The sequence below is a fragment of the Camellia sinensis genome, unplaced genomic scaffold, assembly GCF_055761805.1.
Source record: "Camellia sinensis isolate YWXY unplaced genomic scaffold, ASM5576180v1 Unanchor1, whole genome shotgun sequence".
Taxonomy (NCBI): Eukaryota; Viridiplantae; Streptophyta; class Magnoliopsida; order Ericales; family Theaceae; genus Camellia; species Camellia sinensis.
Window position 1 is genome coordinate 14,094,206 of NW_028128987.1, and position 72,089 is coordinate 14,166,294.

At 34.4% G+C, this 72,089-nt stretch overlaps 3 protein-coding genes across 3 annotated transcripts; 1 reads left to right on the forward strand and 2 right to left on the reverse strand.

Moving 5' to 3' along the window:
* The first annotated feature begins 2,891 nt into the window (after positions 1–2,891).
* Positions 2,892–16,277, forward strand: LOC114280574 (J domain-containing protein spf31). Its single transcript, XM_028222959.2, has 9 exons — positions 2,892–3,100; positions 8,130–8,220; positions 8,323–8,383; positions 10,184–10,261; positions 10,728–10,801; positions 12,272–12,385; positions 12,470–12,577; positions 15,786–15,824; positions 15,967–16,277. The coding sequence occupies exons 1-9, from the start codon at positions 3,009–3,011 to the stop codon at positions 16,051–16,053; spliced, it is 744 nt and encodes a 247-aa protein (XP_028078760.1). The 5' UTR covers positions 2,892–3,008; the 3' UTR covers positions 16,054–16,277.
* A 720-nt stretch (positions 16,278–16,997) lies between these two features.
* Positions 16,998–38,999, reverse strand: LOC114280573 (serine/threonine-protein phosphatase BSL3). The gene is made up of 21 exons (XM_028222958.2): positions 38,160–38,999; positions 37,334–37,394; positions 37,151–37,229; positions 36,970–37,049; positions 36,743–36,837; positions 36,553–36,652; positions 33,228–33,297; positions 31,997–32,098; positions 31,801–31,882; positions 29,538–29,717; positions 23,406–23,679; positions 23,055–23,292; positions 22,766–22,936; positions 22,230–22,468; positions 19,884–19,968; positions 19,692–19,790; positions 19,409–19,608; positions 19,210–19,285; positions 18,281–18,416; positions 18,058–18,197; positions 16,998–17,736 (listed from the first exon to the last, which is right to left on the reverse strand). Exons 1-21 carry the CDS (start codon positions 38,563–38,565, stop codon positions 17,650–17,652), a joined length of 3,000 nt encoding a protein of 999 aa, XP_028078759.1. The 5' UTR covers positions 38,566–38,999; the 3' UTR covers positions 16,998–17,649.
* A 10,328-nt stretch (positions 39,000–49,327) lies between these two features.
* LOC145814097 (uncharacterized) lies at positions 49,328–51,452 on the reverse strand. The gene is made up of 2 exons (XM_082910622.1): positions 51,227–51,452; positions 49,328–49,746 (listed from the first exon to the last, which is right to left on the reverse strand). Exons 1-2 carry the CDS (start codon positions 51,450–51,452, stop codon positions 49,328–49,330), a joined length of 645 nt encoding a protein of 214 aa, XP_082766748.1.
* Positions 51,453–72,089: the final 20,637 nt, after the last annotated feature.

The window sequence follows — 72,089 nt, forward strand, 5'->3', positions numbered from 1 at the left end:
CTCGAGCGCAGCTTCCTTCGCTCGAGCGATCTGCAAAGATATGAAACTTCTGGGAGCTAGCATTTCACATTCAAGCGGACTTCTGGTCACTCGAGCGGAAGTGCACGCACTCAGAGTGGTCGCTCGAGCGTGAACTCCTACGCTCGAGGGTAGGTGCAAATTCTAGAATTTCCAGATTTGATCACCAAACTCAAAACTCGAATTCAACTCTTCAAAACACATCTCTTGGGCCCCAAAACTTGAGATAACATAGTAAACTTGTAAAGTATGAAGAATTAAGGATCATTTTATAAAATCATGGCCCAAGAGTTTGCCAAAAGCTCACAATTCATCTTGAAATTTAAGAAACAAAGCATACATGTAAAATCTTACAAACTCTTTTCTCCAAAGCTTATGAAATTAACAAAATTGAGCTCATAAGCTCCATTCATGTAAGAAATTCCTTCTCAAAACATGAGTTCAAGTGATTAACATGGTAATTCTAACATGCATGTACCAAATAACTTACCATAATAACTTAGATGCTCAAAATCAAACTTAACATGTCAAAACTCCATATATTCATGCATGCATGTGGATTTCCCTTCCAAATTCTCTTTCAAGACTTCAAAAACATGGGATTGACTTACAAAACTTGATGAAATATGCATGCATGTACATTTCAACCTCCAAATTCAACACAATTGATGAAACTCATAGCTAACTTGGTAATTTAACACCTACATGAGCATGTATGTATGAATTGTAACCCAATTCTTTATCCTAAGCTCAAAGTACACATTTAAGCACATAATCTTCATGTTAATAACTTAGATTCATAAATTAGGGGTTGAATTCATACATATAGTCTTGAATTAACTAGATTCTTGCACAATATTGATGAACTCAAGCAAAGTCTTCAACTCTACCTTGGATTTCTTCTTCTCTCTCTCTAGAATTGCACTCTCTCTCTCTCTCTCTAAAATAAATTCTCAGATTTTGGCACTAAGAGGTAAAAGAATTGAGCTCAAAAATGACCTTAAGGCTCATATATATAGTTAGGATGCTAATAATACAACAATTAGAACATAAGGCTTGCCAAACGCAACTTAATGAATCAGACTGAATCAATTTTTAATAAAAATTGCCATAGTGTTCTAAAAAATTCCAAATAACACATTCATATAACCAATTCCGATTTCAGATGCCGATAAGGCTTTCAATTTTCATATTAAAGCAGATTTCACAACAGATGTTAGTACGAGTGACAGATAGAAAACCAAATAACATATGAAATACAAGATAAACACATAATTTATTTTATCCACTTAATTAACATCCTTAATTACGAGTTAGCAACTAATCGCGGATCGGGGTTGTTACAGATACCCTACTTTTATACTTAACAGTGCCTTTGTTCTGTAGAAGTATCACTTCGTAAGACTCCATCTCTTAGGATAACATCTATCTTGGACTCCTCTAATCCAAATTAGAGCAAACTCTCTTACGAGTCTCATCTATATCTAAATAGAGGGTCTTAAACCATCTAGAACTCTTGTCCTTTATCCGAATATCTCAGATTCTGATATGATCACATCATATCTCAGTAGGGGTGTAAAAATAGCCTGCGGCCTGAAGCCCCCTACAGTCCAAGGTGGGCTTGACCCGGTTAAGCCTAGGCCCGACCCAGTCCGGGACCCTAGACTTGGGCCTGAGCCGTCATTTTTTAAGCTCGGCCCAACCCATGAGCCAAGCCTATGTCTCGACACATCAGCCCGCTCAAGGCCCACTCAAAACCTAGCTCGCCTGTCATTTTTGGTGGAAAAGAATAAATTTTTGGTAGAATTTTTTTTTGTGTTCAGGCAAGCTAGCCCAACCCGAGGCCCGGCTCGCCTAAGGCTCGAATATATCCCCTAGGCCTGGCCTTAAATTTCTAGCTCGTCGGATAGCCTGGACCAGCCTGAATTTTGGCGAGAGCCTGCGTAGCCCGACATGGGCTGGCTCGAGCCTAGGCTCGGATGCACCAAGCCGGGCCATATTTACACCCCTATATATCGACAACTTGGTTCATTCATATGGCATCTTAGCTAACAACCTCAGCCACATGGACAACTCTAGAAACATATCCTTACACTAATGACCATATTTTATCAAATAATAAAATTTCTAAAGTTTAAATAGAGAAAATGTTAAATAAAATAGAGAAAGAAATATCGTTGAAGAAAGGGTATATTACACTTTGTCCACTTTATCACTTTGGTCCTTAAAGTTTATTTTTTCTCATTTTGACCTTTCATGTTTCAGTTTTTTTTTCAGCTTAAAAGCTAACTTTTGTTAAAAATTAGACAAAAAATGATACATTAATAATCACGTGATATAAAAATATTTTATTATATATAATTCACATCTCTGACACAAACTCAAACTTAAATATAATATATTTTTTATATTATGTGACAATTATCGTGGTATTTTTTGTTTAATTTTGATTAGAAGTTGGTTTTAGGAGTAATCTAAAAAAAACTTAAAACATGAAAGGTGAAAATGAAAAAAAAAAACAAACAAACAATCAAACAAACTCTAAGGGACAAAGTGACAAAATATAATTTACTCAGGAAGAAACTAGTTAATTTTCTAAAATGGAAAATTCCACTTTTCAACTAAAATTTTAGTGAAAATAGAATTATTTTTTATTTTTTTATAAATAAAAGTTAAAAATATTTAAAACCCATAAAAAAACACCCATAATTATATTTAAAATGATATATAATATCATATGTATTAACTTGCAACCCAACTCCCTAACCATATTATTGTGGGTGGGCTAAAATGAATAAAATTTGAGCCTTTAATCCGACCCGACCCATTAAGCCCGTTTGTTGGATCCTGTAACCGAGCTGCATATATATTATAATCAGAGAGTACCGGAAGACGATGAGATATACATATAGATACAGACGGACCGCCATAACTGAGCTTCGATTGAATCCGTGGTAGAGAGAGAGAGAGAGAGAGAACAGAGGTAGACGATGGGTGAGAGTGCGACAATCGACGACGATTTGCTTCTCAAGAACTTCTTCGCCGAGGTCAGCGAAGTTGAGCGCGAGAACGAAGTCCACAGGTCTCTCTTCTCTTCTATCTCTCTCTAAAATTCCCTTTCTTTTTCGCCCAATTACTATATTTTTCTGTTTTCTGCCCATTTTTTATGCTGTTGATTTTGAACGATTAGGGTTTCTTCATATTTTTCTCGTTCGTGAATTGTTTCTTTCTTTAATTCACTACATATAGGAATAGGTGGGGTAAAGATTGATGTTGTATAGCTGAACAATGGTCAAGAATGGAGTATGTTGTTGATTTTTTTTTTTTCTTCAAGGAGGTGGTGGTGGAACTAATTTATTTATGCTGATCAATAGTGTATTATTAATGAACTGGATGAATTTAAGGAGTTGTTATTTATTTAGGGTGATTTGGATTAGGGAACTAGTATGAGAGTTACAATGATAGTATTGTAAGTGTATAGGTGTATTCAAATTATATGTAGATTTGTGAGATTTGATCCTAAGAATATCATTGGGGCATCAAATCTGTTCAAAGTCGGTCAAATTCGTTTTATCTCTAGCTGTATCGTTAGTTTTTATCTTCTTTTTTTTGGGTGCATTGGAAGGGGGAGGGGAAGCGAGACCTATGACCTCCTAGTAAGATACACGGGTACTGATTACTATGCTTATCCCAATGGTTTGTATCATTGGATGTTAAACCAGTGACAAATTACATGTCTTAACATTGAGTACTTAATGCCTTGAATTAGCAAGGATGATGAGATTGTGGATGGATTGCATGTTTGATAATGAAATTAATACTTTCAAGCTTAACGCATTTGGTGTGCATTTAACATGTAGCCACATACCACTTTAAATTTGAAAATTGATCGAAAATGGGTTTTAATTATAAGTCACGAAGTCAAAGAGTCTAGACTTATCGATGAATATTGATTACGTTGAAGTGGAAAATAGTTTTCATTTTCACTTTAAACAGCATATATATCTTAAAATTTTCAAATATAAATTTCAGTATTTAAATAATTCAGCTTCAGAATCCAGTACAAAAAAAAATAAAATTCAGCATCATCAAATAGCCTTTTGCCTTGACCCGTGCATGGGTAATAAAGATGACACTATGTTAAGAGATAGAAAGAACGATGAGTGAACAAATAGTGGTTGTTGTTTGAATCGAACATTATTTATGTGATATGGTATAAATGACCCAATATCTCTAGATTATTGGTTAGCATAGAAAGAATGATGAGTGAAAAAATGATGGTTGTTGTTTGAATCGAACATTATTTAGTGCAAGCTGGTTTAAATGAACCAATTTCCCTAGGTTATTGATTAATAGCTTGGATGGATTGTCTTATGTCACAATGGTTACCACCAAAGAAAAAAGTCTAGCATGGAGGAATGTATGGCTGTGGAATTGTTGAAAGCATGACTTTCTACATATCAAAACATGCACGATGGAGAAAGGAAAGGAAGAAAAAAGCACAAACCAACAAATGATATTAACTATGTCCGTGTCAACTTAGCAAGTGTTTGCCCAAGTGCTTGGGGTTGACTACATGAATCCATTTCCTCCAGTTGTTTTGATTCAAAATCATATCCTCTATTATAAAGTCCTTTATTGTCACCTTGTCACATGTCTTTCTTGGCATTCCTCTATTTCTTTTGCAGATTGGTGACCATTGTTTCAATGGTAAAACTTTGGCCTAATAACCTTAAGGTTATGGGTTCAAGTCATAGGGCAATCACTTTGTGTACTATGCCAAAAGTTAGGTGTGTATCCAATCTTTCCCCTCCCAAACACATTAATGTGTACTAATTGGGCGTTATTTTTTTTCCCTCTATTTCTTTTGCCACCCTCGTCATGGATCAAATCACTCCTCACATGCGCATTAACTAGTCTATGACTCACTTGTCCATGCCATCTCAAATTGGTTTTCCTCTTTTCTCTTCCATTGATTCCATTTCTAACTTTCTCATAATGGATTCATTTCTTATTTTATCTTTTCTTTTGGCATCACCTATCCATCTCAACATTCTCATTTTAGTCCTCATTTTTCTAAACATGATTTTTTGAACCACCCAACATTACCATACCTCAAAGCAAGATCGTAGTCCTACAAAATATTCCTTCAACTTAATAGGAGTCCTACAATCACACAATACTCCTGATACACTTGTCCACTGCATCAATCCCGTTCTAATTATATATAGGCTGCATTCTATTTAGTCTCTCCTTATCTATGGGTAATTGATCGAAGATATCGAAAATGGTCTTGCCATTAAATTCTACTCTACTTGTGTCTATATTTCTAGTTTTGCTAAGGTTAAGTACTATTTATTTTGTTGTAGCTCTACTAAACCTAAAGCATTTAAATTCTAAAATATCTCTTTTCAATTTAAACTTGTTTGGGGTGTCCTAAATAAGTGCATTTTTTGTCTTTTTGAACTAAAAAGTTGAGAAAAAAAAATGGATGTTTGGATTTAACTTTTTGTCTTTTTACGAAAAAATGTGTAATAAAAAATTGTATAAATAAAGTGTATAGTGGAAGAAATATGAGTGGTTGTACGGCTGGCCTGCTGCCCCAGCATGTCTTGCCCAGAAAATAATTGCCTCCTTCGAGGCAAAGTGTTTGGACAGTGATGGTCGGTCCGTGGGGGCACCATGGGTCCCATTTTAATAATCTGAACCGTTCAATATGTACAACTTGTCGAGTATTATATGCCTGTAAAAAATCACGTTAATTGAATATCGATAGCTATATGATCGAATTAGTTTTTTTCAACAGTTAATTATCACACCATTCGTTTTGTTTTATACAAAACTGATTTGATCATATAGTTAACAATATCCGATCAACATGATTTTTTACAGGCATATATTACTCGACGAGTTGTACATATTGAACGGTTCGGATTATCAAAACGGAACTCTTAGTAGGCCCCCAAGGGTCCAACATTAGTATCAAACTTTGTACCTTTACCTATGTAATTTTTTTTTTTGGCCCAAAAAGTGTATAATGGCCTTCCTGCTTCACAAGCTATGAAGCACGGACACCTCTCCGAGGGCTCCGTACCAGTGTCAGACACGTGTCGGACACGGACACGCGTCGGACACGCAGTGGACACGTGTCCGACACGCATGGGAGAGTGTCCCATTTTTTTTTTTATTTTTTTACATCTGGACACGTTTTGGACACGTTATAGACACGTTTGGGACACGCGCGGGGCAATTTCACAGTTTAATAAAAAATTTTGGGGTCAATCTGAAAATAAACAAAAGCAGATCAAATTTGCCCTAATCTGTTTAGCCCTAATCTCTTCGAATTGACTATGGAATACAAGGTAAACAGCTGAGAAAGAGAGAAAGAAAGAAGACCTGACTTCGTCGTACGTCGTCTCTCGTCGATCGTTGCTCCACGTCGGTCGTCGCTCCACGTTGGTCGTCTGTCGTCTCTCGTCTGTCGTCGGCCGTCTGTCGTCAGTCGGCGATCTTCGATCTTCAGTCGATTTGCAGGTACGACTCTTCGATCTTCTTCGATCGCACCCTCTCTCTTCGATAGCCCTCTCTCTCTCTGTCTCATATCTCTCTTCGATAGCTCTCTCTCCCTCTCTGTCTCTGAATTTCTTTTATTTCATTTTTTTTCCTTTTCCTTTTATTTCTTTCTTTCTTTTATTTCATTTTTTTTTCCTTTTCCTTTTATTTTGATTTTGATTCTGATTTTTATTTTTTTTTTCTTTTATTTTTTTTCTTTTATTAATTTAATTTTTTCTTTTCTTTTTCTTTAATTCTGATTTTGTTTTATTTTATTTTTTTTTCTTTTATTTTTTTTATATTCTGATTTTATTTTTTCTTTTCTATTATTTGAGGATATAATTTTAATAATGTATGTTTATTAATTTTATTATAGGGACCAATTATTAATTCTGAAACAATGGCTACGGGTGGTAGTTCTAATGATATACCTGATGATGAATAAAATGATTTTTTTTAATAATTTTATGGCATATAATAAATAAAATTAATTATATATATTGAACGTGTCCCCGGCGTGTCGTGTCCCCTATTTTTTGAAAATTTGCGTTTTTGCGTGTCCGTGTCGTGTCCGTGTCGTGTCGCGTGTCCGTGTCCGTGCTTCTTAGTTCACAAGTATGGCTGACAGTATCCATCAAACTTTTGTATTATAAAAATATATAAAATATTTTTTTAATTTTTTTTATTTGCGAATAGTAATGACTTTTTTACTTTTTGTATAACTTTTTGGCGTTTTGGATTATTTTGGACTTGCCAAACCAGCCCTTAGTGTTTACTTTTTCTCTTGTTTCATCTACTAAAATTATATTGTCTGCAAACTACACACACTAGTGGATATCCCCTTGAATGTTTCTAGTAAATTCATCGATAACTAATGCAAAAAGATAAGAACTTAGTAAATGATCCTTGTAAAAACCAAGGATAGCAGTGCCTGTGTTCCTTTATTGAAAAGGATAGTTTGAACTGTTTTAATCCAATTCTACTTGTTAATCACCAAGCTTTGGTTTGTTGAAGTCTTTATCTGTGTACACCTATACTTGGAATGGTGGTTTAGGGTTTCCAACGCCAATTACAAAACTGAGATAAAGGTGAGGGGAGAATCTTCAAGATTCTGTTGAGCTTTCTTAGTATGAACCATTTCTCTACGTAAGTATACCCCACCCGAGACAATTTGTGTTTGGGAACACCCACCCATACAAGGTTGCAATATTTTTATTTTCACAAAGATTGATTGCTTGAAAGGTATAGTTGAATTGGGGAAGGGAATCTAGACTATGATTTTTGGAAAAGGTACAGTGGCTTCAATAATATAATGTTTCAATATGATAATCTCATATCTCACTAACTTTGTTTGCTTGAGAAGTATAATTGGTTTGAGGAAGGAAGTCTAGACTATGATTTTTGGAAAACGTACACTGGTGTCACTAATATAATGTTCAATTTTTCAAAAAGACTTGACTTTTCTTCTAAACTATATCGAAATATGTTTGTTTTTTGTGTTCTTTCTTTGCTAGTTTATCTTGCCACAATTGATCAAGAAAAACTTTACAATTATGTAGGATCCTCTCATGCTTCAAGTTAAATGCATTCGAGTTTCTTAACCTACCATTTGATTCATCTCTGGAGGATGTGAAAAAACAATATCGTAAGGTAAAGCTTTCCTTGTTGAAGTGGATTTAAGTTTTTTGATAATTTGATGTCTTATTAGTTAGTGCTTCATTGACATGTTTCATATTACTTGTACATTTCTAGTTATCTTTGCTGGTTCATCCTGACAAATGCAAGCATCCACAAGCTAAGGAGGCATTTGCTGGTAAGTATATCTATGCTACATGTCTTGTTGTGTGAGAGGGAAAATTGAAATGTCATTCAAAGCCATTGGGCTGATGTTATGTCAAAAACATCTCTACACATAATGAGATTTAAATGTTAGCTTAACGGTCATGTTCGATAATTATAGTTATCTAGTAAGTCTGTCCAAATAACGAAGTTACAGTTTATATATATTTTTAAATTTTTTGTTCTTGTTTTAAGTTTTTTAATTTAATAGACACATCACATCTTGAAATTCCAAGCTCAGAAAGTTGGACGGCATTGTTTCTCATTGCTTTAATCTAACCCCTTTGTTAACCTTACTATTGGCGGTGTTTGGGAACAAATTTTTTAGGTTTTTTTTTTTTTAATTTTTTTTCACTAAAAGACAAATTGGTTACAAAACAAAAAAAAAAAAATCCAAACAAAATATCACATCAAACCTCATAATCATTTCACTTTTTCTCTCACAAACATCACATCCAACCACAAAAAAACCCAACTATCTTTCCAAACACAAAAAAATATTTCTCCAATAATATCCTAGAACTAAAAAAACCTACAAAAAAACCCACTTCCCAAACACTCACACTATATATCATGTTTACCTGAACAATTAAATTTAGTGGTTTTGGAGAAATTTCTTTTATGTAGCCAAACTGGACCCATATGACCTATCATGACTACATCTACACGTAGTGTACATATTTCTACCTTGGTGGTTAGGGGAGCAGGCCCTTGCACTTTGTCTCTTGATTCATCATTTATGTTTCAATTTGTGAGGAGCCTCATTAGTCTAAGCACTCAAAGAAGGAGCTTTACAAGAAGCCTTGCCCCAACAAAGTGCACATGTTGTTGGTTAATAAAAACATGAGTTTTGATAGGCTGGACGACTGGGACTATAAGTAGTACAAAGCCTTTAAATGAAAAACGGAAGGATTTTTTAGCAAATTTTCACTTACAAGGAATCCCTAGTACCAAAGATTTTAAAGGCGAATGAGTAATTCGAGGCGTTTTACCCCTCATGAGGCGAGACATAAGCCTTAAGGCGTCAAGGCATAAATATTTCAAATTTTACATTTTAATATCAAGTGAATAAATTAAATATTTTAAAATAGTGAAAATAAATAAATAAATACAAAGGTGTAAATACTTTTCTCCTTAAGGCATTAAACATTTCACTGCAAAAATTGAACTTTGCCTTTACTGAAAGTGAAATTGATATCCTTAGTTTTAGTGATTGAGCTTCTCACTTGATAATTAACTGTATTTTTTCTTGATTGGTCATTTACTTAATGTTTCCTTTAGAATATAGTTGCAAAATGGCATTCTTTTTTATTTTTTGCTTTTTTATGTTTAAACAATCTACTAGACTAAGTTTATCAAAAACCCAAGGCAGCCTCTTCATATGCATACTTCTCATATGCTTATACGCAAAAGGCATAAAAGGCGCACCTAAGGAGCATGTCTCAAACTGTTATGTGTAAGCCGTTGAGGTGTAAAGCTTAAAAATCAAAGCCTTGATATGTTTTACCTTAGCCTCGAGGCAAGGCGAGGTGAGCATTGAGGCGAGCCTCAATGAAGCCTATTAAACTTTGCCTAGTACACATCTATCCTAGAAATATGTTGAATTTTTAGCAAATTTTCATATGTGCTGATCCTTGTGGTCAAAATGGAAGTTGTAACTTCTAAGTAATATGTTGGAGTACACAGTCTGAATTCTGAATTGTATTTATACTTATTTTTATTTTTTGATTCGACTTATGGTTTCGCTAACAATAGATTGTTGTCTTCTGAGCAGCATTAGCAAAAGCCCAACAATTGTTGCTTGAGCCACAAGAACGAGAGTATCTTCTTAACCAAGTTACTGCAGCAAAAGGTCTGTGCTTAGGCATCAATATCTTTAAGTTCCAGCTGGATCTTATTTGTTTGTTTGTTTTTTTTTTTTTCTTTTTCCCCCTTGTTATTTAAAAACATTATTCTTTACTATCAATACACACATGTATTAGAAATTATTGGCTACTCCTCTGTTCTTGTTTTCATGTTGATCATGCAATTTGCTTAATTTTTATGTTTTCTTTCTTATTTGATAAATATTAGTCCTATTTTTTGTCCATGGCTGCCCTTTTTTGTAGCCTTGTATTAAATTTGTTGTAATTACTTTCTACTATATAGAACTAAAAATCATGGCTCATTACACTTTAACTTTGCAGAATGGAATAGTAATGTAAATTTGTGTGCGTTCATCTGATTCTTAGCATTACTGTTTCATATTTCTTTCCCTATTGGGTAATAGAAAACAATAGAAGCTAACTTTTTTTTTTTTGGTTACATTTGAACTGCAGAAGAACTTAGAGCAAAGAGGAAGAAGCAGCTTAAGAAAGATAATGCTTCTAAGATAAAGTCATTAGTCGATGAGGTAATGTGAGGTTGCACTAGCATTTCTGTCCATGCTCTTTCTTGCCCCACAGCTGCTCGCCCCCTCTTTTTGTTTGATATGTATACTCTTCACTGGTGACAACCTTGCTGCATGCTTGCAATACTTCATCCTCGTATCTTGAATGTTTTATTAAATTTTTAGATTCCGATCTTGTGAAATCTGTGTTGTCAATCGCGCAGTTAATATGTAATATTTTTTAAGGTAAGGAAATAACTTATGGTAATTGAACAAAGGTTGATTTGCTCCTTTTTGGACTTGGGATCATGGTTTTTCTTAAAGCTGCAAGTGTTATACAAGTTTTTTCCATTGTTAACTAAACCGGAAGCTTCCTATGTCTGACCCCAATTTGAGCTTCCTATTAGAATTAGTATATTTACTTTTCATTGTTTTTCCATACAGCATGCAGAAAAGTTTTTGATAATCACAACAGTTCAGATAATCTGTGTTATTGTCCACATATTGAACCGCTTTTGTGTCTGATACCTTGTGGTCATACCAGGATGTGATAATCTTTCAATGTATAGAGATCATATTTTTTAATTTGTGGAGTGTTAAAAATTATGGTTTGAGGCCAACATCTTTCTAAGTGTTGCAATAGAGAGTGGATTATTCAGGCCTAAAAATTGCGGACACTTATAAGAAGGTTTTGTGTTCATGTTAACAACACTTATCAAGAAAAAGTTTTCCGTGTCTAAAACAAGCACTCCTTGGACTCACCAGAACGTGTGTTAAACACCTTTGATATTTTTAGAACCTGACATGCTTTGGACACTTGGGAGACATAGGTGTCAATTGCACACATAAAATACAACACAAGTTTGAAGAGAATTACCTAAAATCTAATAACTAACATCAAACAATGTGGGTTTATACCTATCAATCTCATCTCTTTAGTCTTACTAAGTTTAAGAACTCTAATGCCTAAAACATCCAGTTTGTTTTTGAATTAAGCTTTTTCAAATAGATATTGGAACTTTGTGTCAACACTTCTTTTCCGATAATGTGAAATAATTTTATACTATTTGGGTATCTATAAAATAAAAACGTTCTTGTAATGTGAAAAACAAAGAAGTTATTATTATTTCTGTGTGTGCATATAAATATATCTTATTTATAATTGTGTTCCTGCCCTGTCATGTCTGGATCTTTTGACAATTGTTGTGTCGGTGTGTTTGTATCCTGTCATATCCCTGCTTTTAAAATTGCAACTCTGGTGAATGCATTACCACCCTTTTGCTCAATTAGATATTTTCGTGTGCGAAGTAGGATGGAGGAGGAAGAATCATTTCATTGTTGATTTATGTTGAATTTTCTTCAATAATGCATTTTTTTTTTTTTTTTTTGTGCCTTGCTTTGCCTTTGGTGTAGAAGTTACTTTCCCATTTCTTATGCTTTTGGTGATGAGGCAAACAGCTTGCTGATTTGTATGACCTTTGAACTTTGATACAGGGAAAATATGAACAAGATTATGAACGGTCTCAGGAATTTCAGCAACAGCTGAAATTGAAGGTTCGTGAGATTTTGACAGATCAAGAATGGCGGAGGAGAAAAATGCGGATGAGGGTATGCTGGAAACCTTTTTTGTTGTTTTCTTCTGGTTTAACCATTAAAACTTTCATGTTCATCTGTCTTTTGGATATCGTGTAGATATCAGAAGAGGAAGGTAGACTGAAGAAGGATGAAGAAGAAGCACAGGAAATGTGGAAAAGAAAGCGCGAGCACGAGGAGCAGTGGGAAGGAACAAGAGAACAAAGGGTTTGTTTTCAAACTCACATTTTGATACCATCAATTTACAAATTTGCACATGCATTTTGCGTTCATTAACATTATAACCTAGGTACGATCATGCGTTGGTGCATGTCCTACATTAGTACTTCACTCATTTGACAGAGTCATTGTGATAGAGGGTTATGTGAAAATTTTCTACCGAGTTGCCAGTAAGTTCTTTACTTTCTTAGACTTGCTTGTTGGGTTCATGTCCAACAACACTCATGCCTTAGCTCCATGCACACACTGAGCTGCGTCCATGAATATACAAGTGGGTATGTGCCATATGAGCTTTTTATGACTTTCTATCATGCACATGGTTTCTTGTCTAGCCTTTTATTTGCAACAGGCATTGCCAAGGTGCTTGTCCCCAAAAGAAGAATTGTGGTAATGTGTACGTGTGATTTTCTTACATGCAAATTTACCCCATTTGAAATCTACAACTTTAGAGAGATTAATGATAGATGTTAAAGTGAATTGAGAAGATTTTGAGGATCTCTTAGTGTTGTTACATCAATGATGGTTTTGGGGTTTGACTTTCTAAAACTAATCTTGAGGTCAAACTGAGAAATACAAGTTCTTGATTCATCATCTCAGCCAAGGGTTCAACCTCATAAAAATTTTAAAATAAACAAAGTTAAAGTTTTGTTAAGTATGCTATCCTGAAAAGAATTTGGGTGGTAGAAGGTTTATGGAAAGGATATCTTCTCAGACCTAACATTGAAACTCTTCAGGAGAAAGTCAATAGTTTGAGGTAATATCAGGTTAAATTTTACCTTTCATGACTATCTATTTTTTTTTTTTTTTTAAACTTTTCATGGTTCAGTTAAGTAAGTTGTCCTCGGACTATACTTACATCTCGTAATGCTTTCCATAGTGTACTATGTGAAGGTCTGATGCTATGCTTCACTTGCTGGTTTGGGTTGTAATGAAGGTACTAGTTGTAAGGGATAGAGGGAACATTGGAATTGCCTGCCTCTGTTGAAGGTGGCATGTAGTCGGGACTTTGAGAAGCAAGTAATATTGGTAGTAACGTCCTTTAGGCTATTGGGTTTCTGGAGAGCAGCTTACAGATATGAAATGGAAGTAGGCTTTTAGGTTGAAACAACCCAAAAACGAGGTCTTTATGGATTGTGGGAATAGGGGAGCAGGGATGACATCTCGTAACGACAAATGGAATGCATAGATAAGGAGATTTCTTTTTAAAAAATAAAGAGAAGAAGAAGAAGATGAGGTTTCAAGTGCCTCTCGTTTTTGTTTTCTGTGGCAAATTGTTTATGGAAACTGTTTTCAAGAAAAATTTCAGAAATTACCACTTTTGTTTCTGAAAACACAAACACAAGCACAAGCACAAGCACAAACACAAACACAAACAAAAATAAAAACAAAAACAAAAACAAAAATCAAAATAAACTTTTTGTAATTTACAAAAAATGAAATAGAAAACAAGTGAAAACGCAACCAAACATTCATTTCAATTTTAGGGTTGTTAGGTCCATTTTTAGAATATGCCTAGAGATAAAATATTATGGTTTTTTGATAATTTTATAATTGGTGGGATTTGAACCAAGATTTCTTGCTATAAACTTCACAATTCGATGGTGTAATCATGTCCTTACATAAGAACTGGTATATAACATGTGCCAAATAGTTTATTTTTTCATATATACAATTGTTCAATATCATTTTTTTATAGTTTGTACTGAATCATACAATGATTCTCAAAACTAGAATTTTGATTCACAATATGATTCTCAATTTGATGACTCATGTTTCTACTTTCCAGCTAGCCTTTCTAGCTGGCGATGTGGTGCATGTTTTGAGATTTTTGGAATCATTTTAGCATGACCCTTTTCAGCTTACGATTCTAGCTCTTTTATTGACCCACTATTTAACTGTTAATATTAAAGAACTATTCAAAATTGTAGATATTAAAATATAAAATATATTTTATTATTGATGTATCCTCACGGTACCTGTATTTTAGTTTTTTGGATTTTGATCTATGGCCCTATCCTCCACATCATATTGTACATATTTGTTTCTATGCTTCCTAGATTGTAGTTTCATTCAATAGTATGGCGTCTTTTTCAATATCATGTCAGATTGAAACATTCTGACATATAATGTGATCCTCACTGAAGTATAATTATTTATAGTCCATTGGATTTGGATCCAAACTTAGATTTTGGTGTATTTTATTAGAAAATGATGTGCCTGAGACAAATTGCTCCTATCATAACTTGTTAATTAGCTGTTCTTTAAATTTTTATAGTGTTTTGATATTTTAAGACGGTTTTTTTTTTTTTTTAAATGATGATGGTAGTCATTTTTTGCTCTTGTGAAAAGATGTGATTATCATAGAACTAGTTATAACTGTTAGTATGATATTTTCAATTATTTAAATAATTAATTATATTATAATATGATTTTTATGGAATTAATATCGCATAATTTTATTTCATCGGTTAGCAACATTAGTTGTCTTGTCAATATGTTACTATTATTAATTTGAACCTTATATTATGATTGAGTAGTCTTAATTTTTCATCCTAATGACTTCACACGATTGAGAAATTTGAGATATCATGAAATGAAAGGATAATAAGGTATTTCCATTCGCATTCCTAAATTTGTTTATGGAAGAATAAGTTGGTGTTAGGATGTAGTCTCCAAACCAAATTAAACTATAGGATGCGGTTTTCTTTTTTTTTTTTTTTTTAGGAAACCAAACCAAATTAAATCGGAATCAAGTGAGGTTCGTTTCATGAACCCTTGTTTACCATTCTGCTTTGTCAAGGGTTGCATGCTTTTCCTTTTTTTTTTTTTTTTGGTACACTTATTAATTAATGATATGAATACGGACTTAATGGAAATTACTCTCTCTCTCTCTCTCTCTCTCTCTCTCTCTCTCTCACACACACACACACACACACACACACACACACACACAGAGACACTGCTGCCCTTGTTTCATTGTGTCTCCTGTTTTTATTTCTTTTGTTAATTTCTTTTTTTTAACAATTGTTTTGTAATCACTTTTTACTGGACCTGTGCTGGTGCTTATCTTAAAACCCGATTTTATTATTATTAGTTTGGTAACATGGAGTCATGCTTTTGCTAAAAAGATCACAAGTTCAAAGTTATGCAAACAAATATGATATTGACCTTTTTCTTTTATGACATGATATGATAGGTTTCCAGCTGGAGAGATTTCATGAAGGGTGGTAAGAAGGTGAGATAACTCAAATGATAAATCTCTTCCTTCTTTTTCATCTTAAAAGAATCCAGTCTAGTTGTATGAATAACGAATGTTACACTTTTAGCAGACACAAATGGGCTTTAAATTTTATATTTTGTTATTTGGTTTGGCACAGGTAAAGAAAGGAGAGATTCGACCCCCAAAGCTGAAGACAGAAGATCCTAACAAATCATATGTTCAGAGGCCTGTGAAGCGAGCTTAATAAATTTCAATTCAAGCGGTTTGGGCTTTTTGGTAATTTGTTACGGTTTCAACAAGGCAAGCTATGCTGAAATTTATGGCTTAATATATGTCATCTCTCTGTATTCAAAGCTCTGATTGTTTCCAAATCCTTTTAAGATACCTTATTTGAGTAAAGACGATTGACATAGTTTGTACATTGCATTCAACTAATAATTGCTTTTCAAGTAGGCACACTTAACGTCATTGAACGATTTCTTCGTTTTAATAGAGACCACTGAAAGTGTCAGATATAAAGGGTAGGCCTCAGAGCATGGATTTTGGACACTGTAGGGTCTAAAAATGATGAGATGTTTTTGGAGTTCTTGCGTAGGGTAGGGAATTAAATACTCTCTTGGCAGGCGGTAGGAAAAAAATTATTCTCTTAAGAAATGACTTAGACTAAGGAATTGTTTGGAATGTTCTAAATAAATGTATTTTTTAATTTTTTATAAAAATGTGTAAAAAAAATAGAGAGGAGATGTTGATTGATATGATCCAAAAAAGATAAAAATCATAGACTTATTCGGTCTTCCCAAACAAGGCCTAATAATTGCTTATTATTCATAATTTGTCTTGTTATGGACATAAAATGACTCGCAAACTCGTTAGATATTTAGTGGGTTCAATCAAACTCAATTAGATATGTAGTGGGTTCAATCAGACCTCTTTGAATCCGATTTTGTTCCTTAATCATAGCCTAGCCTTGTGGAAAAATAATCATTGGACTGTCTTTAATCTAAACGGCTGAAGAATCCTTTGATTAAACACTAATCCCTAATTCATTTTTCACATTCTTAAAAAAGAAATTGCCACTTCATTCTTCTAGTTGTCAATGTATATATATACATTGACAAGGGAGCATTTTAACAGGATTAAAAAAACAAAAAAACAAAAAAAAATCATATACAGACGAAGTGAGATAAATTACAAAATAAAACCTCCCACATTTTACATTCTCAGGCCAAAAAAAGTTTATCTTCACACAAAAGTAATATATATTGTACAAAGCAAAAACACAAATTACACAAAAACGACGCCTCTAACTCTACATCAAGGCCCAATAAGATTTTACCCATTAATATATCTCACCAATCACATATGGGGACCTCCTGTCCTCTCAACCAAAAAGACAAAAAAAAAATAATGCAACCTAAAATTTTTTAAGAGAAGGAAAAAATAAGAAAAATACCCAGCAGTACTCATCCAAAAAAGAAGAGACAGCCAAGACTAAAACTTCTACCCTGCCTGTGACTCAAATGTACAAAGGGGTGGTAAACTTTTGGAGAACCCCCAAACTGCTTTTCAGCAATAGCAAATAAAGTAACACCTACCCTCCTCCGCCGGCAACTTGGTTTCTCGAACTCGCTGTCGTCATTTTCTGAAGGCCTCTCTCTATACCAATTATGTGCCAGATACCAAGCCAAACTCTCCAAAAGCCTTCATATCTCTCCAACAAGTTCGGGAAACTCTCGTCTTCCATATGGCATCATGCTCTCTCTATACATAACACCAGAAAAATCCCAGGTGATAATAGCATGAGTGTAGAACTGAGTATACAGATAGGGTGTGGAAGGATCTACTGAATCCAAGCAAGGGAACCCCGTTCATTAGCAACTTGAGGACGACCTCGAGTTGGCGTCGGCGGCCTATTTGCATTGAGTTCCTAATCCCAGAGCAATAAACAATTCAAGATCAATCCCACAACAATGTACACAAAAATCACAACAAAAAAAACGACTTCAGTGCAAATATATACATACACTCTAGACTGTATGCACACCCGATGGATGTGCATGAAAATCAACAATTGCACTGAAAATTTATCGAGACTTGAAACTCCAAATCAAAATCCTATAGTTATTTATAGATATACATGGGTAAGTTGGGAATGAAAAAAGGTGTGGCAGTTCACACCAAGAAAGGTGTGTCCTTTACATAATAGAATATATATATATATATATACATATATTGAAAATAGCAGTACCTGCATCCACGTGTCTTCTATATGGTGTTCAGGAGATGCTTCTGGAGAAGAAAGTGCAGGTGGCAATGGATGAATAAGTTTTGGAACGACTACAAGATCTCTACCCAAAACTAAAATTGCACCTGCATTATTTGCAGTACCTACAGAAATGGGGGGAAAACAATGTTTAAATATATGCTAAATCACGAGCTATGCTAAGAATCTTTGTAGGCAAGGAACAAACCACAGTAATTGGTGGCTGAGAACAGAGTAATTAAATGCCCCTGAGCAAAACGCTCAAACCCATCCATAACGCATTCATGTGCACGTACAATCAATTGAAGATCATTGTTGTTGCAGAATTCCATCACCCGATCAGGCTGAGTCAGAAAACCACATCAGATAAGCAGTGACATGCAAAATGCTGTAGAAACTACCAGAACAATAAGCTGACAATTTTAAAAGTATTAACTGTAATATTTTGCCCAACTGAAAGGTCAAAAAATTTCAGGCCAGTTTAGATTTTACAGTTTCAAATAAGGACAAGGTTGAGTTTTAAGTATAGTATGCAATCAGTCCAATTTAGATTTTACAGTTTCAAATAAGGACGAGGTTGAGTTTTAAGTATAGTATGCAATCAACCCAACAATTTCAAAAGTATAACAGTAACATTTGGCTAAATTACAAGCTCAAAAAATTTCAGGCCTGGAGAATAGGAGGATCAGGCCAGTTCAGACTAATTTAGATTTTACAGCTTTAAATGAACTAATACAATCGCGTGTCCATTTTGGAACCTTGATAGGTGCTACCCATAATATTACCTATTTTCTTATCTTTATCCAAAAATGTACTCAACAAATGTTAATCATGTCTGCAATTCCAAGAAAGTTGAGGGAATATAAAAGGATAATTCATCTAAAAAGTGCGTTAATATGCTAAATGTGTTTTCACCTATTCCTCTCAGATTGTGAGAGGTGTGTTTGGGGACATCTTAAAAGTTTAGACTAGGTCTCTGTGTTCTCCCCATTGACGGGCTGTGACCTGCCTGGTCGTGTCTCTGTGAGCCTGTAGGCTATGTCTTTTCTTCTTTTGGTAATCAAATACCTACCAACAAAAATAAGAAGAATTGAAGAAACATCTGAAATATGATGAAACACAAAACAGAATACACACCCCGAAGGTAACCAATCCAGGACCTCTAGCATTTGGTCGTAATCCTTCTACGCTGTCATTTTCCGTTGGGTCGGACCTAAAAAGATTTCATAAACTTATGTTAACTGACAAAAAAAATATCAATGCAAAAAGATTATTAAAAAAAAAAAAGAAAAAGAAAAAAAGAGATAAAAGGTGGAGTCTATAGACATGAACTGACCACAACAAGTCCATGAGAACTATTGAGCCTGCTTCCATTGTAATCGGACGCTGGAGATTGTCAATCTGATCCACATGATTTATTGATCTGCCAATACCACCATGCATACAGATAATTTTTTTCTCAATTAAAGCAGCCAGAGGGAGCCAATTAAACAATCTATTTATCCGATGCCACGTCCAGATTCCATCTCTCTCACCCTGTTCAGCATGTCAAGAAGTTAATAACTATGACTGGTAAAAGAAGAAAACAAAAACGTTTTAACATACAACTAATGTTTTACCATGCGCTCAATACACTCGATTCGAAAGCCAAAAAGGGCATTGATATCAGCAGCTTCATGATTCCCACGAATTAAATGTACATTGTGGGGATACTCAACCTGTAACATTCATCAAATGTCACAGAAACACAGCCCACATGTTTTAGTGACAGCTCTAAGATGATTAGACAGGCCAATTAATAGTATTTTCACCTTCAGAGCTAGAAGAAGTGAAATTGTTTCCAAGCTGTGCTGGCCCCGATCAACATAGTCTCCTAAGAAGAGATAATCGATATATCTGATATAGTCATATTTAAAATTAGCATCACAATAAAGGGTGGCAAAAAAATGCTGGTAATTGCACAATTCTTCACATAATAACCTAAACAACGTGGATTCCATGCACAAACAAAAAAAATACCGTAAAGTACAGTTTCAGTAAAGACACATATATAAGAGCAAAGTAAAAATAATATTCTATGGGAATGCCAGAGAAACTTGACTATTGATAAACACCAACAATTATCTCTAGCATTTATGTATAATTAAAAAGGCCCTGCATCTAACCAAAAAACATAGCATGACATTATCACTTTTTTACATTCATGTAATCATAGAACGTGATGTTCAATGATATATCAGTTAACTCACATATTTACATATTGGCCAACACATAACAATACAGAGGCTCTGTTTGGCATATGCTAAAATAGCACATGCTATTTTAACATATTATCTTATTTGGGTTATGATCATCTTATTTGGATCACATCACCTTTCTACTACATCACTTCAAACCCAACCCATATTTCACGTTTTTTTCGTAAAAAGTCAAAAAATATACTAATCTAGCACTTCTCAAACAACCCCATAGTGTGGCATTACATGAGGTAATACAGTAGATTATTTATTTCTGACAGGATTATAGAACCCCACAAACCAATCAACAAAATTTTAGCAGCAATCAATAAGATCCTCTGACCCATTAGCAAGCATCGATGGCACATTTCAAATGTGATGAGGAATAGACTAGGGCCTACACTATATTGCACAAGTCTAGGTAAATAAAGTCAGTCTAGCATGGTAGACAGCTTAAAAAGGATGTGCCTTGAAAAATAGAATTCCATGGAGATCTAGAGTTCTCCCAATTAACCACATGGGAGTCCCATCCATTGGCATGTATCTCATACTTATTTTTAAATAACATAATGCCATAAAGTCTCCCTGTCCCAAGAAAACCTCCATAACCACTTCCCAAGCAAGGCAGTACAATATTAACCAAAACAGGGCTCCTTTCTCTTTTGACCACTTCCCAACTAACCAAATGAACTTTCTTCCCATCTTCACTACCTTCCCACAAAATGTCTCTCATCAACTTTTCAAACTAACCAAGTGAATTTTCTTCCCCTGTTCACTACCTTTACACAAACTTTCCTCATCTGTTTTTCAACTTATTGGCCCCCCTACTGAAATCTTAACAAGGATAAGTAGTAAATTGTTATGCTCGATAGAATGAACTGGAACAAGGCAAACCTTCTTCCCTTGGAAATTAAAGCCCTCTTCTATCCCTGTAATCTTTTTGCCAATCTTCTCATGATAAGTGTCCAAAAAATCATCAACCCTAGGATTGCCTCCCCAATGGAAGTTCTAAATACTTCATTGGCAAAGACTCAATTGGACACCCTATCAACCCAGCCAATCTTTGCAAACCATCATGTGAAAGATTAATGCCCATTATCGCAGTTTCACTCAAATCAATAACTTAAGCTTCGAAATCATATCAAAAAATCTCAAAATAAAGAGTAAGTCAGCCCTATGTTGCCTAGAACATGGATCGTTCCGGTAGGAGAAACGGGAACGGGAACGGGAACATGATACGCCACATGCTCTCAAATGTGGTACGATAGGGGTAGACTTGTATATATTATACCTGAGAATTTAAGGTACTTCTAGAGTAAATTTTTTAAACTATTAGACACCCAATAAAATATTTTCTATGAGCATTATGACCTTTTTTTTTTTTTTTTTGATGTTTTTGTCTCATCAAAACTTAAATTACCTTAGATTTTAGTTCCTTATATTTGATTTTTTTCCTCCTAAGGTAACATTTAAGGACATATATTGACAAAAACTTTTGGAATCGCTTTGAATTACTAAATTTACCATTTTGAAACAGAAGTGTACCATGTTTCGAAACGTGCGTACCAATACGTAATTCGCTAGGGTATTAGTGTTTTCTAGTAACCAAGAGTCAGCCAATTTCTCCTCTTCACCCAATCTTTGCGAAACATCATATGAAAGATTAATACCCACTATAGCACTTTTACTCAAATCAATAACAATAACAAGCCTCAAAATCATTTCAATAAATCTCAAAATAATGAGCAAGTTAGCCAATTTGAGAAAAAAATAGTACAAACATTGTCTTCAAAGTGTGTCAAGAGGAGAGGTTTTGGAGCCAATGATCAACACCACATTAAAACAAAAGCTCAACATGGAAAGAATACAAACTATAATGTGAAAAATGAGTAGTTAACATGTATGAGCAAAAATACTTACGCTATGTCCCCAGCAGTTGAAGGGGAACCATATTCATCAAAAAGTCGCATAAGATCTCCAAATTGCCCATGCAAATCACCAAATATCTTGATAGGAGCCCTGAGTTGTAGAACAGTCGGTTCACTTGAAAATATCCGTTCAGCACTATCACAAAGATCTGCTATTTCATTGCAGTCCAAGAAAAATTGTCGGCGCACAGGAGGCTTCCAACCACGAGGCTTCAAGAGATGAGCTATAACCTGAAAGATTAAGAAAGAGGGTTCCCATTACAACAGGAAGCATAGATTGTAACTGAAACAACGATTACAGCTGAATGATAGCAACCAAATGTCAAAGCAAACAAGACAGATACTTGCAGTAGCATGAGGACAACACCACAAAAAAATTTAATTATGGAGGACACCCAAATTCAGATCTGCAATTGCTGTTGCATGTCGGCACATGCCAAAAATAAGTATATTTCTATCATATACTAGCAGTGAAAAACTTAAAATGGTAAAAGAATGTCGGAAGGAAATAAGATGGCATAACCCTACCTTTTTGGGCACACTGTTGATGGACATTTGCCTGTCTAAAAGTTTCCTTGCGGCAGTGGCATTTTCTGGTGTTCCATAGCTGACTCGCCGTCCTTCATTTTCAAATTGATCAATTGAAAGCTGCCTTACCATGCCACCTAAAGCTCCACCAGTCTCTGCAGCTACAACAACCTGCAAATGCATGGAACAATATACTTTGATAAACAGATTCACCTATTGATAGGCATATTATGTATGACAAATGACTCGAAAAATAATATTCAAGATGGAAATCATTCTTAGTACTGACAGCTCTGTGATGCAACCGCACCCCAGCTGGAGCTGAATTAATTGACACAGCAGAATCAGGCTTAATCAAGGAAGATATCTGTTTCCCACTAGGGGTAGCCTCAGCGCCGCGATCCCTGTCTGGAATTTCAACTTCTCCATTAACTTGTCGTGCTTTGGCAGCAGCCAATGCCGCAGTAATGGCTTCAGCTTCTGCTGCTGAGGCCTCAACTAAGTACTCAACACCTTTGCTCAGTCTCCTGCAAAGAAGACCAATTTTAGAAGCTTTTAAGTGAACTGCTAAGCAAAAGTACTACCATGCTCAAAACTACACACAATTCAAATCAAAGTATAAATGCAGCTACAAAAATACCGGGCACCCTGGAGCATTGCATTTTCAGTGCTTATATCAGTGTATATATCACCATTTATAGGAGGAGCAACAGGATTTCCCAGCACAACTGCACCATCAGGAACAGCTTCAGGATTTGTGTGTGCAGACCTGTCATCACCGAACCCATACCTTCCAGCCAACCTCCCTGCCTGTATATTAGATGCAGCAGCTGCAGCTGCAGCATGTGAAGCTGCACTCGTTGTCTCAGCAGCAGCCAAATCTTCAGCAACTAGTAGGTCATCAAGTAACACCCCTGCAGCAGAAACAATATCAGGCTCAAACTCCAGCCTTAGACTCAACTAAAACACTGGTTAGCACAAAATGCTAATCATCTATAGGGAGATAAACTCTGGAGATGAGTTAAAATCTGCTAGGATAGAACATGAATGCACGGGTTCAAAAGTTCAACAATGAAAGCTCCCTAAGAAAGGGGGGGGGGGGGGGGGGGATTACAAATTAGTGGGACAATCTTAAAATAATTGCACTATAGGTGGAATCTTTTTTTCCTGTAAGTCTGACACATAGGAAAGGCTATTGCACCATACACACAAGAGACTTGCACCACCATGAGATTATTTTCCCACTGTCCACCTGAAATGAAATTTCCCAAAAAATAAAAAAGCAGGAACAAGAAGATAATTTTTGTTATTTTTTAAAGTGGCTATTTTTATAAACTTTTCCCAAAATCCATTTTCAGAAACAATTCGTTAAACAAGTTTTCTTTCTCTTTTCAGGAAAATAAAAACAGCCAAACAAGCTCTAAATGACCTCAACTCTAGGGAATAAAGCGATAAATTTCAAATGAAGTTGAAACTTTCGTCACAAAAATGTGCACGAGTTTAGTGTTTTAAAAGGCGTGCGCTAAGCACGAGGTGCAGCCTTGCGCTTCGAACAGGTTGCTGAGGCGCAGCTTAGGCACTAAGGCGAGGGCTTTTTTCGAGGTGCAAGGCGTTCGCTTCATGGGCTTTACCTATTTTTCTACTCTAACTGTTGATTAAGCAAAGATTAACAATTTTTCTTGTGAAAAACTGAACTGTTAAAAAAAGTCTATTCATATTTGCGAAGACGATGTTCCCTTCTTTTTCTTATATTTATACCGGATTAAATCAATGAATTATAACGAATCGACTGATTGATGGGTCTAGATTTTTTAGACTATGGTTAATGGATACCTTTAGATACTAATTCTATTTAGAAATACTAATTCTATTTAGACTATGATTTCATCATACCATAAGAATTCTAAAATTCTTTTCCAATTTTAGAGTTATCAAGAACAAATCCCTTCCCCCCTTTTTTCATGCACATACCCATAGAGATTCAAAACTCTTCAATATAAAATGACCAAACATGGTCAAAAGGGAGCAAAAAGTGATAAAAGATTAAATATTATGTTTTATATCTTTTGTTGGATATTATATTTCTAGTTTTTAGAAGATTGAATGTTATATTTAAAGATTATCGGAAATGGTTATGATTTTTGAAATTATATACATTTGTTATGTTGAAAAACTTGCCTATTTTATAATTTTGTTTTTCTACTACTAATTGCGCTTCATTTTGGTGAGGCGCGCACCTCGGTACGCCTAGAGCCTTTTAAAACGCTGCACAGGTTGAATAATCCGGATAAAAGGGCAGTGGTGAAAACACTAATCCAGCCTTGAAAAGTGTATGCGGTGTGTTAATAGAATACAAAAATTGAAAATTAGTAATGACAAAGCTAGAAGCAGCCCGTGGAGCTCTTGGGTTGTAAGTTAGGAGACCATAGCGGCCAAAGGTACAGGCAGCAGCATCTTAAACCTTTGGGACAGAGGAATTGTGTGTAGAAAGGAAGCTCTGGTGAGAGACTTCTCAGTCTCTGGTCTTCCCTCTTTGGAGGGAAATGGTTTTGGAGGTTGTCTCACAGAGGAGGAAGCAAAGGTGAATTTGGAGTGGATTATTCTTATGATATGAAAAGGATTAGTTGGTCGCAAAAGGCAGGGATATATAGCAGAAAAAAGATGACAGGAACACTTGGTTCTTTTATCCACTCAAGTGACACAACTATGTAGGGGGAGATTTGAGCTACATGATGAAGACCTATTCTAGGAGACCTCATTTTAATGGTCTAGATATTGATACTATTTTCGAACAGGATAGAGAGTGTCCAGAAGGGTAGTTCACTGAAGAGGAAGTCTTGGCAACTGTGAAAAACTGTAATGGGGATTAGTCAGGGACATCATGACTTTGTTTCATCATATTTGCGAGAAGTCCAAATGCTTCATTCATTGCCTTAATTCCCAAGACTTGAGAAGCAACACAATCGAAAGATTTCAATCTTATCAGCTTACTGGGGTTAGGAGTATTTAAAAATAGTTACCCAAAGTTCTTGCCTCGTAGTTGAGGAAGGTACTTGGCATTGTTATCAAATCGTGAATTGTTTTCTTAAAATAGAGAATCATAAATTGCATTCAATAGTGAATCATATGATTCACTTAATATCAAGGTTTCAAAAAGTAGTGTTATGTAATGGTTGCGGCCGTTACGTAATGATTGCGGTGGTAGGCGCAACCCATTATACCCGATTTTGCAGTGCAACGGAAATTTACACGTTCAATGGCCGTTTTGGTGTTACGTAACAGCTGTAGCGGTACCGTAACAGCTGTAGCGGTACCGTAACAGGCCGTTACACGCCGTTACACACCATTACACAATTCACAATATTCGGAACAGCTATCTTTCTAAAAGATTAAAATAAAATAAACTTACAAAATATACATTATACACATTTTGCAATATTCAATAGTTCAAAAATAATTTTTGTTTGTCTCAATTTTTATTCTTATAATCATTTCATTTAATAATTGTAAATATTTTTTATTTAGTTAGTTTACGTATTGATCCAAAATAATTTTGTAGACATTTAAAATCAATTATTCTTAAAAAAATAAATAAATAAAAATAAGAGGTACAATACGGATTTATGACTTATAAAGTCATTAACTATTAAAATAAAATATAAAAAACTCCTTTTATAGTGATTTAAAAATATAAAATATATTAGATCATACTTAAAAACTAACAAAAATTAATCAAAATCTATTTTAAACCCCAATAAATGTGATTTTAGAAAAAAAAAAAATATGCATATCAATAAGTTTTTTTTTTCAAATTGTATGAAAAATAAAAATAAAAATAAAAATTCACTGATCCGGTTACCGCAACCATTACGCTACGGCTTTTACACTCCGCAACCTCAACAGCACCACCGCAACGACGGCTTTTTGAAACCTTGCTTAATATATAATTTTATATATGTATATATACATTAAAAATAGGGGAAACTACTGCGCAGTGGGTTTTTTAAAAATTAATTACTAATTGATGAAAGAGTGTATGACTTCATACTTAATACATATAAAATTTATCATTAATTTGTAAATATTTTTTTAAATATACATACACTGACATGTAATTTTCCCTTAAAAATACTCATGCGGTGTTTAAAATAAAACTGATAACAATATAACTAAATTGTATATATGTATATAACAAACTTATGACTTTAATATTTCCTAAAAAGAGGCTAAAAAGACACCATATGCATTATGCAAACAAAAACAACCACAACAATGCAGTGAATAGCATAGTCTTTGTACAAAGGATGTGCCCCTACTAGCATTATGCAATATTTGTCAAAGAAAAATATTGAATTTTAAATGACACGAATTGTTAACAGGTTCATGATGTAGGACGAGTGCAGGGATTACTCTCCTACTAGTAGTGAGCCCAAAAATTAATATATAGTAGCGAAAAAACCTAGGCTTTGACTTTAATTGGTTTTTGTGGCTAGAAACACATTTGGTTCAGTTTTTAGAATTTTTTTCTGAACTTTTCTTTTAAAAATTAGAAACCAGTTTGATAAAAATAAATACTGAAAAATATATTTTTAAAATAAATAAATAAACAAGCCATATGAAAATAATGAGCGCTTTTTTATTTTTTTCAACAAACTAGTTTTTGAAATTTTTCAAAAAAGAGGTTATGAAAACTCAACCAAACATAATAGAGTTTTGAAGGGTTTGTACAGGGGGACAATAAAGGGGTAAGGATTTAGGGATAAAAGGATAGGATTTTTAACACTATTTGGTTATGTTTGATTCACAAGACTAATAGTGAAGTATTAATAATCCTATTAAATTAGTGTAGTATTCATTATCCAATTGGATTAATATCCATTGGATTAATAATCCCACCCCTACCCCATTACTAATAATCTTACAAATTTGTTGGACTAATTATCCATTGGATTAATAATCCTCAACCAAAATGTTAAAACAAACATAGGATAATTGGGCTCACGGATTAATAATCACAATCCCATGCTCTAATCCACCCAATCAAACATGCCCTTTAGGTGTTATCCTAGGTGTTGTGAACAATACCCAAGAACATTAACTTTTTTCCAAATATCTACTGTTTATGCTATTGATTTATTTCCAAATATATCAAAAAAAAGCTAAAGCTTTCTACAACAGACAAATTGTTTGAGAACATAAAAGTTGTAAATTAAAAATTAAAACATCAATGGTGATTTAGGACAATGCAAAATAATAATAATAATAATATTATACAATTACAAATAAATGTGAAATTTTTTTAGAGTAATTCAAGAATATTATAATGAGCTGAAATGGTACAAGTTTTGTTATATTCACTTTAATCTTTCCTCCGCATTTTATATATATTAAGTATTGATGTATGCATAACTTCAATTACAAAAAACAATTGTAACGTTAAAGATTACACATTGTGTAATATTTTGCTCTTGAAAGCTATTTGTTTTTCTGTAAACATATTTATTTTTCTACTTTTTAAGATATTAACAAATCTTACAACACATAATTCAAAAAAATAGAAAAAATGATACACGATTCATATCCTAATTTGACAACTATTATTCAACTCTACAAAATTAAATGCATCACATGAATTTATACAGATAATGGAGACTTTTTCACCAACTAGGACTAGAATTTCTACAAAAATAATTATTAAACTTTTGACTTCTAAACCAAATATGACCCATAAATAAAACAATAAATAAGTAACTTGATCCACAAATCGACCCATATCATACAACCCATCTCTAGAAAATTCTACAATTGTCAAATATACCCCCAACTCTTAAAACGTATAAAACATAACTAAATCCTAAAACTCTACTATGCAAGTCCCAAGTGGGCCCTAACTTGAAACCAAAGAGCTTCCTTTTTTTCCCAATATCTTTAGATGTACATTTCTTTGAGCTATTTATGGCTTACATTAGTTCATGAAACAGTAAATAAGAATATTTCTCTAGATTTTTTAAATGAAAAAAAAGGGCATGCGCATAATAGGCAACCATTGCACCAATATAGAAGAGCAATATTGTCCATATTAAGGGTGATGCTAAAATGGAGGAAGACCAAACTAAACATGAGATAAGATATTAAGAGAAAACAAGGTCACTTAAGATTTAGCTTGTGCTTTAGTCTCTAATCGAGCAGAAAGGAAAATAGGAATCATATAGGCAATCTCAAATAGCTGAGCAATGTATTGAGTTGATCTATAACAAATGGGGGAGTTGATAGTTAAAGGAATACGTAAGCTTTGTGTCTATGTGATCGCATCAAGTTTTTTTTAGACTGTATGTCTAATCCTTCATTTCCACATTGATTTTTTAACCTGTCTACATGTGGCTTTTATCTCTCTTAAAATTTGTCTCCAGAACTTATGATTACAACTTGATTTGATTCACGATTTATAAAAGTAAGATTTTGATTCATGATTCAAATCTTAATTTTATTTAACAACTATGATCAAATATAACATTTTCCGAAAGAAGGATGAACCATCAATTGAGCATCATAGACGACAACTTCAAGCACTTTGAAAGGCTATATCACTTTACTACGTGCAAATCAGGATAGATGAATATTATGCTGGGACAATGTGAATTAGAACAGATCCACCATAGTATGCTGGTGTATCAGAATGCAAAACCATATCAGATGCTAGAAAGTACTTGCCAGCTTGAAATCTAAAACAAAATGCAACAAATTGAAGTTCCATCACATGTTCGTGTCTTACCACCACGCAGACCACCATAGATAAATATCAGGTCACCCACAGCGGCAGCGGCATGCCTACAGCGTCTCGTCAGCTCAACTTCAGCATCTCCACCAGCAGCATCAGCACTGTATCTGCCTGTCCTGGGAGTAGTAACAACAGATTTTGTATCGCACCAGACTCCGGCGGCAGTGTCCAGGACTATACACACAGAAACAAGAGATATGAGAGAAATTGATGCCATGAAGCTTTCAATAAAAAATCATAAATGAAACTGCTTCTAGTGGATAAAGTGGTGGTTACACTTGACAATGGCTTTTTCCTTTTTAAGATCAGAAGTGAAGAAGCTCTTGGTTAAATTCTTGATGAGGGTCCACTGTCTTTGGAAGAAGATAAATTTTTGTTAGAAGGTGGCACCCTGGTATGCAATTTTCAAAAAATTCTCTCCCGTTCCCATTTGGAATGCTCTTGGCAAGGAGACCTTAGGATAAATTGCTAAAACAAACGGGAGAGGAGGATCGACCCATACAGTATAATTCCGAAGCGACTGTTGGCAGCAGGCAGAGACACATTACCCAGCTGTTGATATGATGTATGTCCGTGATTTAGGCCACAATAAATAAAATATATTGATTTGAAGAGAGGTCAAATATGATGTGCCCTCATGTTTCTAGAAGTTAAAAATAGAAGATTCTTGAATCACTCATAAATTTGGTTTCACTCAATGACAATGAGAAACGTGTCAGTTATTCCTTTGGAGCCCCCATCTGCATTTCTTGAGAAGGGTAGTTCCAATATTGATTGTATCAATAGGCTTTTCTCTTTAAATGTGTTAGTCTTTGTATATACTATCCCCGTACATGAACTTTCTTCTTTTACCCTTCTAAATGAAGTATTATTCATCAAGAATATGTTAACCAGTTTCCTGCTCAAGGGAAAATGCATGCCTTTTTTTATTAGTATAACTAGCGGCTTGCACACTCTAGAAAAAGTAATAGTATAAGAATAATGAGAACGAGGAATGCACACATAGTACATGTTGCTCAAGTGGCAAGGGCTTTCTTTGCCAAGCCCATGATCTTGGTTTCAAGTCACGCCCTCCTCTTAATATAATTTTTACAAAAATTCAACTATAGGGGTATTTTGGGAAAGCCAAAAATATGTGACATTTTGTGTCAAAACCATCTCAAGGCTTCACATATATAGTAGTATAAAATAATATTATTATATGAGGCACCAAGGGGGGTTCACAACCCATATACAAAGGAGTCTTACCCGCCTGGGTTTGAAAACATCAAAGATTGACTGAAAAATCAAAAGGGGGATGATTTACAAATAAGCTTTCACTTGTTTGGCAAGTCAATACAAACAACGTTTCAATTATCCATCAAACAATATTGTGGTGGCAGGTTTTGCGTAACCAGTAACGTCAAAGGTAAATGTTCTAGCATCCAACCTAAATGGTTTCATGAATAGATTATTTGTTTAGATTATCTTATAGCTTATACCGGGTGGCATCCCTTCGGTATCTTTTCTTCTAATAAAATCTTATCGAAGGGAAAAAAAAAAAGGGGAGTAAATGCCTAAACATAAGATTACTAAGCCTAATATCATCCTTCACTATGCTTTTGAATTGCAAGACAGCTTTCCCAGGATATATAAGTTGTCTCATAATAATCAACAGCCCACCTACGACCCAAATGACCAATCTATATCACAGCCAGAAAATTCAAGCTCACATCTATAAGTGAAAATTCCAATAGTTCAGCAACAAATCCAGTATGTAATGATTTCTCTGCACAATCATATGTAGAGGAGGTCAACTGAATCTATAAACCAAATATTCTAGCCAACTTGGCAAATAAACTGTATAAAGCATGAGGGTTGCACTTGTTTATGTGACAGATTTTCTCCAAATAATGTGTATATAGTAACCAATTTACTGCCATTTGCTACATTCTCGTCAGAAACCAATCAGCCTCACCCATCAAAGCATATAAGAGTTCACTTGCAGAACCTTAATTCCATTAGATAATACCCACAGCAAAAGCTCAATCTCAGTGCAAGTATACGAGCAAATATAAGGAACAAATGAACGTTGTGCATCGAGTAGCTTTCTGTGTTCTTGGTTACCACAATTAGGTAGGCACTCCATCTTTGATTTTCAAAGGTAAACTCCTGTGTACTTAAATAAAGATCCTTGTGATTTAAAAACTGTCATATAAAAGTGTAGCTTTTTTACACTACCGATGTCAACATATTTGCCAGGTTTCAAGGAACATACCTGCAACACTTGATGAATCCTCCACCATGCGTCCACCACCAAGTGCACCTCCAGAAACATGGAGCCGCGCATTAACAAAAACCTACAGGAGTGGAGCACATGTGAAAGATTGGTTTTCCAGTCACATGAAAGAAGTCGATAGTGGTTTTCTTTTTTCTTTTCTTTTTTTTTTTTTTTACATAAAAGAAAAACTCACTGCAGCATGTTGATATCTAGGAGATGGTGAGACACCAGGAGCAATTGCCCATTCCCACCGACCATCTCTATGTTTCGCAAGTCCATATGCACTTGCCAGTGGCTGCAAAAATATTCAAAGAGGACGTAAAAGGTTAAGCATTAACAACAATGCAAGTGATTTATCTTGATATCATTAGAGAGAAGAAATCATATAGATAAAATTGAAAGATAATATTCATAGCAGATTACAACAGTATGTTCAGAGCAAACATACTGCCATAAAACTCCACCAAACAACACACACACATGCACAACAACACATATATGCATGTATTAGACATCATCTTCCAAAAAGTCAAGTCAACATGTAAAAAAATGGACAAAACTTAACTCCTAAAAGAAAAAACAAATTGAAAAACAGAATAAAAACCCCAACAGATACAAGCCCAAGAACCCAAATAGAGGAAGTGATGACTGATGGGTGATGACCTTGCACACTCAAGATATGGAACCCTCTCTTGGCTAAAAAGTTTCACACACCATCACCCAATCTGTTGGTGGCATGGAGTCTAATGGGCTAGACACACTCCAATTCAATTTCAGCAACTGTTTCATGTCAACGTTAACCAAATCTTACCTGATCTCGACATGGAAATAATGTGTTAGACCCATTCAATTCAATATCAACTATAACATTTTTCATATTTACATTAACCAAATTTTAACTAATCTTAACCATGAAGAAAATGTTAAGTTTCACAAATGGTAGAACGTGGGAGTAACTTAGACAACAGTCTCTTCCCACAGCCACCCCAAGGATAAACTGTCTCACGTGCATTCAACTTGACAATCCATCCCAATTAGTAGGGCATGCATATTAAACCAGAACTGTACCAATTTTTTTTCTTATATATAGCTGCATGGCCCAAAATGAAAGCTCCTGAAAGCCAAATAACTGAGACACCATCAAGTAGACACAGAACAATGCCAAATTAACCATTCATAGACAAACTAAAATGAAAATTTTGAACACTCCAGGTTCTACTCCTTGAAAGGAACCAAAACACAAGAGAATACAGATCTTTCAACGAGTGCTACTTAAGCGGAGAAAACATATAAAGGCAAAAAGTTCATCAATGCCCTGAAAAAAGTAAACCGTTTCAAAATGGCAATAAGCTAGCTTAAGTACATGGCTTATGATATCTCAATACTTCGAATCCATCAAGCATGCAAAGAATACATTAACTTACCACACTATTAGCATCCCTCCCTCCACAGAGCAGAAGAAGACCATCAGAGCGTGCACTTGCTGTTGCATACCTACTCAAAGAGACAGAAGTAAATGATAGATCAACTAGAGAAGTCCTCAATAAAGTATACCATCAATGGAAACAAAATAGAGAACATTAAACAAAATATTCTAACAACATTCAACACCAACTTCAAAATGAAGTCATACTTTCACGTGAGCAGTGGTACTTTCACGTGCCTACCAACATATACACCACTCAAGTGCATAATGAGTGTTGAGTAATCATGATTTAAAACCACCAAAGATCATGAGAACGCTATTCAAATGCAGAACAAGAATCTGGACTAGTAAGTAATTAAAACCATTAGAGAACTCACAACCACAGGAACAACACATATTTAGATGCACATAATACCCATACGTATGACACATTATCAAATTCAAGCAACTAGTGGTGATTGAGTCTCACTTCAAGCTGTATCATGCATCTTTCAAACATGACGGACACATGAACAAACACATTTATATGCACATAATACTTATATGTATGATACATTACAAGCAACTAGCTATGGTGATTGAATCTCAGTTCAAGCTGTATCTTGTCTCTTTTGAACACGACAGGACCGAAATATTATCAATGCAAGTGCTCTTTTAGCCTTCTTCATTCAATCTGGTATGATGAGCTTCCCCCAACACACCCACAATCCCACTAATTAACTTTCAAACAAGCTTTAACTTCTAAACTGCTCCATCACACAGACCAAACTAAGTATATATAATAAAGCATAGGGCTGCAAAAATCTCAAAGAACATGCCAGCCAACAACCCCCATGTGCCATGTAGATCACAGTAAGGGGCAATCATATACTTTACAGTCTGAAGGCAGAAAACCAAGAGAAAAATTGAATTGTGCATTGCAGACGAATATGTTCCAAGAAAATTAACAAAAGGTTCAATTACAAAAAAAAATTCCAAATCTTTTTGGAAATACAACTGACCAAGAAGCAAAATATAAAATTTTGGAATTTGTTGAATTGGAATGCAATTAGAAATTTTCATGATTTAGGAGGGAAGAGTTGGTTGGTTCGTTCTTTTTTCTTTTTCTTTTTATCCATGTAAGGGGAGTCTAAAGGATTATCACTGTATAAAGCAGGGTTAGCAAAAACTCGGGAAAAAATCAAGCAGTGTTGGCTAACTCTGGTAATGCTAATTTCCCATAACAAAGATGGAACTCGTAAGCTCCCCCAAAAATGTTGTTCTTTAACATGAATGATTGACACGGCATTGACTAATTGCCCCTGGGCAGTGGGCAGTTAGACTGTTAGGTGGACTAATTAACCTTTTTTATTTTCTCAGAATTCCTTAGCCTTGTCATTTCTTTTGCTTATAAATCATATGTCACCACAGCCTTGCCTCCCATTTTTTCTGCCTTAATTAATATCTCTTTTATTTTTTAAACAAAATCCCTAGAAGAAAAACTACATAGTAGAACAAACAAGCAGACAAAAATTTAATATTTTAGAGAGAGAGAGAGAATTAAACACATCTGTTTCTTTATATGTTGATGATTGGTAAGAATTGAATTGAAATTCCATTTGGTGTTTTAACTCCACAGAGAAAGAAACCTCAATGTTGCTTGAGAAAAGGAGGCAAGAAACCCCAACAACAGCCTCCAATCCATAAATGTGTGCTTTAAATCTTCCTAGACATATTTTCTTCCACTTCGCAGTTTGGAAAAGTGTTTGTGGAATGTGCAGCTTGCAAAGAGGGAGAAAGCTCACTAAATGTCTAACTTTGTGCCTAAATATTTCCAAATAATAGTAATTTGAGATAATACAAAAAATCATAACAAAATAGCATGCTAGTACCTTTTCAAAAACTGCCAATCTATATTATATTTGAACAACTAAAATATTCACATTGTGTGTATGACTAATAACAACCTGGTGTTGAGCACAGAGGGGAAAGAAAAGAGAAAAGAAAAGAAAAATGGGCACACAATCACCACAGCCTAAACTCTCAACTTATCATTCATCGAAAGCTGCCTAACGTTATTTATATCCCAGTTAAATAATACCAATAATAAAAATAGGAAACTACCACCAAAACATTTATTGGACCAAAAAGATTTATTCCCACAAATTGGATCAGGGGCTTTACTTGAGGCTTCCAAAGGGGTAATTGCACTCCAACCATCCATGGGATGAGCCATCAACCCCAACTATCTCAAGATTCTTCATCAACATAAAACCTTTAATTATCCTAGGTTCCCACAACGTGGAAATTGTGAATATATGCACAATGACTACAACCTTAATTGGAAAAAGTTGTGAAGCGTAGTCCCACACTGTCTGCATACAAAGGGGTGTACAATGTACATGAGGGCACTCTCCCTACATGCTAGGTGAGAAGGGTATGAAGCGAAGTCCCACGGAAGAGTATGAAGCGAAATCCCACATCACCTAAGTACAAAGGGAATGTGCAATTTATAACTGTATGGGCACCCTTATTTCACAAGTTAGTTTTTGAAGTTTGAGTTCTACCCTAAGTCACCTAATTCGTGTAGGTAGCAGCACAATCACTCGCTAATTTGCAAGTTCGCAAATTGGGAACGAAAATTAGTCAAATCCTTGAATTTATTGGGTCAAATTTGCGAATTACAAACGGAATCTATTTTAACCAACCATTTGTCACCATGTGTGAAGTTTGTAGTAAGTCCAGTTGCACCAAGGCACTGCCACACCTGAAAGAAGTTTCTCATGCACAAATTGCTGCTGCCTGGGATTGAACATCGTACCTAATGTAAGGAAAAATTTCTTACCACTAGGCTAACTAGATTTTCAATGACAAAGGTTGTGCTTGTTTTTATTTATTATAAGGGAAACATAGATTAACTGTATTTCAATACTGTTTTAGAAAATATTGATCACTTAACATATATATAAATTTACACTTATATTATGCAAATAGACGCTCTGGAGGTACTCTTGCTCTTAAAATATTTTTTAAAAAGATGCACTGAGTCTCACTCTCACTCTCAAATTTGCTCCACGAAATGGTGACTCAAGATCATGTCAAAGGACGTCAGTAATGATATTAAAGCATAAGATTGTCAATGCAATACACAAAAATGTGCATAATTTAATTTCACTTTTATTTTATTTTAGTTATTGTAAGAAAAAAGTGTACAATCATGATAATGAGATTATCAAACATGCGTAAGAAATGTGAAAACATACATTAAAACACGAAATAATGTGATGGAAAAAGGAGGAAACATAAGATTACACGCATAAAAAAGGACACAAGTAGAAATTTACATGCATGGAGGTGGACCTTCTCCTTCCGGTTCCAATTTCCGCCATTCATATGGCTTGGCAGCGGTGTCCAGGGCCCATACATCAGCCAAAGGTCGTTTTCCTGTAATCATGCATCAAATAATTGCTTAAGACCACAAAACGAAAAACATACTTTAGCACACAAGATGAAGCAGCTACGCAAGAAACTCACCATCGTTTCCACCAATTGCCATAAGATATCTTTGCCCTACTAGAGCCATAACATGTCCATACCGTGGCCCTGGTCCAGGGCCTTGGACCACAACCCTACACAGATGTTGACAATGAATTAATGGATATACAACAAAATGCATACTTGTACATGCATACATGTGTGAGAATACATGTGTACCGAGGTGTTTCATATAAAAAGCCAATGAAAAGCTTCACGAATCTAACCTATGCCATCGTGGGCGTTGCTGTGTGAGATCAAGAACATGAAGGTCCTCAGCAGACAAACCAGCTGGACCAATTCCACCCTGTTGGATTGAAAGATTCAGCGAATAATTATTTACTAACAAATTGACAGAGAAAAAAGGTTAGTCCAAGCATTAAAAGGACAATATTTATCTGCCTTGACCTGAATAACCACCATAGTACCCACAGCAGTTGCCACATGTGCTGCCCTTGGTGTGGGAGGTTCTCCAAAGGGTGTAATCCTACAGAGCAAGTTGATTAAAGCATAGTAGAAGTGAGCATGTGATAAAAGACGTTATCCCAAAAGTATTGTTGTGCTAATAAATGATAATTATTTTGGGCATACCTAGACCATTTATTTGTCAACACATCATAGCAGTGCACATCAGCGGTGGCCCCCGCTAACCCTGCAATCCAGTGTAACATTAAGAATCACAAAGGTTTAAAGCAGAAAACATTTCCATTTAAAAAATCCACAGGAGATTCTAATGTAAAATTAACAGCACCATTCTTCGGTGGTAAAACCACTATGTGCATTTACAGGCCAAAAGTTAGGTATGTACCCAATCTAACCCCTTCCAAAGATCCATTAATGGGTACTAATTGGGTGACGTCGTTTTTATTTAGTTATTTATTTATTTATTTTTCATTTTATAGAGATTCATGCACACCAGTTGGCAAAATATTAGAGGACATAAGCACCTAAATTTGGTTTTGGGTCTCTTAATTAGTGGACTTCCATCACTGGATTCAATACAAAATTAATTATGTATGCAATGATGAGGATTGGATCGTTGAGTTTAGGTCGGATGTAAAATTCATTGTTCAAATAAATAACAGTCTTTCATGCCATATGAACAAAACCAGTAAATGAAGTAACTTCACCCGCTAGGGTTGAACTAGATGGAGGTTTAAATGCAGCTTTGAATCAGTAGTACTTGAACATATATAAAAGGGAACAAAACAACCAACACACTTCAACCTCAAGGTTAACAAAGATTGCAGTTAAGTTGATTCAGAACTTAAAACATGCTATAAACCCATAAAAATTGCACTAGAATTTACTTGAGCTTAAGCAAATCAAGGGTTGTATACAGCGAAAATGAACACACTCAGAGAGCAAAAAAGTAGAAGAACAAATTGGAGAAATATTAAAGCAAACAAACACATACTTATTCCAGCACTTCCAGCTGAGGTTGGAGTTCCTGAAGCTGCAGAATTGCCCTCAAGAGCTGTAGCGCCACCGAAGAGAATCAGCCGTGGCCCAATGTAACCCGGCGACCCTTCCTCCCCAACTGCAGAGACAGCTGTCAAGGTGTGCCCACAGCGAGGCCCCGGTCCATCCTCCTTCTTCTCTAGGATAGCGTTCACCACCGAATACGTGGGCGCAGTCCTCGGCCCGGCCACAGGGCTCTGCGGCTGCGGCTGAGGCTGAGGCTGTTGCGTCAGTTGAGGAGGCGGAGATCCAGAATCCGCCTCCGGAGACTGCTCAACCTGTTCTACGGACACCGGCGCGGTGGAATTGGAGACAGCGGGATCGTGATCGGGCTCGGACACCATTGAGGAATCAACATCCATAGCTGGAACCCTTCTTGTATTCCGTTGTTAGACTCGAGATCGGAACTGGAATTCTCACGGATTCGCATTTCTGATCAACATATTGGAATTCGAATTCAAAACCCTCGAATTAACGCCGAGAAATTCGATGGCTGTAATTGAAACCCTAGCTCAGATCGTTCTGTAAATTTTCCCGAGAAAATTAAACAAGAGAGGGAAAGAGAAAATGTTAGGTTTAAATGATGCGCTGTCTGTGTAAGCGGGTTGATGAATAGAGAAACGGAACGGAGGTGGAGAAAATCTCAAAGACAGAAGAGACCACCACCCAAGTGGTGTTGTTGTTGTTACCAATCTCTCTCTCTCTCTCTCTCTCTCTCTCTCTCTTCGAATCCTTCACTTTCTCACTAAATCGACGATTTCTCTCTCCAAAGTTCCTCTCTCTAGGTGAATATTATGAGTGTTAGAAAGTTGTTATTTTAGTAAATTATTTTAGTTTTTAGGTTAAGTTTGGCAACACTAAAATAATTTATCTTTTTATCTTTTTTTTATTACATTATTTCTTTACTTTTCTGCCTATTTTTTCATAAAAAGACAAAAAGTACACTTATTTAGGTCATTCCAAACAACCCCTTAATTATTTTAGTAAGTTTAGTTATTTTAGTAAGCTTTAGTTTGAAAAGTGGATTAATTTTTTAGCTTTTTATTTTTTTAAATCTATTGGTTTGGGAAGGGTTTTTTAATTTTTTTGTGAGAAAATAGTGTAATGTTTATGAGTTAGATGTGATATTTTGTTTGTTATGATTAAAATAGTTCATTTTGTCTTTTGTGGGGAGGGGAATGGGATTGATAGTGAGGTTGGACTATTATATGAAGTGTTTGTTTTGAGAGATGAAGATGAGATTACTAATTCATTGGTATTAGTAAAGGCCTTGGAAGGGGAATTGGTAAGGAGCAGGTAAAGATGGTGTTAGAAAAATAGTGAGGAGATAAGAAATTTTTTTATTTTTTATATATTGAGAATTTTTTTTAAATATTAATGTTTAATTTTTTATATATTTTTATTTATTTTATTATTTTATATAAAAATAATTTAACAATCATTACTATTAATCATTTCCATTCTATCTTTGAAAATAAACGGAACTTTATGAATTTAATATAATATTTTATTTCATTATCTATTTTAATTTATTTATTTATTTATTTTATAAATTTAGCCTAAAAAGCTAAAACTTCACCTCCGTTGGGTGTTGTGTTGTGTGTATAGTAGGAGATTGGTATTGTTGTTGTATATCTATATCTATATGGTAGGTATGTACGGATAGAGTCCAAGTCCGACGAGGAAAGGAACTATTATGATGTGTTGTGTTGTTTGTGATGTGAGAGAGACGGCGCAAACCACAACTATATGAATCAGTGAGGTTTTTAGAGAGAGAGAGGGAGGGGTTGACCGGATTAACCGGGGACAAGTTTCAACTATTAACGGTGATCGCCGGTTCCTATTTCTACGGACTCTTGGCTTTTGTTTTTTTCCCCGTAGATGAGGAAAGTATGTGATACAGAATCGCGTGATCACAAACGTCTATTACACGCGCCAAGTGAAATGTATAATAAATACAAAAACAAATTTAAAAAAATATATAAAGCCTCCGTTTGGAAAGTGGGTTGGCTTTTTAACTTTTTGGCTTTTTTGGCTATTTTAGCCTGGGCTAAAAAGCTTGGTTTGGGAAGGGCTTTTTAGTTTTTGGCTTTTTTAACTTTTTTTGTGAGAGAAGAGTGTCATGATTATGAGTTGAATGTGATGTTTTGTTTTTTGTGACTAAAATAGCCTATTTTGTCTTTTGTGGCTAAAATAGCCAAAAAAAGCTTAGAAAAGCCCTTCCCAAACGGACCCAAAGTGTTTGGCTTAAAAGGATTTTTTAGAGCTTTTTGTTTCGGAAAAATTAGCTTTTTGTTTCTGAAAAATTAGTAAAGCATCCCTTTCCAACTCTGTGTAATAGAAGAGGTCCAAAAAAAAAATTTATTAGCTAAGGTCCCTTTTATCTAATCATACTAGAGAAATTTCTTTGTAAAAATTAAAATTTCTTTGTGTCGGGACTGAAATTTCTCTGAGTTAGAAAAAATTTCTCTGAATCAAATTTTCTCTATAAAAATGTTGAGGTATCTTAATTATTCTGAAAATATTGTATGTTATTTATCTTATAAAATTTTAATATCAGAGATTTTTTAAAAAAAATCCTTTTTGTTTTTCAGAGTTACTCTCTTGAGTAAATTTTTTATGATGTTTGTTTAGTGTTTTATAATCACGTTTCGAAAGCTCTGCGGAGAGCTTTGTCTCAGCCGCTTTCGCAGCCGCGCTTTTCAGAATTTTTTTTAAAAAATATTGCCTGACGGGGACGTCCAGCCGGTTGACTGAAATAGTGATTTTTTTAATATTTTTTTTTTTTTTTTTTGCAATTGATATGTTAATTTTTATCTAATCGAAAAAAATATTTTCTGAAATTTTTAAATTTTTTTATATGTTTTAAAATAATTTTGAGTTGTATGTTTAGTTATGAATTGTAAATTTTTGTATCAAATATCAAATGTCACATCAACAATTCCCCACTCAAATCAAAACTCTTTTCAAAACTATTTTCAAAATTTTTTACCAAATAAATTTTCTACACTCAAATCATAATTTCAATCCCCACAAACTCAAAATACAACTCATACTCTCAAATCATAATTACAAAACACAACCAAACGCAGGCTTAATTTTTAGATATACTTTTCGCTTGGCATGCGAGTGTTCTAGTCAAAAAATCAAAAAATTATTAACTTATACCAAAAAGTCAAATATTTCATTTTCTTTCTACTTTTTGCACATCTTTTTATAAAAAATTAAAAAGTCATTCCAAACATATTAATTTGTTTTATTTCGTATTTTAGTCAAAAAATTACTAAAATAGCATATTCCGAAACAAGAGGAACTCAAAAACTAAAATATTAGTAAAAAAAATTACTAAAAACATATGCGTGCTTTTTTTAATTTTAAAAACAATCACAAATATTTTTTAAAATTTTTAGGTGTATATAAATTAAATGTATTTTAAAAAGTAAAAAATAAACTAAAAACTCAATAAATATCGATTCCAAATCGAAACAGTCCACAAAAATAATCAAAATGTTCCACGTATATTTCTGAATATGAATTCACTAACAATGCAAAACTATATGCTGTTAAATAATAATCACACTACTAAGGGTTGGTTTGGGATGTCCTAAAAAAGTGTATTTTTTGACTTATTGGTGGGTTTGGATTGGGTTTGGGTTGAGTTTGATGTGATGTGTTAGAGAGGTGATGTGATTTAAATAAGATGATGTGACTTAAATAAGATAGTGACTTTTTGACTTTTTTAACTTATTTAATACATGCCAAACTACCCCTAAGCTTCCTCGAAGCAGCTCTTTCACAAATCAAATTAATAAATTCATCTGAACAGCGAACACACATCTACTTACAACAATCGTAAGTTTGAATCCTTCTCGTTGCATTCTGAACCAATACTTTTTGAGAAGTTAGTAAAAAATTAATTTTTTAAATTTTTTTTAGGGAAAATCGATGATTCTCTACAAATAAATTAATCAATGGGAATAAAAACTAATGCGAAAAAATTAAATCAAAAGGCAACACAAGAATTTTACGTGGTTCCCTCAATGTAAGGTACGTCTACGGGATCGAAATCCGATTCCACTATCAACCAAATAAGTTTTCAAACGATTAGAAACGAGACATCAATGGTCTCACAAAACCAACCTTAGGTGAATTCCAAATAATCACAAATAAACAAGAGGAAAAGACCTCACCAAATAAATGAACCAAAATCTTCAGAACCAGAATTGAAGAAGATCCAAAATAATGACCCAAAATAGAACCGAAAGCCAAACCAAACGAAGCAAAACTGACCCAAACATTTGATTCCACCGAATTGCTTTTTAATCTCAATCAACTACAGCACATTATCTCACCAAGAAGAATTAATCGGCAGCCACTTCCATGCCTCGAATGGACATAACAATATATATATATATATATATATTGTTGATTTTTGGACTATTAATCAAAACCCTAATTGTATCCAAATTAAATTGGGTCTTCACAAATATAATATATAAAAATATATTATACCTAAACCAAGTCAAATTAAAATTCTTTAACAAACTAATTGGGTCCCACACTCTAATAAGGAGGCATACCCAATAATTCTCTCCCTACCGACTTAGATGGAGACATCAACCATACCCGTCAAAATTCGACACTTTAAATGTTTGTCCCTCGACAAAGTCTTTGTCAACATATCTGAAATATTATCATCTGTGTGAACCTTTTCGAATTGTAACAATTTCGAATCTAACACATCATGAATCCAATAGTATCTCACATCAATGTGGTTCGATCTCGAATAAAAAGTAGAATTTTTACTCAGGTGAATAGCACTTTGACTATCACAATAAAGCACGTACTTTTTTTGTTTTAAACCCAATTCTTGCAAAAATTTCTTCAACCATAACTCTTCTTTGCAAACTTATGTAATAGCAATAAATTCAGCTTCGGTAGTTAAGAGAGCAACACATTTTTGTAATTTAGATTGCCATGCCACAGCTCCCCCTACAAAAGTCATCAAATACCCCGAAGTAGATTTCCTAGAATCAATATTATTGGCCATGTCAGAATCTGTGAACCCATCAAGTATCAATTTACCATCCCCAAAACACAAACACACCTTCGAAGTCCCTCGAAAATATCTTAAAATCCATTTTACCGCTGCCCAATGTTCTTTACCCGGATTAAAGAGAAAACGACTCACCACACCAACTGCGTGAGCAATATCCGGCCTTGTACAAACCATGGCGTACATCAAAGAACCAACTGCTGAAGCATAAGGAACTTTCAGCATCTCTTCCTTGTCTTTCTCATTTGTAGGACATTGATTCGAACTAAGCTTAAAGTGACCCGCAAGTGGACAACCAACCGGCTTTGCCTTATTCATGTTGAACCTCTCAAGAACTTTCTCAAAGTAACTTTCTTGAGACAACAAAATCAGCCCCTCTTTGCGATCACAAACAATTTTCATACCAAGTATTTGCTTTGCCGATCCCAAATCTTTCATAGCAAAAGACTTGCTCAACTCCAATTTCAACCTGTTTATCATGGTAGAATCTTGACCCACAATTAACATGTCATCAACATAAAGCAAAAGAATAATAAATTTGCCATCCGAGAAATTTTTCACAAACACACAATGATTCGAAGTGGTTTTAGAAAAACCATTATTCATCATGAAATAATCAAATTTTTTGTACCATTGCCGCGGGGCTTGCTTGAGACCATACAAACTTTTCTTCAAGTTGCAAACAAATTTCTCTTTCCCTTTCTCTACAAAACCTTCCGGTTGCTCCATGTAAATTTCTTCTTCAAGATCACCATGAAGAAATGCGGTCTTCACATCAAGTTGCTCAACTTCAAGGTTTATACTTGCAGCCATGCCAAGTACAATCCGAATAGAAGACATCTTCACAACTGACGAGAAAATTTCATCAAGATCAATACCTTTCTTTTGCCTAAAGCCTTTCATAACAAGACATGCTTTGTATCTCAGATTCTTGCCATCATTCTTTAATTTGAAAACCCACTTATTTTTCAGAATTTTCCTTTCTTTAGGCAACTTCACTAAATCATAAGTTTAGTTTTCAAGCAAGGAATTCATTTCCTCGTCCATGGCCTTTTTCCAATCACCTTTCTTTGCATGTTCAATTGCTTCTTGGTAGCTCTCAGGCTCCCCTTGATCGGAAATCAACACAAATTCATTGGGAGGATACTTTCTTGAAAGTTGTCGATCCCTTGTAAATTTCCTCAACTCAAGTTGTGGTGGCGGTTCTTGAGTTGGATGCTTTTCCTCAATTTCTGGTTCAACTTTATTAGGATTAGCATCATCCTCCACATCTTCAATAGGTGGCTACACATCTCCCCCATTTTCATTATCAACTGAAGACGAAGGAGCTGGATCCATGTCAATGAGATCACTAGTTTTTTGCTCCGGTTGATCACTTTTGCCAAAATCTTCAATTGTTTGGTCTTCAAGAAACACAACATCATGGTTTCAAATGAATTTCTTGTCGACTGGATCCCACAATCTATACCCGAATTTATCATGCCCATAGCCAAGAAAAATGCATTATCTTGACTTACTATCAAGCTTGGACCTCTCATCCTTTAGAATGTGAACAAAAGCTCGCAACCAAACACTCTCAAGTGCTCATAAGACACATCTTTGCCGGTCCAAACTCTTTCTGGAACATCACCATTAAAAGGATATGAAGGAGACAAATTGATCACATCAATCGCTGTCTTCATTGCCTCACCCCAAAAAGATCTTGGCAATTTAGCTTGTGAAAGCAAACACCTTGTTCTTTCCACAATGGTGCAGTTCATCCTCTCGGCAACGCCATTTTGTTGAGGAGTCTTCTTAATTATCTTTTGGTGCCGAACACCTTGGCTGCGACAATACTCATCAAATGGCCCAATGTATTCACTACCATTGTCTGATCGGATGTACTTCAATTTCTGCCATGTTTCTCTTTCAACCATGGCCTGAAAATGCTTAAATACTTCTAGAACTTGATGTTTAGTTTTTAGTAAAAAGCCCAAACTTTCCTTGAATAATCATCAATGAAAGTAACAAAATAAAGTGCACCACTATGTGTTCTAACTTTCAAAGGACCACAAACGCCCGAATGAATCAACTCCAAAACATTTTCTTTTCTAGAAGTAACATTTTTCTGAAAAGAAACTCTATGTTGTTTACCCGCCAAACAATGAATACAAATTTTAAGATGTGTACCTTTCAAACCAGGTAGAAGCTCATTCTTGAACAAAACTTGTAGCCCCTTTTCACTCATATGGCCAAGCCGCTTGTGCCATAATTCGGTAGAAGTATCATCTTCAAGTGCATTGACAACACCTTTACAAATTTTTCCTTGCATCGAATAAAGTGTATGAGTCTTCTTGGACAAATTTGTGAGCTTCCATATTCCATTACCAAATTTGTTGTTGAAGCCTTCGTCATCTAGCTTCCCCGTAGAGATCAAATTGAGGCAAATGTCGGGAACATGCCTCGCATCTTTAAGCAACAACTTGCAACCCAAATTTGTTTCCAAGCAAACATCACCCATGCCAATAATATTGGACAAACCTTCATTACCCATTCGAGCAGAACCATAATCTCCTTCGGTGTAGGTAGTGAAGAAATCAACTCGAGAAGTCACATGAAAAGAAGCACCGGAATCAATCACCCAATTGCTCTCTTGGCCCACAAAATTGATACAATCATCTTCACAAACAACCATGAGATCATCGGTAGTAACTGCCGTTGTGTCTTCTTGCTTCTTATCCACACTTTTGTCATGTCTTTTCTCCTTGTTCTTGAGCTTTCGGCATTCTCGCTTCATATGCCCTTTCTCATGGCAATAATAGCACTTAATGTCTTTCTTTGAAAAAGAACCATCTTTTGATTTGTCACGGCTTTGATCACGACCATGAAGAGTCTTACTCCTCCCCCTTGTTTTGCTTCAGGCTCTCACAACGAATGCTTCCAAATGAGAGGAACCAACTGATTTTCTTCTAATTTCTTCATTCAACAGGCTACTAGTGACTTAGCCCATTGTGACAACTCCATCAGGCGCCGAATTACTAACGGTCACAACCAAAGTCTCCCAACTTTCGGGCAAGGAACTAAGTAGAATCAAAGCTTGTAACTCATCATCAAAAATAATTTTCATAGAAGTAAGTTGGTTAACAATACTTTTTATTTCATTTAAATGTTTTGGAATGAGACTGCCATCTTTATATTTTAAATTAACCAACTTACGAAATAGAAAAGCTTTATTTGTGGCTGATTTTCTATCATAAAGACTCTCTAATTTTTTTCCATAAATCATGTGCCGAAGTTTCAGTAGCAACATGATGAAATACACTGTCATCGATCCATTGACGGATAGTACCAACGACTTTTCGATTAAACCTATTCCATTCATCATCTTTCATACCATCGGGTTTGCCAGAATCACCCCCAATGGGTCCATATAAATCCTTACAAAATAATAGGTCCTCCATTTTAGTTTTCCAAATTACCCAATTGCTTCCATTGAAGCTAGACATACGACCCACATTCCTCTCCATTGATTTACACAAATAAATAAACCGTAAGCTCTGATACCAGTTGTTAGGGAAAATCGATGATTCCCCACAAGTAAATCAATCAATGGGAATAAAAACTAATGCAGAAAAATTAAATCAAAAGGCAACACAAGAATTTTACGTGGTTCCCTCAATGTAAGGTACGTCTATGGGATCGAAATCCGATTTCAATATCAACCAAATAAGTTTCCAAACGATTACAAACGAGACACCAATGGTCTCACAAAATCACCCTTAGGTGAATTTCAAATAATCACAAATAAATAAGAGGAAAGACCTCACCAAATAAGTGAACCAAAATCTTCAGAACCAGAGTTGAAGAAGATCCAAAATAATGACCCAAAATAGAACCGAAAGCCGAACCAAACAAAGCAGAACTGACCTAAACGTTTGATTCCACCGAATTGCTTTTTAATCTTAATCAGCCACAGCACATTATCTCACCGAGAAGAATTAATTGGCAGCCACTTCCATGCGTTGAATGGACATAACAATATATATATATATATATTGTTGATTTTTGGACTATTAATCAAAACCCTAATTGTATCCAAATTAAATTGGGTCTCCTCAAGTATAATATATAAAAATATAATATACCTAAACCAAGCCAAATTAAAATTCTTTAACAAACTAATTGGGTACCACACTCCAATAAGGAGGTATACCCAACATTTTTAATTTATTTTATTTTTTTGTGAGTAAATTATGTGAGAGGTGATGTAACATAAAATTAGTAAAAAACTAGAAGCTGGCTTTTTACCAGCTTCCCAAAAGAGCACTATCGGTTCATTTGGCATGAAGGTTTGATTTGGGTTGGGTTGGAATTATTTTAATCATAAAAAGACAATATAAATTTTTAGCCCAACAAGATAAAATGTCACATCCAAACTATAATCATTTCATTTTTAGATAAACTATTAATAGGTCCTAATAGTTAGACTTAATTCCTATCAAGTTCTATTAAAAATAAGTCTTTGTAAACTTATCACTAAAAATAAATTTTTTGTAACAATTTTTTACATACGTCGCTAAATATTGACAATTAGTGACTTTTTTATCATGATTTTTATAAATTGTCTCTAAAACCTATAATTTGTGACTTTTTTTATGACAAATTTTTCTCATAAGACTTATTAAATAACTAGTGTATGCCTGTGCCTAAAGGTACGGTATAAATAATATTAAGATTAAAATGTAGTTGTAATTTGTACGTACCATATTAAAATTTGTAGAGTCTGTAGCACCTGATAAAAGTTCAAGTCAGCACTCCTACCATTAGTTTGTGGGTAATACCTAATACATTGGTGAGTGTCACAGCATACTGAACCACAAATATCTGATTGAAATAATATAATACACAGAACATAAATACCATAATCTCATAAATAGTAGTCTTTAGAAATTGTTTACAAATTAAGATATGGAAATCAAATATTTTGAAATAATTTTCCAATCAAGATACGGAAAGCATTGAAAAACTAAATGCATCATATCATAACGAAGAAATCAACTCTATGCCATAGCATCCCAACAATATAGCAATACATTTTTCATAAAACCGCTTATGAAAAACCACATAAATGGTAAAAAAAATAATTCCTACAACTCATCTGGTTTGTCAAATTAATGTGAAAATCATCAATTACATCAACTATAGAATACAAATTGTTGCTTTACAAAATAGTCAAATTAAAAAGATTTTAAAGTCATCTAATAGCCATCAAGTATTGCTAGTATCAATATTTGAAAGAAAATGTATAGTAAGAAGAGTAAATTAAATGAGAAAAATTATAAATACGTGATAACTTCACAAAATATTTAAAAACTCATTGATTTGTAATTTTCTCAATGAAATAAGAAAATGAGTAAAGAGAGCCCATATAACAGTTTGGTGCAAATCTCCATCATCTTATGAAAATAAAAGAGAACATAATTTTAAACAAAAGGGGGAAAAAAAAGTTTATACAAAGTAGTGACAACTGACATGTCCAAAGTAGTGACAACTTACATGTCCAAAGTAATAACTCAATTGCAATAAATTGATTCAAAATAAAAGATCAAGTCAGCACTCTTAAATCAAACTTAGCTATACTGGAAATGTAAAAATATAGGGGAATAAAATGCTTCACAAAAATTTTCGAAATGCAACAAAGTCCACATAGGTGGAAAGCTTTACAAAAAGTGGGTCATAGCTGTCGTCTTCTTTACATACTTTACAAAAATATGTGTTTGATAATGTCTTCAAATTTGTTATTTCCCACAATTCTTACGAACGCCTCATCAATTTCTGAAAGGTCTTCATAACAAAACTTCAGGGTAAACAATCTTTGTAGTGGAATTTGGCTCATCATTAGGGAGGAGGATACTTATACGATCAAAAGATGTGCATCTGGATAACGCCACGTATAGTTGCCCATGACTAAAAATAGGTGTACGCAAATCAACCCCAACAAATTTCACTGATTGTCCTTGAGATTTATTAATGGTCAAGGCGTATGCCAATTGAACTGGAAATTGACGTCTTGTCATTCGAAAAGGCATTTATGCAGAAGATGGAGTCAATGATATCCTTGGTATAAATGCCAAATTGCCAAACTTATCTCCAGTTAAGATTCGAGCTTCAATTATGCGAGTGTCGCACATTGATACCATTAATCTTGTGCCATTACACAGTCCATCTTTCGGTACAATGTTTCTTAATAACATTATAGGACAACCCACTTTCAACTCTACCTTAAAAGCTAGTAGCCCAGGAGGATCCAATGAATTTAAAAACTCATTAGGATATCTGTTTGCAATGGAATGATCAATTTCATCATCTTTAGCCATCTTATCTGCAGCAAGATACGTATATGTATTCCCTGGAAAAATATTCAACGCAGCAATATTGATAGCACTGACATCATCATTTTGTGCAGAAAGAATTGTACGTTCCGTTAAAAATGATGGGGTTAATGTATCTGCCACATCCAATTGTGGATAAACTGTTGAGAGTAATGCCTTTAGATCCTGGCATTTGTGTATTGTTGATGGAATTTTAATGATTTCTTGCGGATTGGTTCCAACCTAATAAATAAAATAAAATAAATTTAAAAAAATGGTGTAATTAAAGTATCCTCAAATGATATAATCAAAGTTCGAAGGAGTATTACATCCGTTAAGAATTTTGCAAAAATAGTATTTCCAAGGTTTGTATGATTCAAGGGCATATTCAAATGTAACGATAAAACATGTAGATCATTCCACAAAACAGAGTGTCTAAATGATGCATTCACAATTTGCTCACGAACTCCTTTGGTTATAACTGGTAAGATTTGTCGAAAGTCTCCACTAAGAACAACAGTGATAACCCCAAATGGCTTTTCACAATCACAAATATCTCAAAGTGTGCGATCAACTGCCTCAACACAATGTCTATGTTGCATAGGAACATCATCCCAAATTATGAGTATTGTTTCTCTAAACAATTCAGCTGTAATGATTGCTTGCTAAACCCACAAATTGAATTTTTCAAGACATCCAATGGAATGAAAAATGTCGAATATGCAGTGCGACCTCCTACTAATAGCAATGATACAATTCCAGATGAAGCCACAGTAACAACAATATGGCCAAGGCTACAACATTTTAATGCAATCGTATTGTACAAAAATGTTTTCCCCGTTTCGGCACCCCCATTCAAAAAGAAAATAGTCCATTTACTTTGAAAGACTAAAGAAGTGATTGCCTTATAAGCAGTTCATTGTCCATTATTGAGGCGATCAATAGTAATTTGCACATCTGTCTGTTGTGCCTCATTCTGTAGTTATTGATGTTCGAATATCAATCGGTTACCAACTGTTGCACTCCAATTTACTGTAGGTTGTGGCATGGGCGGGAAGTCAATTAAATTCTTTCCTGATTCTTGAAGCATTTGACTCAAAAGATACAAACCATAATCTTCAATTTGAGCCTCAGTTGGGTTAGAAATGGCAAACAATGTACGAAACTTATGTGCAAGATCATCACAGATATGCATTGAAAATTGATTCTATAACGCATGTGGTTGTAGTGGAAAACATTGGGTCAGAATAATACAAAACGATCTCCTCAATTGATATCCGATTTTCATAACTGTAGCCTCTTTCAAGCACTGTATCCATTTTTCATCATCTTCTAAGAGTCCTCTTGCAACACATGCTGATTTAAACGTCCCATGTAAAACATTGTTAACTGTATGTAAACATTGAAATGATCTTGGCCCTTTGACAACAGTTAACAACAAATGTAGATAAAATCTTTCACCACAGTTAGGGCTAGCAAAGTACATTCTACTATTTGCATATCCATGTTCTCTTGGTTTCCATCTATGTTCTGATTTGAGCCAAATAAAATGTTACGAAAATTCTTGGTAAGTGAATTGGCATTCATTTTCATTGGAAGCACAATAATCAAAAAAACCAATAAGAGTCGATTTTTGTTGCGCAGCTCTAGAAAGAATCATTTCCAATGAGTCATTAGGACTGAAAAGAACACGATGCATTCCAGGTAGATGAAGTGCCAAGCGAACAACTGTTGGCATCTCTGCATGCAAATGATGACCGAATATTTGCCAAGCAACTTCTGGTGGTCCAATATACCTCGCATCAAGATATTGTTGGATCTCATTAATCAATCCCAAAACCATTGTTGTGTGATCATAACCCTTGTAAATATACTTATGTATATACTTAGCACATCTCACTTCAGCACAAACTTCTACATTTATATGACAGTTGAACCGTTTGGAATGATATGCATTGTATGGTACCACATCCCTGTTATCAACTTCCTATCCTCTCACAGTATATACTTGACCACTATTGCGACGACGATAGATTAGATATCCATCTTGGTCCATAGTTGTTGATTTTGCAAAGGCTCAATGGTATTTCTTAGTACATCTACCATTTTTCATACATGGTGCTTAGGGATTTCGAGCACCACATGGTCCATGTACCATGCAACACTTGACAGTTTCAAAAAGTGTAGGATCATCTTTTGGATCTGAAAATTCTGCACAAACTAATTTGTCTACTTGAGCACATGTTCGAATTTTGTCTGGACCTTTAAGAAAGAGAAGCGCATGCATATGTGGTAGGCCTCATTTTTGGAATTCAATTGTAAAAACATGTGCAACTTTATTATCGAACACTTTGTTTGTCTCTATCTCTTTCATCAAACACTTTCTTTTTAGCTCAAAAACACGGGCAATCAAATTAGGACGATCAATAGCTTTTTGGTGTGGTAATAATGCTGAAGTAATTTTTGGCCAATTGGGATTTGCAATCATGGTGAGAAAAATATCTGGGTGCTAGTTGTATCGCGTGATAGCCATTGAATCTTGAAAGATTTCAAACATATGTCTAGGACTACCAGTAAATGAAGATGGCAAAATAAACCTTTGACCAATTTGATTAGGTCGCAAGTCATCTGGATCAATATCGCTTAAATCTTGGTAAAGTGCAGCCTGAATTTTTTTTTAATTAAGCTTCTAGTACGTCAACCGATTTTGCTCAGTTGCAGCCCAAGCATCTACCAAAAACTCTTGGAATAGTTTTCCACCTCTCAAAATTGTTGAATACTCTGTAGGTTGCTCAAACAAACGATAACTATAAAAATCCATTTGAGTAAGTCGATCAGTTAAAGGTCGATCATGTTTAACGTCCCATAATTTCAACTCAGGTTCCCATTCGAGCTCACCATACGGGAATAATAAAACATAATGCAATGGCAAATACGCTAGGTGACATTCATTAATTTGCATCAGTTCATTATTTCCCTATAGATGTAAAACATCTCTCATTCCAATAACCTCGGTTCCATCACCTGGTATTACAATTGCAATCTCATCAGCAGTTGGTAGGTTATACCGTTGTCGATCTGTTGCTAAACTGTAATGAAGATGAGCAGGTAGATTTTGTCCAATAAAGGCTAATTGATTCAAAATTGTATGAGCCTGGCAAAATTTGTCTACAAATGCATTAACTTGCAACAAACTATCTTGACTAGTTTTGAGAACATCCCTTCGTAAAGTGAGGATTTCTACGATTTCGAACTTCTAAAGCTGAATCAGGATCATAAATGTACAACTGAGCATAAGTCGCATCCTGACCTGGCTGTGGTAGAAGTGATCCTGTTCGATGTCACAATTCCCCATGGATAATAAATGGTTTAGGGCCGCTTCCCCTTAGTACTCTTGAATCCAATGTAGCACGAAGACTTGTAAAAAGCATTGGCTACATTGTATACTCGAGTATAACGTTGAAACGATCTTGCTTGATCATCATCCCCATCATATAATGCTTGAAGCGGTGGAGGGGGTGTCATAAGCAAAGGTAGCCTAGTCTTTCCTTTTGAATAACAAGTTCCAAATAGGGGACGCTTTCGAGATGATTGTGCTAATTTTTCGTCTATCCAATGTAAGGCTGAATAGTAAGGACATAACACATTAATCTTGCCGAGAGAATGACGACATGAATTCATGTGTAATTGAGTATTAATCGCAGTACTTATAGTCATATCTTCTAATTCATCATCTGTACATACATCCTCTTGAAGAAATGTGACTGTAGAATTAGGCCTACAAATATTTGTTGTGCATAAATTAAAATTTATACACATGTAAAAGTAAGAGTATTATTTAAAGAATTAAACATGTTTTACCAATTCCGAGCTAAAGATGTACTTTCCATAGAGAACGAACATGTGGATGTATGTGTAACCATTGTTCGTTTTTGTGCCAATGAAGTATCCGCAAGTGTCTTTGTACCTTGTTCTAGGCAAGCGTGACTGCGAAGACTCGGTGTTAATGAAGGAAAGTCTTTAACATATGCTCCTAATCTCTCTCGTTCCTGTCATAAGTGTTGTCCCGATTGATATGCAGAGCATGCATTTTCATTTCTTTCATGTTCTCGTCGTGCACGTTGAGCTAATACAGCTCTTGATATTACATAACCATTGGGTCCCTAAAATATGAATATTAAATCATTGGATGCCTAAAATGAAAATATTATCAAGTATCATTTTCCACTGTCCAAAGAAAATACCATTTTCTATTTTTATATCCCCTTTTCCAAAAAAAATGCATTATACTCTTGCCCATGACTATCCATAGTTTTATAATAATAATAAATTGCGTGGTTTTGTTACACTAATGAACAAATATTCGACCAACTTATGAGAATAATAAACGTTCGACCAGCAGATTGTGTGGTTTTGCAACAGTAATGAACAAATGTTCAATCAGCAGATGAGCTTTATAAAGTATGCCCATTTTCTTGTAGGGCCCATGCACTTACAGGAGACACTATATATTCCTTTCACTATATATTCCTTCATAAAGTATCCCCTATATATTTCTTTCTTCCTAAGAATATACAGGAGACACTAAAAAATGTGCATAGTTTCAAAAATAAAATACAATTATGGCTAAATAAAATACAATAAAATACAATTATGGCTAAATAAAATACAATATATGAAGATACAAAAATAAAAAATAAAAAAACTCTACAAAAATCAATAACAACCATACCGCTAAACATGCATTTTCCTTTCGCTTGCCCTTACAATTAGTCACTTTTGTCATTTATAATCTATATAATAAATTGTGTAGTTTTGTTATACAAACAAATAAATGTTCAGCCAACTTATGAATTTCATAAAATATCCCCATTCACATAGCTGGAAAAAAAAAATTTGTTGCCCATTTTCTCCCTCCTCTCTTTATCTCCTTATCTCAAAATTTCCACCCACTTACATTGAAAAGTGGTGTAGATTTCCACATATATACAGGAGACACTTACAAAAGTGCACAGTTTAAAAGATAAAAATACAATTATGGTTTAAAATAAATAATTGACCATGCATTTTCAAAAACACTCTACAATTATGACTTAAAATAAACAATTGTTTATTGCTTAAAATAAACAATTCGACATACAATTATGGCTTAAAATGCAAACATACGAAAACTAACAATTTAAAAAAAATTAAAAAAAAACACTTTACAAAAACCATTAAGAACTATACCGCTGGACATGCATTTTCCTTTCCCTTGCCGTTGGAAGCATAAGACACCTTTTCTTTTCCCTTCGACATTGCCTTTGCATTTTCCTTTTCCATTGCCTTTACAAAATAACCAAAGTCTAAGAGATAACCAAAGTATAAGAAATAAAAATAAATAAATAAAAAATGATAAGAAAATGATTTTTGGGCTGACATTAGAAATACGAACGACATTGAAATCATGCTCATCACGAATCACTACACCGACATTTCTTTGTTGAAGAAACTAAACCTATACATACAAAAACAAATAAGTAGCTAATATGTACACAAAATGAAATTTTATAAGACGATGAGTAAAGGGAACGAATATTACAGTTCGTTGTAAGTCTCCATCTAGCTGTAAAAAATGAGAATTTTTTTTTTTTTTTATAATCAGAAACTATAATACAAAAGTTTTTTTAAAACCTATGTACCAGTTTTTTTTAAAAAGACAACTTACATTATCCATAATGTTAGAGTCATTCCAGCTTAGTAATGCCAAAACCTGTAATACAAAAGTTGACTTCAGTAAATACATATTAATCCAGTAATACATAATACAAAAGTTAACCTGTAAAGGTTTTGAAAAACATAGCTTATGTAAATACAAAAGTTATTTTAACTCACCAAGTGAAACCAAACAAAGCAATCAATAGATACTTAAATGGAATCAAACCTGTTGATAGCTTAAGCTTTGTTGAATTTAATTGAACTAAAAGATGTTTAAATGGAACTGCAAAATTTACAAAGTTAATTCATATGACAAACTAATAAAAAATCATCAATCATTTTGAAATCCACAGAAAATTCATATGATAAAATATCTCATTCAAGGAATTAATAAAAAATCACACTGAAAAAAAAAAATCACACATATGACAAACTAATAACCCAACAATCATTTTCCGGCATTGTGTTTCCAAGAATGTATTTATTAAAATTAACAAATAACAAAAGATTTGCAATAAATCCGCAGTTTGAAAATAATAATTTGACTCCAAACATTTTCAGGTATTTGTAACACAATCTGAATCCAAACAACATCAAAATAAAGTAGTAATGAATCTTACTATTTTTCTTACAAATTAATAAATATTAAAATTGTCCAATATGCCACATCATCCCAACTTGGCAAATGGTGCAAATGAGTAGAAACATGTGTAGTAATAAAGTCAACAAATATATATTGTTGCACCTTAAGTAGACAAACTCAATCTCACAATTTCAGAAGCTATGAAATTATTCTCTGTAATTTAATAAAGTCAGACTCAACCACCCCAATCTCACAATTTCAGAAGCTATGAAATTATCCTCTATTTTTTTTAATAATCAAACACCCAGAAAATCCAAAAACCAGCAAAGTAAGGATAAAAAAAAGTCAAAAAATCAGCATATTTGACTATCAAAGCCTATTGCAAGTTTATTTAGCAGAGTTGAGAGCTCCATCCACTAAACAGCAAGTTATAGATGGTAGAGGATAACTCGGAACTTAAAATTATATTTGAAACACATTATCATTATATTTGAGACCCATTATTCGGAACATATTGAACACATTATATTTGAAACACATTATCCCACTATATCTCATCACATTTAGACTATAAATCTATATAAATATAACAAATGGCTGGAAATTTTAGAGGTTGATGCAGCTTAGTATTGTCAAAACCTGAAATAAAAAAGTGAACTTAACTAAATAAATATTAAATACATAGCATATTTTAATTCACCAAGTCAAACCGAATGAAGCAATCAATAGATACTTAACATATCAATGGCTCCTACATTATTGTTAGGAATTAAACATATCGATGGCTTAAGCTCTACTGAATTGTATTGAAGCTCATTCAAGAAATTAATAAAAAATCACATAGATATGCAGATGCCAAACTAATAACATATCAACCATTTTTCGCCACCAAATTTTACTAAAATTAAACAATTTATCAAAATGAGTTGTGTTTCCAATGGAAACTATCAATAAAACACATCAATCACTTAGTACTTTGCTTCCAAGAATCTATTTATTAAAATTAACAAATAACAAAAGCTTTGCACATCTACGTAGTTTTAAAATAATAATTTCACTCCAAACATTAAATAAATAAAAAATAAATCAATGTGTATGAGGACATTTTCAGAGATTGGTAACAAAATTTGACTCCAAACAACAGCAAAAGAAAATATTAATGAATGTTGCCATTTTTCTTAGCAAAGGATGCAAATGAGTAGACATATATATATTAGCAAAAGGTGAAAATATATACTTCTACACTTAAAGTGGACAAAGTGAACCACTAAAGTCAACCGCTAAAGTCAAACAGCCAACAAATAATTTCATAAAAAATAATTCATCCACCAGGTGGTCAACCACTAAAATGTCTCCAAGATATAACTAAGCCAACCTTTGTTTATTAAAAGATAGATATGATAAAGAAATATTTCAATGTGCATAAGAAAATAACCTTAAAAGATATAAGAATTGACTTTCCAAGATTGTTTCATTTTTGTGAGAAAAAACAAAAAAGAAGCGGAAAAGATAAAAAATAAATTGGTTTACTTAAATTTTTTTTTCTTCTATAACCTTAATTTTTTTTTTTGCTTCCTCAATTTAAGAAAAGTTATAATACACTGCTTTAGGCATTGAAACAGTAAATCTCCAAACATATCTTATGTTTAGCATGGGAAAACGTCTTAACTATGAACAACAATAAATAAAGCCAATCCCAAAAGATGTGTTATATTTACCATAAGTCTTAATGGCACTTCCAAACACAATTAGACTCAAATCAAAATTGGGTGAATTCCTGTAACGAAGTTAATTAATTCTAGAACTTGAGATCCAACTGATGCTATCTAAGACCTGGAACACATCTTATAGAAAAGGAAAGAACTGGAACACATCCAAGAAATGAAACAAACAATAGAAACCAATACAGTGTATACAAACCAAACTATTTTAAAAATTAAAAAAAAAAATGTAGTCACATTTTACGATTTCCTGAACTGATAAATAAAATAAAATAAAAGATTCCCTAGGTTTATTACCAAATAGGATAGAATATTTTCCAAATCCTTAGAAATACAAACACATATAGAGGCCATTATTGGCCAAAAACAACCATTTATTGGTCAAAAACTGTCCGATTTATTGATTAATCCCCAAAAATTGTTTGACACAAAAATTTCGGATTTATTAAAGCTTGAACAGTATATAATACCATAAATTCAAACCAAAGTATGAATTTAAGAAATCAAACAGTACGATACCACAATATGAATTTAAAAAATTAACTCATGAATTCTATAAGGGCCTTTTCATTGAAATAGAAAAATACGATATGTGGTTTAGATTTCCATACTTGCCACATCTGTAAAATAAATTTAACTCCTAATAAAATTAATAAAATTCAAACTAATAATAGATTAATTTAATTCCTAATAGATTAATTTTACAAACTAATAAAATTCAAATGTTAGCAAATGTTACAAACTAATATATTCGAATGTTATCAAAATGCTATACAAACTAATAAACATGTGTTTTATGCAATAAATAAAACTCAAACTAAGGCCTTATTTGATTAACGGGTTAATAAAATAGTACCACTAATACTACCAATCAAACATTCCCTAAGTGTCATTCAAGGAGAAAAGAAAAAAAGAAAAAAAACAAAGTTTAATTTAACTCCTATCTATATTGGTTAAATTTGAAACATTAGATAAAAAGTCAAAAACTAATACAAAAAATAAACCCATTCAACACAAAAAACATGCCCTAAGAGGCAGAGGAAGGTATGTTTATTTTCTTCTTCCAATTTTTCATTTTTTATATTAAAAAAAAAAGCCCTATGTTTGGTTGCCTAGAAAGCAAAAACCCACTTCAGTTTGTTAATTAATTGGCACAGATTTTGTTAGACATGGCTTTCTTAGACATGGCTTCTCAATATATATATATATACATACTGGAATCATACATAAATAGGGGGTTTGGGGTTTAGAATCATATATATACAGGGGGTTTGGGGTTTAGAATCATATAGATAGATATATATAACAAAAATAAAAATAAAAGATTAATTTACCTTGTTTCGATATGAAAGGTCTTAAGGAAGTCCACAATGCTTTAGACTCAATGCTTCAAACCTGTTGTCAATATTATTGAAACAAAAGATTATTGAAGATTATTAAAGATATCCAAAAATTAAGGATATCCAATTCATTAATATTTTGAATGATTATTGAAACAATAGACATCCAAAGATAGAAATATAAAAATCAAAGTCCAAGTTTCCATTTTCCCAATTGTTAGCTACTAATTAATGCTTGGTTGATTGTGTATGAATGACACTTAATAAATCGTAGAGGTTATTTGCAAATCAAATTTGAATGTTATCAAAATGCTATACAAACTAATAAACGGGTAGTACCTTTGATTAACAGGTTAATAAAATAGTATCACTATTACTACTAATCAAACATGCCCTAAGTGTCATTTAAGGAGAAAAGAAAAAAAAAACTAATTTAACTCCTATCTATTTTGGTTAAATTTGTTTGTGAATAGGAAAATTAGCTAAAAAGCCAAAAACTAACACATAAAATCAACCCATTCTCTCTATTTAAAAAGTCACAAAAAATAAAATTAATAAAAGAAACAATATCACATATATACATACATACATAAAATACAATTATAGACTTGTATCCAAAGACTCAGTTTTTCATTTTCCCCATTATTTGTAAATCAAATTCAAATGTTATCAAAACTCTATACAAACTAATAAATTCGAATGTTATCAAAATGCTATACAAACTAATAAATAGGTGTTTTATGCCCGTGCTTGAATAAACTATCTAATAAAATTCTTATATTACAATCTATGTGTTGAAAAAATGTTAACGACCATAAAAATGTTTTATGAAAAGTGTCTCAAAGTTGTAATCAAACAACCAAAATGTTTAGGATCAATCAATCGACCAACAAAGGCTAGATGATTTTTTGTAACACATTTAAGAGAAATTATGTATTATGTAGCATACCCAAACAAATATAGCACTGAATAGTGTATCAAAAAACCATAGACAGGCCACTACATGAAATTTTTGATTGGTTGAAGATGACCTGGGAAAATACAATAAAGAATTCAAATCAAAAGTTACATTGATCACAAATTGTTCTAGGATCATCTCAGATGAAACAAACATAACCTTTTAGTAATCGTTACTAAACTAAAAATAAAACAATCAAATTTAGAGGAGTAAACCAAACTAAACCAAACCAAGCCTCAAGTCCCATCAAATGGGATCGATTGCATAAATAAAAATGTACACGATAAAATAATCAATTTCAAATTAGTTTAATAAAAATTAAAATTAAAATTAAAAAAGCCATTGCCTATTTTGAAGAGTGATTGTGGTTGGCCACTATGACAAAATAAGGAGCCACTTACACACAAATGCAAAAAATATATATTCTTGAAGCCCCAAACACATTTCTCATGTGTGATGGCATTTTTTGGTGCCTAAAATATTATAGTGATTTCATGTGGACAATGACACTTTTTACCAAGAAAGGTAATATATCTTGTATATAAGAATAGAACTACCATATTCTCTCATCGTCTTTTTTCATCTTGCCGCACTCAAATGCCTCTCTCCAACTCACAGAAAATCATATAGTGGAATGGAATACATCTATTGATCCTCCATAGTTGTAACGCCCTCAAAATAATAGATAAAACCCATCTCATTAGACATGCATTTATATATATAAGATCCACATTCTTCAATTCATCAGAGTATTTCCTTACAAAAGTATTACATATTAACAACAAAAGCAAATGCCCTACGGGCTTACAGCTTTCCAAGTTAACACTTGGTTACAAAAAAAAAGAGTACTAACTCAATTACACATTAAGCCCTTGGCTTGGATTTACATGTAATACATCAAAAGGAAATAAGACAACAAAAGTCTGTCCGCCTCTAGCCTCCCAAGCTATGTCCTTGGAGGTGGCATGCTACCTGTACCTGAAAATGATGTTCCCATATAGGGTGAGCCACAGCCCAGTAGAAATACACTAAACCAAATATGAACAGTGACTAAAAGATTAGCAGTTGATAGATGGCCAACACTGATACTTTCACTTATAACACTTTACAGTTTCATGACATACAAGTCCATGTTACAGTCCATTTTCCAATTCTTTTCAATTCTCAATTTATAACCATGGCTCAGAACCTTGCCAAACAACTTATATGAGACAGTAACTCATATTAAACACTTTCCCATTTCATAATAGATAAGCATACTAGCCATATCACACACCAACAGATAAGCATACAAGCTATATCATCACTTCCATAGATATGCATAAGAGCACTATCACACTTCCAAGGACAAGCATATGAGCTGTGTCAACACATTACTAGATAAGCATATGAGCTATATCTATGGAGTCCATCCCCTATCTTCTCCCAACAACATCCGGTTTAGAGGTCCATCCCCTATCTTCCCCTAAACCGTGGAGTACATCCCCTATCTCCTCCAACACGACACAATGCATATAAACAATAATTATACACATCATCACACAATACATAAATTTAATGTATTCTTTCAACCGTCATACTCAATGACACATTCCAGTGATTAGTTTCAGTTTGCCTAATCATTATGCATTGTCTACAACAATCAAGACTATCCTCCACCGATAGCCCAAAGCAACTATTTCTTATACAGAAAATAAATGCAACAATGGATATATTGTCACGCCCAGAACTCGCCCCTAAAAGTTTGGGCATGACCACTTCAGAAAACGGACATAAAACCTGATGAATATAATCTACGGGGCCTGAACGGAAGCATTTAATAGTATATAATAGCAAACAAAAATAATAATAATTATAACAATATATCCATTGAGCTACCACTACCATGCCAGGATCACAAACAGAACATCATGCAGTTAAATATACAGTGACGTGCACCTGAAGATAGCTATGTACACATACATATACGCCGATCTTAACAGACATTTAGGGTACAAATTAAAACTAGCAAAACTCCATAACTTGAACAATCAACATCTAAGGGTTAGATACTCAGGGTTTGACAACTGGGTAACAAAAGCCACAAGTGAAGGTTGATCTCCAGGTTGAGTGCCTACAGAAACAAACATAAAATAGAGTGAGTCAAGCTCAGTGAATAATAATACATAACAACTCAATGCTCAACATGAATTATAATCCATATCCGTGTGTTTATCAATAAAGAGAGCATATGGTTTATTTGTTTCTGTATGTATAGTAAAGTATCTTCGTCAGAAAACTTGCCATATCTTGAACATTCAGGGTTTCATAGTGCATCTAGGCATTTTGGGGAAAATTATCCAGAAAGCATATCATATTATAAACACATCATAAGTTCGTAGCATTTTTTTCTCATTTCAGAAATTACTTATCATATGAAACACTTCGTAACTCCAAATACGGATTTCATCAAAATCATTTATACTTTGAGTATCTTTTACAGAACGGCCTTGGGCCTAATCTTAAACACAGTGGCTTTAAGCCCTTAACAGAACGGCTTGCAATCCTTAACAAAATGGCATGAAGCTCTTATCAAAACGGCATAAAGCCCTTGAAACACATTGGCATAAAAGCCCTTGGAACATCTGGCACAATAGCCCCTTGAAACATATGGCATGAAAAGCTCTTGAAAGATGGCATATAGCCCTTGAAAAGTTGGCATGAAGCCCATGAACATAGATTGGCATTAAGCCCATGTGATGGCATAAAGCCCTTGTAATGGCATAAAGCCCTTGTAACATGTGATGGCATAAAGCCCATGAAACTTGTAACGGCATAAAGCCCATAAAACTTGTAATGGCATAAAGCCCATGTAACTTGTAATGGCATATAGCCCATGAAACTTGTATTGGCATAAAGCCCATGTAACTTGTAATGGCATATAGCCCATGAAACTTGTAATGGCATAAAGCCCACGTAACTTGTAATGGCATAAAGCCCATGAAACTTGTAATGGCATATAGCCCATGAAACTTGTATTGGCATAAAGCCCATGTAACTTGTAATGGCATATAGCCCATGAAACTTGTAATGGCATAAAGCCCATGTAACTTGTAATGGCACAAAGCCCTTGTAATGGGAATGATTTCAGTCTTCTTAAAGTATCAATATGCAATAATGCACATAAGTTTCCCCATGGCCTGATTACAAATTAATACAGGTGTCTCGTGAACAACTGAATAATAATAATCATATCAATTATTAACTGAGGCCACATAATAATATTAAACATTGCATGCGTGTCACAGGTTCTTGATGACCTTGGGTCCATAAGTAACACAATAGAATAATCTCAGTTTCATACAGATACTTGGCTTAAAGATGAACATAATTCTATTTATTCATTAAGAAACGACGTAATTTGCTTATAGATAATAGAGAATTTATCATTCGCTATTGATAGAACGGAATCATTCTAAAGTCATACCGATATATGCCATTCTTTCAACGTCCACATTGACTTTCACTCATCATAATTGTTCATGTAACATGTTCGTGTAACACTTACAAGAAACAGAGCGTTAGTGATAATAATTATCAATAATCAATAGAATGTACATCTTCGTACTATTACTCACAGTGTGCTGGTAGAGCGTTTATTCCTCCCGAAGCGTGTCCTACACACATATGAGGTCACACATTAATTTTTTGAGTCATTTCCCCTAATTTCCTTTCTCATTTTAACATGATTCACAATGCTCATAACAAGGTTCATTCGCAAATTTTAACATTATTTCAAAACATCTCAAAAATCCAATTCAACTTGTACATGCATAATTCAACCCACCAATTTCATGATTCTATTTTCCATTTGGGCAAAAATCATTATTTACCATCACAAATTAACCTAGGGTTTCAAGAAAAATATAAAGTTTTCCATAAAAAATACAAACTTCTCATACCATGACTTTACATCCCAAGTTTCTCCTTGATTATACATCTAAGGGTCATACTCCATCACCTTAACCCATCAATTGAACCCTGAATGCTTCAAACCCGAAATTCCCAAATCTCATAATTTACTCTATTTGCTCAAAAATGCAAATTCGTATATTTATACAATGGAAAGACCACAAATCTATATTTTGATGTAAGTATTGAAGAGAACTAGGACTCCTACCTCCATAATCAAGCAAAGAAGTGAGCTTGAGAAGAAGCCTTCGCAAATCCGAATTCCAATCGGGTAAAAACATTGATCTTCTCTTGTTCTCCATCCTTGATGCAAAAACCATGGTGGATTGTTGCTCAAAATAGAGGAAATCAAGGTTTTGAGGCTAGGGTTTTGGAGGGTTTCGGACTTAGGAGAAGAGGAAAGAAGAAAGGGGAAAGAAAATGTGGAAAAAGATCTCAAAATCCCGTTTTTACGCTACTGTACTCGCCAACCCCGCTCGAGCGTCCTTATTCCCGCTCGAGCGTACCTGCTCCCAGCACAGATCCCAAAACTTTAATCGTGTATAACTTTCTCATCCGGGATCCGTTTTAGGCCGTTCTTGTGTCCAAATTGAAGCCCCGGAGATAAGCTTTTCAATGGTTCTAACCTCACATTCAAATTCAAAGTGTGGAAAAAGAAAAAGGCAAAAGAGTGGCTGTTGAACATAAACAAATTGTTCGAATTAAAGTTTTTGGTCCCATCTTACTTCACCATCATATTACTACCCCAAACAATACTCCAAAATAAAATAAGAAGATTCCAAATACACCACTACAATGTCAAGGGAAATCTTACTTCTCACGCTCGAGCGTCGCTTCAACTGCTCGAGCGCGCACAGACTAATAAAACAGTCCGCTCGAGCGTCAACTTCTCCGCTCAAGCGGAGATTCACAACTCCCAGAATCTCAGGCCGTCTGCAAAATTGCCGAGAACCCCAAAAGTCCGCTCGAGCGAAGGGAAAAATTTTGGGTCGTCACATATATAATCAACATTTCCACTAGGTGAGCGATAAATAATCCAACCACACCCTTTAATCCCATACCTTTCCAAATCAATTCCTCATTTTTCATAATTAATTATGTGAATTAATTAACCAATGTAATTAGGGCATTTTCCATAATTAATATTACAACCCTTAGGTTCCATTTTCATTAATGTTTTAACATTAGTTTCACTTTTCCATGCCAAACATGCATCTAGGTTTTATATAGTTGAAGCCCCAACTTTTGTAAATTTACACAAAAGTCCCAAACTTTCACAAAATTACCAAACCAACCCTAACATCTCAAAATACTAAAATTTAAAGACAAAGCCCATAGTGAGGAGTAGGTTTTCCCTACCTCAAAAGATGACTCCCAACCAAGAAGGTGAAGAAAACGAAAATGCTCCAAACCACGAATTTCTCGGATCAAAAGATAGCCCTCGACGATCAACAACCTTTTTGTAAAGGCCAAAGGTGAGGAAATCACTCATACTAGATCAATACCTAGAGAGAAGGTAGAGTTCTAGAGTGAGAAGCTCAACAATAGGGTTTTTGGGAAAGTAAGAGAGAGAAGAAAAGTAAAAAAGTGATTTAAAATGACCCAGCGGATAACTCATATACGCATGACCCGCTCGAGCGTAGAATAGAGCGCTCGAGCGTAAAGCGCAAACATCTGGTCCCGCTCGAGCGCATAGATAACCGCTCGAGCGCCAAGAAACAGAAGCAAAACACATCCGCTCGAGCGTGAAAACTAGTCCGCTCGAGCGCAGATTTTCATCTCCCAGAACTTAACAGGAAAAGGACTACCCGCTCGAGCGCCAACAATACTGCTCGAGCATGACCCGCTCGAGCGCAAGAAACTCGCTCGAGCATAGAAAACACACCCGTAGAAGTTTTGCAGGGCTACGAAATACTGGAAGTGTGTAAACCCCGCTCGAGCGCAATAAGACCCGCTCGAGCGGAATGCCTAAAAACTGGGCAACAAGGAATTGAAACCAAGGCCTAACCAACCTGTAACAACCTTGCCCAAAACATCCTAAAACTCACACAAATGGAATTAAAGGACGACAACCAGATAGATACAACTACCAACTCCACGAAACCGAGTCCGGAATACAACAGAACAGTAAAAGGACAACCGGGATCGCTATAATAGTCATCAAAAAAAAAAATATAGCCCTAAATAGTATATAAAAAAACCATAGAACGACCACTACATGAAACTTTTGATTGGTTCAAGATAACCTGTGAAAATACAATAAAGAATTCAAATCAAAAGGTACATTGATCACAAATTGTTCTAGGACCATCACGGATGAAACAAACATAACTTTTTAGTAATCACTATTAAACTAAAAATAAAACAATCAAATTTAGATAAGTAAACCAAACTAAGCCTAAAGTCCCATCAAATAAGATCGATTGCATAAATAAAAATGTACACAATAAAATAATCAATTTCAAATTAGTTTAATAAAAATAAAATAAAAAAACTATTGCCTATTTTGAAGAGTGATTGTGGTCGGCCACCATGACCAACTAAGAAGCCACTTACACACAAATGCAAAAAAATATATTCTTGAAGCCCCAAACACATTTCTCATATGTGATGTCATTTTTTAGTGCCCAAAATATTAAAGTGATTTCATGTGGACAATGACACTTTTTACCAAGAAAGGTAATATATCTTGTATATAAGAATAGCACTATCACATTCCCTCTTCTTCTTCTTTCATCTTGTCGCACTCAAATGCCTCTCCAACTCACAGAAAATCATGCAATGGAATGGAATACATCTATTGATCCTCCATAGTCATTCTATTTTGAGATATTTAGACAGCAAATATTTCAAGATTTTGTTTCATAAAGTCAAAAAGCCAACAAATAATTTCATAAAAATAATACCACTTTGATTAACAGGTTAATAAAATCGCATCATTAATACTATTAATCAAGCATGCCCTAAGTGTCCTTGAAGGAGAAAATGAAAAAAAATAATAATTTAACACCTAATAAAATTCAAACTAATAATAGATTAATTTAACTCCTAATAGATTAATTTTACAAACTAATAAAATTCAAATGTTATCAAAATGCTATACAAACTAATAAATTCGAATGTTATCAAAATGCTATACAAACTAATAAATATGTGTTTTATGCAATAAATGAAACTCAAACTAAGGCCTTGTTTGATTAACAGGTTAATAAAATAGTACCACTAATACTGCTAATCAAACATGCCCTAAGTGTCATTCAAGGAGAAAAGAAAATAATAATAATAATAATAATTTAACTCCTATCTATATTGGTTAAATTTGAAACATTAGATAAAAAATCAAAAACTAATACAAAAAATAAACCCATTCAACACAAAAAACATGCCCTAAGAGGCAGAAGAAAGTATGTTTATTTTCTTCTTCCAATTTTTCATTTTTTTATTAAAAAAAAAAAACGCCCTTTTGTTTGGTTGCCTAGAAAGCAAAAACCCACTTCAGTTTGTTAATTAATTGGCACAGGTTTTGTTAGACATGACTTTCTTAGACATGGCTTCTCAATATATATACACATACTGGAATCATATATAAATAGGGGGTTTGGGGTTTGGAATCATATATATAAATATATATACATATTGGAATCATATGTATAGATATATATACATACATCCATAATCATATATAAAAATAAAAATAAAAGATTAATTTAACTCCTATCTATATTAGTTAAATTTGAAACATTAGCTAAAAAGTTAAAAATTAAAACAAAAAATCAACCCATTCTTTTCTTAACCCACAAAAAATGTTTGTTTCTTTTCTTCTTCCAATTTCCAATTTTTTTTTTTAACAAAAAAACGCCATTTGTTTCGTTATGTAAAATTAGAATTCTTTACTCGGAAAGACCCACTTCAGTTTTCGTTCCATAGAAAATCTTTTTATAAATCAAAAGCTTTTCAAAACCATAGAAAATCAACATCTATTTCCCATTAAAGAATCAAACCCATTACATAAATCAAAACCATGTGAGAAATCAAACATTTCAAATTAATTTTATAAATGCAGAACTCAATGCATATAAATATCAGATTGGGATCAAACATATTAGATTGGGATCAAAATGCATATAAATAAAGGTGAACTCAATGGATACAAATGAAAGCACAATCAAAGTAAAGCAGAAATCATAGTACACAGCAAAGGTCCTATAATTCAAACCTTGGTGCCAAAAGGTCCAACTGGATAATTCAAATTCAATTCTCCAGAACATTCCTTCCCTAAATGAAAGAATTGGATTAAATTCAGATTCAATTCTCTCTCAAACTATCAAATGTATATGGTATTACACACACGTATCAGACACATGAATTGAACTGAATAAACAATAGGATACCTCGAGTTCGGCCACAAGTTCTTCACGCTCGTGACCTGTAGCAATTGGCATAACATCTGCAACTCTCTTCTTCCCCTTCAGAATAATATCTGCCATCCATCAACAACTAAATGATATTTCGAATCCTTACTCTTCTTTTTTCATCAAATTCAATTGAAATCTTGGTTAAAAACTTAATTTGATAGGAGTACTCCAATCCTTACTAATTTTCTCTTTTTTTTCAGCAAATCTTTTTGAAAAATTTCAAACTCATCCTAAAATCAGCTTTAACCATTTTTAATAAAAGAAAACCATTTGCAATCCTTACTCTTTTACAAATTAAAACCATCTTTGTAACGCCCTCAAAATAAACCCATAAATCATACATTCAAGACATCCATATACTTAAGAGAATAAAGCATAATTCTATTTATCAGAGTATTCATTACAAAAGTATTATATGTTGATATCAAAAGTAAATGCCCTACGGGCTTACAACTTTCCAAGTCAACACTTGGTTACAAAAAAAGAGTACTAACTCAAAGCACAAAATAAGTCCTTGGCTTGATTTATATGTAATACACAAAATAATCACAACAAGGAAGCCTTCAGCTTCTACAACCTCCCAAGCTACATCCTTGGATGCGGCATATCATCTGTACCTGAAAATGATGTCTCATATAGGGCGAGCCAACGCCCAGTAGAGATATGCTAAACATAATATGAGCAATAACTAAGCATTAGCATTCGATAAATGTTTAACTCATATATACCAACTTATAACACATTTCAATTCCATGACAAATATGTTCATGTTTCATTCCATTTTTCATTACTTATCCAGTTCTCAATTTATGAATAAGCCTCAGAACCTGGCCAATAATTTAATGAGACTATAACTCATATCAAAACACTCCTATAATTTACAAATGATACACAGATTCGCTGTATCAATAACACATTAAAACACTTCCATACTTCATAAATGATACACAGATTTGCTGTATTAATGGAGTTCATCCCCTATCTCCTCCCAAATAAAATCCGGTTTAGGAGTCCATCCCTTATCTTCTCCTAAACCGTGGAGTGCATCCCCTATCTCCTCTCACACAACACAATGTATATAAACACATATCATATACATGAGCAGTCAATACATAAATTTGATGTATTATTCCAACCGTCATATTCGATGACATAATCAATTGATTAGTTTTAATTCGCCTAATCATCATACATTGTCTACAACAATCAAGACTATCCTCCACCGATAGCCCAAAGCAATTTATTTCTAAACAGATAATAAATGCATCAACAGATAATTTGACAACAATTTCATAAGTGAGCGATTAATAAATCCAACTCCACCATTCCCTCTTATAATGAGCCAATTACATTATTTCCAACTCAATTCCATATTTCCATAACATTCCCAAATTAATTTTATAAATTAATTCATACAACAATTTAAGGCTTTCTCTATTTTTTTCTCTACAATGACCCAAAGGTCCTATATATCATCAACAACATCAATACCATCATTTTAAGACCCAAGATACACATTTATGAGTCAAAATAACCAAACCCCTCTTTATTCATTTTGAAACCCTAACACCAAAAATTACCCAACTTCAACATTACATCAAAATGACCAATAGTTTATGTCAAAGACCATAAAAATGAGCAGTTATCCCTACCTCAAATTCGGAGCTCAAAGGAGAAGATGAAGAAATTTAAAAGTGCTCCAAACCCCAATATTTTCAGATCAAAATGTAGCCTTCAACAAGCTCCACACTTTTTACAAAAGCCCAAGGATAGAAGATCACTCCTACTAGATCAAACCCTAGAGAGAAGTTGGAGTTTTAGAGTGAAATGCTCTCCAATGGAGGTTTCAAAAAAGTAGGAGAGAGAAAGAAAGCCAAAAAGTGATCCAAAATATCACTTTTCGGACTGATATAAGAATCGCCCCGCTCGAGCGTGAAACTCCCCGCTCGAGCGTCAGACACAGACTTACGCTCGAGCGCCGGATGCACACTTCCAGAAGTTTTGCAGACCATGGTCCCCGCTCGAGCGTCAGACTCCCCGCTCGAGCGGAGGAACAAAATCGAAAGGGCCTGCTCGAGCGTCAAAACTCCCGCTCGAGCGTACGATAACCTACAGAGAAAATACTAGGAGATGAAAATTTACGCTCGAGCGTCAAAACGCCCGCTCGAGCGGATAAGCAACAACAAAGGGCCTGCTCGAGCGTGAAGGCCAAAATCTGGGCATCAACTTTTGGTTTCTAAACACAACCAACCTGCTCCAAACCTACCCAACATAACCCAAGACTCAATTACAAAGACTAAAGGATGAAAATGAGAATAAGACAACAACATAACCACGGAACCAAGTCCGGAATATAATAAACAAAGGAAGGGAAAACCGGGATCGCTATAACCTCCCCCCTTAAAGAATTTCATCCCCGAAATTAGATACAAGTTTTCAAAAACAAGTTTTCCTCAATTCTCAATAACATTACCAACCAACATTCCATAACCTGACCCATCACCAGTCATCCCATCTCTATCCCAGAGGCAAATTACAACATAATCTCCAACATGTATTATCAACATGTATCTCAAAACATATTCAATGCCAATATTATATTTGCATTTCTAAAACAGAATTAACATCTGCAATGTTAAAATAAACTTCCATAAACCGAAACATTTACAATGTTTTACAACTTAAGACATATTTAATGCTCTTAAAGTTCATCAATATTACCAAATTACTGATACATGATTACACATTAACAAACAAGTCCGGATATTTCTCACAGACCTCCAACTCACGTTCCCAAGTGGCTTCTTCCACTCCGTGATGCTTCAACAAAACTTTAACCAAGGGAATGGTCTTGCCTCGCAAGACTTGATCCCGCCTATCCAAGACCCGAACCGGTCTCTCCTCATACGAGGCATCCTCATCAACCTCTAAATCGGTCCAATCCAATACATGCGATGGATCCGACTCGTACTTCCGAAGCATACTAACATGAAACACATCATGCACCCCGGACAACTGTGGCGGTAAAGCTAAACAATAAGCAACCTCTCCGATCCTCTCAAGGATCTCAAAGGGACCGATAAACCGAGGGAATAACTTCCCACTCTTCCCAAACCTCATCAAACCCCACTTAGGTGACATTTTCAGAAAAACATGATCACCCGTCTCAAATGCCAAAGGCCTCCTCCTACGGTCGGCATAACTCTTTTGGCGACTTTGGGCTATAACCAGCTTCCTACGGATAAGCTCAACTTTCTCCGTCGTTTCCCTCACCAAATTCAGGCCCAACAAAGGTGCATCACCCACCTCGGCCCAATATACTGGAGACCTACACGGTCGGCCATACAAGGCCTCAAATGGTGCCATACCGATGCTCGACTGGAAACTGTTGTTGTAGGCAAACTCCACCAAGGGCAAGTGCTTTTCCCACGACCCACTAAAGTCAAGAACACAACCTCGAAGCATATCCTTAACGATCTGAATAGTACGCTCGGACTGCTCGTCAGTCTGAGGATGATAAGCTGTACTAAAGGTCAATTTAGTGCCCAAGGCACTCTGTAAACTCTGTCACAACCTAGCAGTGAAACGTGGATCTCTATCTGAGACGATCGACACTAGGACCCCGTGCAACCTCATTATGTCCCTAAAGTGCGCCGACTTAGTCAACCGGTCTACAACCACCCAAATAGCATCACTACCCCACTAAGTCCTCGGAAGACCTACAACGAAGTCCATAGTGACATGCTCCCACTTCCACTCGGCAATAGGCAAGAGTTGTAACAAACCCGCTGGCCTCTGATGCTCGGCCTTCACTT

What these genes read in the sequence shown, in the direction of transcription:
- LOC114280574 (XM_028222959.2), top strand. Translation starts at nt 3,009, where the DNA reads ATGGGTGAGAGTGCGACAATCGACGACGATTTGCTTCTCAAGAACTTC. An exon ending in GGAGAAAAATGCGGATGAGG is followed by an intron (nt 12,386 to 12,469) that starts GTATGCTGGAAA and finishes GATATCGTGTAG; the next exon opens with ATATCAGAAGAGGAAGGTAG. An exon ending in TCATGAAGGGTGGTAAGAAG is followed by an intron (nt 15,825 to 15,966) that starts GTGAGATAACTC and finishes GGTTTGGCACAG; the next exon opens with GTAAAGAAAGGAGAGATTCG.
- LOC114280573 (XM_028222958.2), bottom strand. Translation starts at nt 38,565, where the DNA reads ATGGATGTTGATTCCTCAATGGTGTCCGAGCCCGATCACGATCCCGCT. An exon ending in AGCTGGAAGTGCTGGAATAA is followed by an intron (nt 37,395 to 38,159) that starts GTATGTGTTTGT and finishes ACTGGATTGCAG; the next exon opens with GGTTAGCGGGGGCCACCGCT. An exon ending in CTGGATTGGTTACCTTCGGG is followed by an intron (nt 18,417 to 19,209) that starts GTGTGTATTCTG and finishes TTTCTGACTCAG; the next exon opens with CCTGATCGGGTGATGGAATT.
- LOC145814097 (XM_082910622.1), bottom strand. Translation starts at nt 51,452, where the DNA reads ATGGTTTTGGGATTGATTAATGAGATCCAACAATATCTTGATGCGAGG. An exon ending in ACAAAAATCGACTCTTATTG is followed by an intron (nt 49,747 to 51,226) that starts GTTTTTTTGATT and finishes TGGATGTGGCAG; the next exon opens with ATACATTAACCCCATCATTT.